The sequence below is a fragment of the Anopheles coluzzii genome, chromosome 2 (assembly GCF_943734685.1).
Source record: "Anopheles coluzzii chromosome 2, AcolN3, whole genome shotgun sequence".
Classification (NCBI taxonomy): domain Eukaryota; kingdom Metazoa; phylum Arthropoda; class Insecta; order Diptera; family Culicidae; genus Anopheles; species Anopheles coluzzii.
The window spans coordinates 67,264,069-67,336,157 of NC_064670.1; the positions used below are offsets into that span (position 1 = coordinate 67,264,069).

Genomic DNA, 72,089 nt, shown 5'->3' on the forward strand with positions numbered 1-72,089 from the left:
TCGAAATACAGTTATTTTTGATAGAAGCTAGAAAAACTGTCCATACGAAACTGCAGGTTGCAACAAATAGCACACGATTCCGTTCGGGTATACAAGCAAAATTGATTGTTTGAATAAAAGGCCAAAATGCAAGACCTACTGTATATGTAGTGGGGAATTTCAATTTTACTTCTTTTACTGCTTCTACAGCTGTCTTTCCTTCGGTCAATGACATAATATATAAAAAACTAATGCCAGCAAATGGCCCATATGTAGCTTGCTCGATAATAGCTTTGATCATGGCAGTACGTAAATTAATTTTTGGCCACATGATGCTGGTTATCTTTACCCATCCATAGATCGTCGGGGCAACGTAAAATGTACCGTATAATCCATACCTCAAACTCTGAACAAAGTCTAAAGCATCTGTAAAAATCACAGGTTAATTCCTACGGATCCATGTCATTTGTGCTGGCTTACCATAGCTTCGTCCATCCAAACTTTGCTGCACTAAATTGGCTGTGGGCCATAAGACGGAATATGTAACCATCCCGCGCGCTAAAGGATGTTTCAATACTTTAAAAAATAACATTTTCTATTACTTCACTTTCTGCAAACACATAAAGCCGTCATGGAGTCTAGAAAGCTAATAAAGATTATTACTTGGTAACCCTACTGTTGCAGGTATTATTTAGTTATTTAGGCCCGTGTCTGTGCTCCATCGCATGCGATTTTATCGCACGTGCTGCCAAACGCTTTTTCGTATAATATTGCGATTATTTGGATGATTTTAATAATATAACGATTATGAAAAATTAAGTTGAGATTGTTCCTACAAAACACCACACATTTAGTTTGACCGATAAAATCGGATGCGGCGTCCGACGAAATCAAAATTTTTTGATTCCGTCGTACGACGAAATCGCACGTCCGACGTTATCTGTCAAATTCCATATAAAATTTTGACAGGCCTTCCGATAAAATCGCATCCGATGGAGCACAGACACGGGCCTTAAAATCAAACATTTAAAAGTAATTAAAAGTCAAGTCGGTAAATTCACATAGCGCGTAGCCACGGAGCTGAAAAAATGTTGAAAAATTTTTCAACTTGGTCAAAATTGCTTGTCAACTGCAAAAAAGAGATTTTCTCGTGGCCACACCCAACGTGGATTAAAAATATCAGGTGGTGGATTAGGGCCTTGGAGGGTCACCATAGTTGAGGGACTTTACGTCATTTTAAAACCGTTAACCATTGATTTCCGCACACAAAGTTTAGCTAATAGAACAGATTTCTTTAATATTACGTGTATTTTTGTGTGTTTATTGATTTTATCGAAAAAATGAGATATATTAACAAAAGATCTGATGATTTGTTTATGCACAAAATTTAACCATTTGAGTAAGAGTTCTAATCTCACGTAAATTGTCCATGCGGCTCGTAGATAATGAGGAATTATTATGAAAATTGAAAAAAATAATTATTTCTTAGTTTTTATTATCAAAAATGTCGAAAATCCAATGAATTATAGTATAAATTCACGGAATAACACAAAGTAACACACTATAATCTATGTTTTAATATTGAATAAGAACTCGCAAAGTCCAAAATATATTTTTAAACAATGTTTAATCGAAAAAATGGGGTAGATAAATTATATGAACAAATATAATAAATGTAAACAAAGTTTGAATCCTGGGGACCTTACGTCAAGTGACGAATTGTCAAAATGAACTAAAGTCCACCACCTGATATTTTAATTCATTCATTCGACAGTTGGCAGCTGAAGAGTATAGACGGGTTCAAATTAAAGTGACGGTTGAAACAAGTGTGCGAAAGCCAAAAAAAAGTGTTGTTCACCTCAGGTTCGGAGCTGTTTAAAAAAAAAATATCACACAAGGGAAAAGCGAAAAAAACCACAAGAGGTGGTCACAAGGTATGAGACATGGGGGTCCAGGACCCGGGAGGGGGCATTCCCCTCGGGAATTATTACGAGCTGTTGGAGGGGCAAATTGAGCCCAAAAGAAAAATGGGAAAAAATATTAAAAGACTAGCTATTGGGTACGAGTGTACGGAAGAAGAGGTCTTTTTAGTAATGGAAGCAATTAATTCAAACAGAGATTTGAACAAAGTGAACCCATTTTTGGTATAAAAAAAATAGAAAATGCAATTGGCACTAAAGCCCTTAAAGTATCTCGGCTGAGAGAGGGCAAGTTACTAATTAAAGTAGCCAACAAGAAACAGGCAAACAAACTAAAAGAACTAAATAAACTAACGGACGGTCGAGGCGAGGTGAATGTGATAACAAAAGAACATCCAACCCTCAATACAAGCAAAGGAGTAATCCGATGCCCCGACACAGAATTCATGACGGAGGATGAAATAATGGAGGGATTGAGCGAGCAACGTGTCGTAGAGGTCAATATCCTCAAATGAAAAATAGATAACGAATTGAAAAACACACGAACGGCAATCATCACATTCAACTCAGGCAAAATACCTCGCATGGTGGACTTTGGACTGTACCCTGTAAAGGTTGAACTATACATCCCTCGGCCAATGAGGTGCATTACTTGTATGAGACTAGGACACACAAAAAATGGTGCAAGAACGAGAAAACATGTGCTAATTGCAGCTTACCGGTACATGAAACTTCTTGCAAGGAAACAAAATGCGTGTCATGCGGGGAGGCCCACAACACGCTGGACAAAAACTGTCCTGTTTTCTTGGACGAAGTTGAAATAAATAAAATAAAGACAGAGAACAGAATTACGTATGGAGAAGCCAAACGCATACGGAGACGTCAATGCCCTACCATCCCAAAAATATACACAACCGAACACTCATACGCACAGAAGACCAAAACAAAGACAAATGCTCCATCACCAAAACCATCCACTAGCAGAAACAGCGATACCAAAACTACAGAAAACAACCAAAACACAAACACAGAAATAAATAACCTACCAACAGAAAAAGTACACATCAATAACAGCCTCACCACTCCACAGAACAATATAAATACAAATACCACTAAAGACACAGAAATCATTTACGATCTGGATGCCCTATCCGATACCTCTATCGGGTCAAAGGACTCCATTTACGTTCAAGAGATTAACAATACTTCTACAATCAATAAATGCACAAAAACAACCGACTCCAAAATAACAGACACAGACATGCACGAACCAAATTCATACAACGAAAAATTCGAAATTTTCAACTAGAAAAGATTCATATACAAAAAAAAATAAAAAATTCAAATCCTCTACATCTACCAATATAATGAAAGGCTTTCAATATATTACAAGCCAATATACAAGGATGGAAGAATAATAAAGACGAGATAAGAGAATTACTCCTCAAAGAAAAAATAGATGTAGTATACCTACAAGAAACGTGGTTGAACACCAACACATTCAACTCAATAAAGATACCTCAATTTCACGCCATTGCTCAAAACAGAGAGGACGGGTTTTGGAAGCCTAGTGCTTATTCGCAACACACTCAACTACGAACAAATTGATATCATCGCTCCTAACCCATACATACAAGTTGCGGCAATAAAAATCAAACGTTCGGGTTTAGTCATCGCTTCGATATACGTGAAACCGAATACACCTGCTCAGCAGTTCAATTCGCTATGTAATAGAATTTTTTCTACACTAAAAAAAAGCAACCGAACAATTATAGTAGGCGACTTTAACGCACACAGCACAGAATGGGGAAATCATTACTCAAATGGCAAAGGAAAGTCACTTCTAGACACAATCATAAAATCTAACCTGAAAATTATACATAATAAGGAATACACCTTCATTAACCCGGACCCCAATAAACGAAATTCGGCCATTGATCTCACAATAACATCGAGACAGCTTTCAACGGTTACACAGAGAAAGGTTACCGACATGCATGTAGGTAACAGTGGTCATCGGGTAATAATATCCTCGCTAGATGAGACTCCATCTTCCCCAACCAAATAGTAATTTATAATAACAAAAAAATAGATAGTCTAGTAAGAGTTTTACCATGTAAACAAAACACCAGCATCGACACTATAACTACTGACATCAACAAAATTATCAAGAACAACATGTCCAAATCCACGTTCATCCCCAAATCATGGTGGACAGACGACGTTCGGGAGGCATGGAACAATAAAAATGAAGCTAGGAAACTTTACAATAACAATCAAACTATAGATAACCACATAGAATATAAGAGAAAGCTGGCAAAATTTCGGTTCCTAATGAAAAGAGGTAAAGCAAGCAGCATCGAAAAAAAGATAAAAGAGGTGGACTCTCAAACATCATCTGAAAAACTCTGGAGGCTAATGGGGACCATTCAGGGAAAGCCACCAAAATCAAACATAATTGCCAAAGACACCGAAAAAGCCAAAGAATTTTTAAAAATAAACTTCAATAGCAATGATAATAAAATAAGAACCCCTTCTCCAAGATTCATAAGTGATGTAAATATCTTAGATGAGCAGAAATGGGATAGAATCATAAGATCTAAACGAAACTCTTCCCCTGGTGTAGACAAAATAAGTTACAACATACTAAAGCTACTGAACAGAGCTAACTTACTTACTTACTTATCCGGCACTACAACCGCTTTGCGGTCTTGGCCTGCCTCAGGAGTGTCCGAAACCGCTCACGGTCTCGCGCCTTCGTCTGCCAGTCTGTTATCCCGGCCTTAATGGCGGACGCCTCCACGCCATCTTGCCACCTCAATTTGGGCCTACCACGCCTCCTCTGTCCTTGTGGACGGCCTAAAAAGACTTTACGGGCTGGGTCGTCCGTTTCCATGCGTATAACATGGCCAGCCCACCGGAGCCTGGCGAGCTTTATACGCTGTACGACAGTGAGGTCGCCGTACATCTCGTATAGCTCGTCATTATAGCGGCTCCTCCATTGTCCTTCCACACATACGGGGCCAATTATCCTTCTGAGCATCTTCCTCTCGAACGCGGCTAAGAGGGTTTCGTCAGATTTGGACAGTGTCCATGTCTCAGAGGCGTATGTGAGTACTGGTACTATATAGGTACTATATAGTCCCAGCTTCGTCCGTCGCGACAGGTTCTTTGAGGTGAACTGCTTTTTCAGGCTGTAGAATGACCGGTTGGCAGCCAGCATCCTTGCGCGCAACTCAACTTCCATACTGTTGTCGTTGCTGACCTTTGACCCAAGATAGGTGAATTGTGGGACGACTTCAAAAGTGCGTTCACCTATCTGTACGTCACGCCTACGTAGATTCGGATTATTTATTGGTAGGTCCGCTGATGTTGCCACCATCAGTTTGGTCTTTGCCTCGTTTATCTGCAATCCGAGGTTCTCTGCCACCTGCTCAATCCCTTGGTAGGCTTCTGCTACATAGGAGAGCCGCAGACCAATGATTTCTATATCATCAGCGTATGCCAGGATCTGGGTTGACTTATAGAAGATGGTTCCCGTAGTCTCCACCCTCGAGTCGCGGATGGCCCTCTCTAGTGCCAGGTTGAATAGGAGACAAGCAAGCCCGTCCCCCTGGCGCAGACCTTTGGTGGTAGCAAAAGGTCCTGAGAGTTTTCCATCCACCCTCACCTGGCATGTGACGTTGGTCATAGTCATTCTAACTAGCCTTATCAGTTTGGCCGGGATTCCAAATGAGCTCATAGCGTCGTACAGTTTTACCCTGGCTATGCTATCGTATGCGGCTTTGAAGTCTATGAAGAGATGGTATGTGTCGTTTTTGTATTCAGCCATCTTCTCCAAGATCTGCCGCATGGTGAAGATCTGATCAGTGGTTGATTTTCCGGTTCGGAATCCTCTTTGATAGTTTCCTACTATCTCTTCGACGTGCGGGACAAGGCGATCCTGGAGGATCAGGGAGAATATTTTATAGGCGGTATTCAACACCGTAATACCCCTGTAGTTGTTGCAGTCCAACCTGTCTCCCTTCTTGTATACGGGGTAGATGATGCCGAGATTCCAATCACAAGGCATCGATTCGCTATCTCACACCTCAGTAACAATTTGATGAATTTCGTTTTCTAGTCGTGCACCTCCATTCTTGACCAGTTCAGCTGCAATTCCGTCGGTTCCGGGTGCCTTGTTATTTTTCAGCCGACGGATAGCCTTTCGTGTTTCTTCTATGCTAGGTGGCAGTAGCATGACACTATCTGCTAGTGGTGCTTCTAGCTGTTCGTTTAACTGGTCGTTGAGTAATTCATCAAAGTACTGAGCCCACCGCGAGAGGACCTCTGGCTGGTTACTAACCAGATCTCCATCCTTGTTGCGACAGCAGGTTACCTTAGGTACCACGTTGTTTCGGTGACCTGCTATCGCTTGGTAAAACTTTCGTATCGGTCCGTACGCCTCTCTGGTTTGCTCGAGTTCCCGCATGTTTTGCTCTTCCAAAGCATGCTTCTTGGAGCGGTGAACTCGTTTCTCTTCGCGTCTGAGCCGTGAATATTCCTCTGCGCATGCCCGCGTTCTATGCCGTTGCTGCATTGCTCGGTATGCAGTATTCTTACGTTCGGTCACTTGTCTGCATTCATCGTCGAACCAGCCAGATTTGGTGTTGCCACGACGTGGTGGGAGTATATTTCTTGCACAGTTTATTATTTTTGTTTTTAGAGCGTTCCACCTCTCGCTCGTAGTTTCATATCTGTTTTCTGGTAGTAGAGACTCGTCTAAAGCGGCTTTGAATTCCTGTTGGACAGTAATGTCCCTTAGAGAGTCCGTGTTGAGCCGAGGCTGCGTGTTTTCTCCGCCCCCATTGGCGCGGGGGCGGGCGATTCTACAACGTATCACTAAGCCAACCAAGTAGTGATCGGAATCGATATTGGCTCCTCGATTAGTTCTGACGTTTAACAGGCTCGACTGTCGTCGGCGGCTTATTAACACGTGGTCGATCTGGTTGAAGGATTCGCCATCCGGGTGCGCCCACGTCATTTTGTGGATGTCCCTCCGCGCAAATTTGGTACTTCCTACAACCAGATTGTTCGCTGCGGCGAACTGGACCAATCTACTACCATTATCGTTACTGTGCTCATGCAGACTGTGACAGCCAGTGTATTGGCGGTACATTGGCTCCCTACCGACTTTTGCGTTGAAGTCCCCCAGGATGATTTTAAGGTCATGCCTGGGGCACGCATCTATAGTTCTAGCGAGGCGGCCGTAAAAAAGGTCCTTCTCCTCTTCCTCTTTATCTTCGGTAGGGGCGTGAACGTTTATGAGGCTTATATTAAAAAATTTGCCTCGCATGCGCAGGGTGCATAGCCTATCGTTTATAGCCTTGAAATCTATGATTACGGATTTCAGCCGGGGACCTACGGCGAAACCCGTTCCGAGCACGTGGTGGCGGTCGTGGCAGCTGTAGTAAATATCGTAGCATTGCTTACCACGCCTGTTGTGCACACCGTTCCCTAGCCACCGAATCTCTTGTAGAGCTACGAGGTCCATGCTCAGTGTGGCTAGGGCGTCATCAAGTTGTTTCAAGGCTCCGGTTTTGCTAAGAGTGCGTACGTTCCATGAGCCCATTTTAATCGTTGTCCGGGGGCATTGCGTTGGGTCGGTATCGTTAGGTCCGTTTCGTATCCTTCTGATGCTTTCTGTAGTCAGTTGTTCCATGGGACTGGGTGACTGGCCCTGCGCCCACATCAGAACAGAGCTAACACACATGCAATAATAAAAGACATTAACACAATGTACAAAACGGAAAAATAGATAAAAAGCTAAGAAGAATCAAAATTGTTGCTATCAATAAGCCAGGAAAAGATGCTAACAATGTGGCAAATTTTAGACCAATTGCCTTGTTGCCAACTATAACAAAGGTCACAAATACAGCTATACTAGAAAATATTCAGCTCATAATAGAAAAATACCAACTTCTACCTTCAACATCATTTGGCTTCCGGAAAAATCGAGCAACAACATCAGCAGTCGATTTTCTGACTAATAACTTAAAAAAAATAACCGGAATAACAAACACACTGCCGTCATTTTTATTGATGTAAAAAATGCGTATAACAGTGTAGATGTAACTATTTTAGCTGAAACTATGACAAGAAATATGATATCTCCCGAAGATATCAGATGGGTAAAAAACTTCTTGACCAACCGATGGGTTGAAATAGATTCAGATGGCCAAACAATTAGAAGAAGGATATCCAACGGTCTTCCACAAGGTGATGTGTTATCTACTTAATTATTCAACCTATACACCAGCGACTGCCATGCTTTAAATGCAAATAAAATCAAGCTAATACAGTATGCAGACGATTTTGCACTGATAGAAAACGGAATTTCCCTACAACAACTAAAAACCAAACTACAACGGTTCCTGAACCAACTAGCTAACATGCTTGCAACACTAAAACTGAATATCAACATAGAAAAAACCAAAGTAATGACGTTCACGAAAGATAATAATTATATTAAAATGAAAATGAACGGAGTCCCGATCTTGAGGGTCAAATCACACCGCTTTCTGGGAATAGAAATAGATGACAAATTGAAATTCCACTCCCACATAAAAAATCAAATAACGAAAGCGAAGAAGAAAATAAATTTCATTCAAATAGTCTGCAACAATAAAAACAATATAAACCCTGGCAAAACCATACAACTTCACCAATCTCTAGTGAGAGGCACTTTAGAGTACGGGATATCTCTCAGCAAAAATGCTAACAAGAACGTGTTAAATTCCCTTAATCCCATACTAAACCAAACCTTACGTAAAGTAACACTTCCACTACCACTTAAAGTCACTTCCTCACCAATATCAACACCTCCATCCCTGATATAGACAAAAGCAAAAACAACTGCAACATAACTGTTCTAAGACAAAAAAGCTTAGAGACCATGAACAATCAACCAGGAGTAAAAATATACACTGATGGAAGCATAATAGATGATAAATGTGGCATCGGAGTTTACATAATGATGACCAACAAAGAAATCAAATTATCAGAAGGACTCTACCATCCGACTTCCATTTGCACTACTGAACTATATGCCATAGACCTTGCTCTAGAAACCGCCAGCAAAGAAAACATAAAAAATTGTACCTTATATACAGACAGTCTAGCAGCATGCTACATACTGCTGGCAGCGCAGCAAGAAATGCATATTGACGAACTAATCAGCAAAATCTTGCACAATTGCGAAAGAACACTATGCCATATTCAATGGATCCCCAGCCATGTGGGTATCCCGGGGAATGAAATTGCAGATAGGCTAGCAAGAATGGGTATCACAATTCAAACAATACAAAACAAACTAAGATTATCAGATGCCATAACCCTCTTCACTAACAGAGCTAGGACGGAAGCCAACACTTGGTATTCCCAAACATGCCTTACTAAAGGAAAGAAATTCGCAAAATATCAGAAATATATCCCCGTAAATCCTTAGTGAAGCAGGATTTGCTTAAAATAAGCACGATATAGAAATCTCCTGCTTTCGTTAAGGCCTTCAAATACCTCATAAGGTTTCGTATTTCACCGGGCTCCTCCGCGTTTCGCCGGTATACAAATTGTTTTGTGGGTAACCTATCTTCTTTTTCTAGGTGCGCTTTGTGCCTTTCGTATTGCACATATATAGGATTACGCTTGCGCTTCCCTACATTCAACCTGTCGATCAACCTTCTTCGAACTGGACATGATCCAACGTTTTGCAGCTTTTCTCTACCACTTGCTTGTGGGATACAAAAACGTAGATCAATTTGACCTGGGGTACACCTGTCTCGCTACGCGCATGGTGTAATCATAACCTTATTTGTGATCGTGTCGGTGAGTGTGTGTGTCGTTTGATCCCTATCTTGCACATTCTTCTGTTTTAGATTTGTTTCAACAACAAATTGTACTGTGCTGCTAATGGATTGTATTCGGCTTTTACGGTTTTCACTGCCGATACTGCAAGCTGTCCATCTCAATCTGTTTCTCTCCGTCGTGTGCTTGGCGATGCTGTCGATCTTGGGTGGTGCCGTCAATTCGGTGGGATGTGTTCCGGCCAACAACTTCAACTCCCCTTTCAGGGAAGGCAGAGTCAACATTCCCTGAAAGTGAGTAAAAGTTCGGGTTAATGAGATAACGGAAAGTTCTTGAGACGGCAAACTTAGCTTTGAAAGGCTACGAGCTTTGGTGAACTCGTACTGCCTGCCGTCGCCTCTCGCCGGAATCGCCAAGCTTAGTTGCTTCATACTCCAACTCCTTCTTGTTACGCCCGTCGTGCAGTATATCTCCGGCGGCTCCATCCTACCGGTCACACCGGCGCTTCCTGGCGGCTCTGATCGACATAGAGATGTCGCCGATCCTTCATTGGGGGGCTAGTCGATCGGTGCTTCGTTGTCCATGCTGGTAAATCGTGACGAACTCTATGCGGAATAGTAGCACGGATCTCGACGCATAAGTGTTCCTCAACGATTCTGCTCCTCCAGATTGCACCTTCGGATGATGCAGCGTGTTATCCTGCGCTTTGTAATCCAACTGCGCGTGAGCGTTGGTAGGAGGACTGCTACGTGGTTGGGAGAGTGGCTGCGCCGACGCATGTTGTTCGGTAAAAGCATTCGCTTCCACGACTGCCACTGTTGCTGGGCTCACCGGTACCTCCTTACAACACCCATTTTCACCAACCTCACCACTATTCATTGCCACGTTATACAGCGGCTGCATCCACTGTTTCTGCTGCCGTTGCTGCAGCTGCTCCTCTTGTGGGTGCTGCTTTTGCTGTGGCGACTGTTGTTGAGGCTGCCGTTGTTGCGACTGCTGTGGTTGCGGCTGCTGTTGTTGCTGCTGATGTTGTTGCGGCTGCTGTTGTTGCGGCTGCTGCAGCTGCTTATGCTGCTGCTGATGCTTGATCCGTGCATCGGTCACAGATCGAATCGATGCCTTTTCCTCCTCGAGCTGAAGTCGAATCTTTAAATGCTGGAGCTTGAGGTTAGCTATTTTGAGCTCGTACTCTTTTATGGCCATCTCCCGTTCTTGCTGTTGCACTTCCATAAGCTTTTCGAGTGCCGCTTGCCTAGACCTTTTGAGTTGCGCTATTGTCGGTAAATTTGCGGTAGGAGGCCTTTTTGCAGCATGGAATGTAGTGAGCTCTTTTTCCTCTGTAGCCAGCTTATTCGCCGAGGCTTCGCCCTCGCTATGTGCTGCTCTTTTGGCACTTTTGTCGCCTTCGCAGCTTTCAGCAGGCACCCCAGTCATCGCAATGGCTTCTTTAGAGGACTTTAGACGGCCCATCTCCTTAGCTTCACACTTTGCCACCTTCATCACACACAAATTGCACCAAGATTTTTACATCACAGTGACGCCGACACACCCGTAATGGTACCACTTTCTGCACTTTTCGCAAGGCACCATATCTTCCACGGTGTTAAGCCGCTCGCAGCCACCACAATCAAAACCGCGCTTGGTCATCGCGAACACTTTTATGAAAAAACTTGCGTTAGAAAGTTTCGCACGAATTTTTAAATGTTGCTACGGATGTAGCTATCTATTTATTATTAGTAGCTTGGTAGACGTTTTTAGAACTGGCTATGTATGTTTCTATTTATTGCGCAGTTTAAAAATTCATCTGTCCTTTCTAGCTTAATATTTTCTACTAACCGCGTTTCGCGATGGCGCCCTGTTCGTCGATCAGCTGTGCTACTTGACCCTATTTGACCTCGTTTCGCGACCGCTGCCGAACTTTACCCTAATTAGCCCTATTTTTGATAAGCTAGCTGTTTCGCCTTAAGGGTTATCCTTCTGTCCTTGTCTGTCTAACAGCGCCATCTGGTGTTTTTTGCTACATCTATTCGAGCTGTCCTTGACAGCTCGTTGTTGTTATCAACACTCGCTTGGCTAATCCACACGAGGGCGATATCGTGCCAACACAATAAGATAACGTTCTAAAATAACGTTTTTTTTTCTTCAAATAATCAAATATGAACTGCCTTAGAATCCTACCCGAACTCATAAACGCAACAACTCATAAACAAAGCAACAGTCAGAAAAAACAACACAAGGTTCACAAAAAGGAACACAGAGACAAAAATAACGAATCGATATAACAAATCAAACGACAAAAAGGAAAAAAAGAAAAGAAGAACATATAGCCTCAGTAGCTGGTCCTAAACTAAAGAGGTTCGCAGTAAAACGCAACCACGGACTAGTAGCGGAGGGCCCAGGAAGCTGGACTCCGTTTACCGAACCGGGGTATAACCTCAAAAAGAGAAGAAGAAGAAGAAGAAGAAGAAAATATTTTTAATTTTTATCCCAAGGTGGATGGGCCGCACCAAAAACATACACAAGAGCGACAAAAGGCTCCAACATCTGAATATAATCGATATTTTGTTTAAGAAGCACTAACTAGGTACATAAATCAATTAGAATCATGCATTTTAGCATTATTATCATAACAATGGGTCACAACTGCGCCAAATAGCTGTTTGTTTACGTTTTTTCACGAACGTCAAATTTTGTCAACTTTTGTCAACTTTTTTCCTGGCTGCTCCAGGTCACACATTCGACAGTGTAACCCTGAAGAATAAAGTTGTGTTTGATACTAGTGACGATTTTGGCGAGAGGAAAAAACAACAAAAAAAACTAGAAACAGATACCGAGTGAAAGAGAGTGGTTAAAGAGTGGAAAAAAAAGAATTTCTGACTGAGAGAAAAAAAAATGAAGGCGGAGGGAAGTAAGGAGGGATGGGGGCCCAAGACCCGGGAGGGGCATTCCCCTCAATAACTATTTTGGCCTACTAGAAGACCAAAGCGAGCCGAGAAGGAAAATAGGGAAAAATCCGAGAAGGCTAGCACTTACCAATGATACAGAAGAAGTAGAGGTCTTCATGCTGATGGAAGCCATCTCAAAAACACAAGACCTAAGCCGGATAAACCCTTTCCTAGCAGCAAAAGTGATCTACAACGCAATTGGCACAAAAGCACTATTGGTGAACAAATTGAAAGACGGAAAACTACTCATCAAAGTAGCGAATCAGAAACAAGCTAACAAACTGACAACAATAAAAAAAATCTCGGATGGAAGAAACGAAACTACCGTAAAAACCTACGAACACCCCACCCTGAACTTAAGTAAGGGAGTGATCCGATGCCCAGACATAGAATATCTCACAGAGGAAGAACTGCTTGAGGGACTAAAGGAACAAAAAGTAGCAGAGGTAGTAACCGCGCGGCTACATGAGGTGAAATATACAGCGAAATGAACTATTTGACAGGCGAAATATCTGACGGATAATGCATCACAGCAACCAGCTGATGTGCAATGTAAACAAATAACGTGCACAAAATCGTAACTAAATCCATTGAATAACTTCAATATCCAGTACTTCGTCAATTTTTTACAATTTCTTCCAATTAGGGAATGTTCTGCTTAAGAAGATATTATTTTTAAGTAAATTTCGAAAGCGGATGTTGTGTCTCCCCCAACCCTTTTGCTGTACCTGTCAGATATTTCGCCTGTCAAATAGTTCATTTCGCTGTATATTTCACCTCATGTAGCCGCGCGGTAATAATGAAAAGGAAAACTGAACAAACGCTAAAAAACACGAGAACAGCAATCATAACCTTCAAAACGGGAAAGGTACCACGTGTAGTGGATTTCGGTCTTTACCTTGTAAAGGTGGAACTCTACGTCCCCAGGCCCATGCGGTGCATAACATGCATGAAACTGGGTCACACAAAAAAAATTTTGCCAAAAAGAGAAAATATGCGCAAACTGTAGTGAAGTGGATCATAAAGACCAATGTAAAAAAACACAATGCGTGTCATGCGGGGAAGTCCACCACACGCTAAACAGAAACTGCCCGGTATTCGTTGATGAGATGGAGATCAGCAGGATAAAAACTGAGAACAAGGTAACGTATGGGGAAGCAAGACGCATTCGGAGACGCCAATGTCCGGCAATTCCAAGAGTCTAGAACACAGAAACATCATACGCACAAAAAACAAAATCTCCTACGAACGAAATAAACACTACCACAACAGATGAAGTAAGTACAAAAATCCCAACTCCGATAAAAAATAACACAAATAACAGAAATACGGGCAACCCACACCACAGAAAACACCACACCAAAAGAAAACAAAACCTACAACACAGAAATACAAAATACCAACTCACCTAACGAACAAATAACCACCATTAACGAAACATACACACCAACAAAATACACAGAAGACTCAGAAGAATCCATCGATGTAGATGGAATAAACGTAACACCAAAAACCCCCACAATGATTGTGGAGGAATACATCATAACGAACGCACAAGCAGGAAACACACCTGAAATCAAGAATTACAAAATCATCCCTAAAAACGACTAACTCATCCAACACCCCATAAGTATCCTATTAACATTCACATTGCTACAAGGGAATGTACAAGGACTAAAAAACAACAAGGAAGAAATCAGAGAAGTACTAGTAAAAAAAAACATAGATATAGCCTGTCTCCAAGAGACATGGTTGGATAAAAAAACATCCGATACACTGAAAATCCAACACTACCAATTGATCCCCGAAAACAGGGAAGACGGCTATGGAGGAGTGGTGATACTAATTCGTAACGATATTAACGTTAAAAAAATCCCAATAATACCTCCTAACCCCTACATACAAGTGAAGCGTTCCGCTCACGCTATAAAGCGCAACGCTAGGATAAAACAAAGCGGCGCGTTAGTGATCGCACGGAGGACAACGTAAGGATCGACGAAAGATTGTCAAAGATAGAGAAATTGAGAAGAAGCAGAAGAAGGGGGGGGGTCGTCCGGTCATTCCTCCTCGGGAGAGAGGTCAAGTGGTGGCAAACTTAGATACGAAGGAGGATTAACTCGGTGGACGGGAAGCTAGAAGGTGCAATAAATTGGCTATTAACACGGTGTAGAAAAAAAAAAGTTTCTTTTATTAATATAAAGTGTAGTTTAGTTCATCTGGTGACAGCGGTAAAGCAAATATTTGCATGGTGATTTCTGGCTGGTGCTAAAATTCAAGTGGCTAGGTGATAAAGTAAATTGGTGAAAGGTAAATCGCAGCGTAGTTATAGTAAAATTTAGTGATTAATTAGTTAGTGATTATAATAGTGATTAACACATAGTGAAGTTTTTGGTTTTGGATTTTTCAGTTTTTTTATTAAACATATTTTTTTTAAATATATTTTTTTTGGGTTATCTTAAATATTAAAGTTATTTTTATGAATACAATAAGTTTAAAAGTAGTTTAAATAAGTCAAATAATTATTGCGTATACAGCATTTGTATAAGAGCATTGGTACGGGAATGAACGACAGAGTGCTGGCGCTAAGGAATAGAGCTGTGCGAATTAACAATAGTTCGGATAATATTAACAAAATTCACAATTTGCACAATTTCAATTCAACTGCAATAAGTGAATCAAACGTAAATAAAGCTTATTGTTACAAGCAACGACTTCAAATACTTAAGGCGGAATTTTTTAACCAAAGTATTGAGATTGAAAAAGCTTTGAATAACACATTAACAAATATGGAGTACGCGTTCCCAACAGAGAGAGCAATGATGTGCATTCCGGACTTTCACGGTGAATCGAAAGATTTGGAAAGGTTTTTATATCAAATCGACTTCTTTGCTAAACGAATCCCTGAGGGGGAGTCAGAGGAAGAGCTTATTCAAGTAGTAATGTTCAAACTTAAAGGAAAGGCTGCAAGTTTGTTTAATCGCATTGTTGATGAAAGTTGGGATAATGTGAAAACAAATTTAATCAAGCAATTTGGTGAAAAGGTTAACGTGGAGGCCATTTTCCAACAAGTGGAAACGCTACAGCAGGAGTTCAATGAACCTTTCACAACGTATAAGGAAAGAGTTCTAAAATTAAAAGAGCAGATCATGAATAACTATGCAAAAAACGCAGAAGATTCATATGCCATTAAAAGTTTAAAAATTCATTTCTTAGCTGGACTCAAAAATCAAGAACTGAAAACACTGGCTCGAACCAACAAGCATCTCGAATTTGATGATTTGTTAGATTACCTCGAAGAGGAGGTGGTGCAAATTGAGCACATTCGGAAGATTGAGGAAAGGTTAAATCGAAGCCAAGTTTCCTCACACAGTTTCCTCACACATGATACACACACCAATTATCAACCCTACCTGGAGGAAAGTTTCATAGATGATAACGTGCAACAACCGATGCAAAGTAGAAATTGTCAACACGGTAGTTTTTACAATAGAGATAGATTAACACGCTGCGATGAAAGTAGATGTAATAATTTACGGGTAGATAAGGGTAATTTCCAACCTCAACACAACAGTACCACTTATTATCCTAACACTTCAAGAAACTTTTCTCAACCTAAACAATTCACTTCATATGGAACCTCATATAATCAACACTCATCACAACACATAAACTACCCAAATAATCAATCCTCCTTCCAACGTGACCAACATCAAAGTAGTTATTTGCAACAACCACAACGTAGTCAATATCAAAACCATAACACCCAACAAATACAACCACACATTACTGTCACTTGTCACTCATAGCAGCTGGTTGTGCTTTCTCACTCTGCTATTTTCAAGTTGATTTTTACCGCGATTTTCTTGGTGTTTAAGTGCTTGAACTGTTTTAGTTCGGTTAATTTGCACTCGCGCGTTCACGTATCACAAATTTGTGCGGCACCTGTGAATTGTACGGTTCAACAAATAAACATTGCGATCCGCCTGCGGTTGTTGTGATCACTCACTGTGCAGTTGAACTTTGCGCTATTTTGCGATGGCGTCCGTGATCTGTAAGAAATGTGAAGGTGCTATTAGCAACGATCCAATTCCGTGCTTCGGTCTGTGTGAACACTATTACCACGATAAGTGCATTGGACTTTCAACCCCGCTCCTGCGTGATTTTAAGAAGTCACAAAATTTATTCTGGGCTTGCGCGGATTGTGCTCAGCGTTAGCGGGCCGTTGACTCTTTACGCTTCTCGCACGGCCTTTCTCGTGATGCTGCCTACCTGTTGGAATCGTTGCAGTCCGATTTCCGCGATACCTCACGTTCTGTGCAGGCGACATCAGCTGGCTTGCGACTCGAACTTTCCTCTTCACTGGATTGTTTTAGAAACGAGATAGCTTTGATGAAACAGGAATCAGCATCATCAATTCGTTCCGTGAAAGATTTCATCGACTCACTTACTGCTTCTCACTCAATGGAACGCAACTACTCACAGGCTCCACTACTCACAACGCTTGATGAAGTTAAGCATGGCATCAAGGGGCTTGATCTCATGCTCCGTGAGTTTCTCACTTCCTTCAACTCACTAATGAACAAGCTCAACTCTCATCTTGCCACGCATACTACTACATCGAGTGCTCACCATTCCGCGATTCCTGCTACGCACTCAACGACCACGAATCCAGTTGCGGCCTCTAAGCTCACCCATCAAGCTGTTGGTGAGAATCCTTCCAAACGTCGATTGATGGATCGCTCTCCCGACTCGTCGCCTACCAATACCGCTACACGCGCTATGCTGTCATCGGGTACAGGGTTGTCCTACAACAATATTACGACCGTTCCTGAACGCCCACGCCGTACTTGGGTCTTTATCTCCCGTATTGCTCCTGATACTCCGATTGAAGCGATCCGTGAAATGGCCTGTTCCAACATAGGGACAGACGACATCTTGGTATACAGCCTTGTACGACGTGACCGGGATCTTTCTACGCTCTCCTACGTATCTTTTAAAATTGGTGTACCGGATTCGCACCGGGCTATTGCTTTGGCTGCTTCAACCTGGCCTCGCGGGATCTATTTTAAGGAGTTCATCGACCTTAATCCCCGCTCCGTCAATGTTTGGCGACCCACTACTGCAGCATCCCATGCACCTTCTGCGCCTGTTACCCGTGAATCGGATCATCATTCATCGCCACCTTCTATCAACCACACGACACAACTGCGAAACGCTGATTTCACTATTTCGCCCGATCATGGTCCTATGAGCTTGCCTTATACGCAGTACTTTCAGCAAGCGTAAACCGGCTGATCCGGCTGAAGATTTTCATGAACTACCGACTTTACCCGAATTGATGGAAGCTAACCCTGCATCTAATACACACAATCCGTCTGACTCTCTTCCGCCGTTAATAACTTGCAGCGAGAGCACTCCCGGCGCATCTCGCTCTCTCACTCCTTCGATCGATCGACTAAACATCTACTATCAAAACGTAAGAGGATTGCGCACAAAACTTGACGAGTTACGCCTCTCTCTATCTGAGCTTGATATGGATGTGTTGGTGTTAACTGAAACATGGCTCGATGGCTCAATTCCGTCCTCTCTTATCTCGGAGGATGCGTATGTCATCTATCGCTGCGACCGAAATTCTCTCAACAGTAACCGTTGCCGTGGTGGTGGTGTACTCATTGCCTGCTCTTCCGTGCTGAACACGTCAACTTTATCACTGCCGTTCGACTCGCTGGAGTCTGTTTGGACAATTGTTAAGCTTCAAAACCTTGCAATCTATATCGGCGCCGTTTACATCCCACCCGATTTGCGTTCTTCCGAAGTAGTCCTTGACGTTTTACATGAGAGTGTTAGTTTCGTTGCTGGCAAACTTAAACCAAATGATCTTATGGTGTTACTTGGTGATTTTAATTCACCATCACTCTCCTGGCAACCGTCGGCATCGTGCGTTAATCAGTTCATTCCTATTGGTGTATCTCGTGAAAATGTTTCTCTGCTTGATGGAATGTCGGTAAACGGTTTGCTGCAATTATCCGGCATAAAAAATATACGCGGAAGACAATTAGATCTTCTATTTGCCAATGCTGGCTTCTTGGAATGCTGCTCCCCCGTCATAGCTTCACCTGTTCCACTCGTCGCGCTAGACAATCATCATCCTGCTCTTGAGACAAGCGTGCTCCTTACGCACTCTCGCCCTGCACCCTCCCAACGAATACCTACGGCTCGTATGTTCAATTTTAGGAAATTGGACTACCAAAAGCTTCATCGTATATTAGCCGATACCGATTGGTCCTTTATTGATGCTGACTGTGACATTAATCAAGCTGTAGCAGCGTTTACTAATGTAATCACTTCCGCCTTCCCTTCCTGCTGTCCTCTCCTTAAACCCGCTCCTAATCCTAAGTGGTCGAACAGAGCTTTACGTCTATTAAAATCGGACAAAACCGCGCTCAACGCGCCTACCGTTTAAATAATACTTTACACAATCTTTGTGTATATAAATATGCGGCTAAGGCTTATCGTCTTCTTAATCGCCATCTGTATCGTCGCTACGTTCGGCGTCTTCAAATGCGCTTCACTATTGATCCTGGGTCATTCTTTCGTTTTGCGAACTCTCGGCGAGGCTCTGCTAGCCTTCCATCCACCCTGTTTCTTGATCTGTCCTCTGCTACGTCCAATCCTGATATATGTAACCTATTTGCCAAACATTTCTCTAGTGTATTTGTCGATCCTAGTACTTTTAAGGTTCCTTTGGACGTAGGCTTGTCTTACACGCCCTCTGATGTGATATCATGTAATTCAGTCGTTGTAAGTGAAAGCCTAGTAAAATCCGCTTTATCCAAACTTAAAACTTCGTTTTCACCAGGCCCCGATGGCATCCCTGCCTGTGTTTTGAAAAAATGTGGCAATACCCTCACTCCCATTCTCACTCGTCTTTTTTCTCGCTCGCTTAGTGTAGGGATTTTTCCTAGTCAATGGAAACTAGCTTGGCTTGTTCCCATTTATAAGAAAGGTGACCGCACACTAGCATCAAACTACAGAGGCATTTCTATTATTTGTGCGTGTTCTAAAATCCTCGAGTCAATTGTCCATTTATCTGTAATGCCTTGTGTAAAAAATTATATTTCTACGGAACAACACGGCTTTATGCCCAATCGTTCAGTGTCCACCAACCTAATGTGTTTTTTGTCTTCTCTATATCACTATCTGTCTAGTGGTAAGCAAGTAGACACTATCTATACCGATTTCAAAGCGGCATTTGACAGTATACCTCTATCATTACTTGTTGCTAAGCTTCGAAAACTAGGTTTCGGTGGCTCTATATTGCCGTGGTTCAACTCCTATCTTGAGAATCGTTCTTATGCAGTTAAAATCTGTGGCTCTTTCTCTGAATGCTTTCTTAGTTCTTCGGGTGTCCCTCAAGGTAGTGTCCTTAGTCTCTTACTGTTCATTCTCTTCCTCAATGACTGTACTTCGATCCTTCTTCCTAACGGCTTCTTGCTATATGCGGATGACGTTAACATTTTTCTTCCTGTATCTTCTACAGCTGATTGTCTAGTCCTTCAATCCTGGCTCTGTAAATTCTCTACATGGTGTGCTTCTAACGGTTTAGTCCTGTGTCCTGAAAAATGTTCCGTCTTGTCTTTCTTCCGATCTTCTACAAGTATAACTCATGCTTATAGTGTCTGTGATGCCCCTATTCCCCGTGCGTCCTTGTCTAAGGATCTTGGCGTCTTCTTTGACCCGAGTCTTTCTTTCAAGGAGCACACGGACTATGTCATCAACAAGGCCAACAAAAGTCTTGGTTATATTTGTCGCATGTCCACTGAAATTCGTGATCCCTTTTGTCTTAAGTCCCTTTATTGTTGTTGGGTCCGTTCCGTACTGGAATATGCCTGTATCATCTGGTCTCCTGTCCAACTATCTCTGCTCCAAAGGATTGAGAGGATCCAGAGACGTTTTACAAGGATCGTATTTCGTAGGTCGCTGGGTCATCACTCTATTCCGCTTCCTTCGTATGACGATAGATGCACTCTATTAGGCCTTGCCAAGTTGGAGCACCGCCTCTCGGTCGCTCAGGCTTCTTTCGTCGCTGGCATATTGCTCAATACGATTGATACCCCTTCACTTCTGTCGCGCTTACATTTGTATGCACCTTGTCGCACCTTACGTTATCGTTTTCGTCTCCAGTTACCTATATGTCGTACACGTTTTGCTCGCAATGAGCCTTTTGTAAGAGCTATGTCGTCTTTTAATAGTACTTCTGATCTGTTCGATTTCAACATATCCTATCCTGTCTACCGATCCCGTCTTCGCTCCTTTTCCGTACCATAAACTCCTTCCAACTCCTTCGTGAATAATTGTATACTATAGTCAGTAAGCACTATTGCTGTAACCCAACGTGGCCGAGCAATTAATAAAATAAAAATAATAAAATAATAATAATAATACCAAAACATAACCCATATCACAACGATAAAATACAGCAACAGTTATGCCAGAACCAACAGCAAAAAAACTAAATATTGGAACATTAGATATTGCTACTAAAACCTCTAGTGTTCCCATAGAAAAGAAAAATATTTTTCATATAAGCCATCCAGAGTCAAATCATAGTCAGGCAGAGCCAACAGATGGGGATTATTATGAAAACATTCAGGTTAGTTTCACAAATGAAGGAAAACCAATGGCTAATATTTTATCCGAGCATCGTGAAAAAATCGAGCTAAAATATTTAATAGACTCTGGAGCTTGTTTCAATGTGCTAAGCTGGGATGCAGCTAAAATATTAGGGGAATCGGCTATTAATTATACCGATAAAATAACGTTGTCAAGTTTCGATGGAAGTTGTGTTGAAACTATGGGTTCAATGTTAGTACGCTTGTACATTGGAAAATTTATATATTGTGAGAAATTTCACATAGTGAAAGTTCTTTTGGTACCGGGAATTATCGGATCGAACTTTTTAAGAAAATATGCAAGCAAGGTTGAAAGACATTTTCAAAACATTCTTTTAACAAAGCCGCACAACGAAGAAGAGTGTAAAGAGGGTAATAATTTAGAAGGGAATGATGAAAACGATAAGGAGGTATTCTTGGAGAAGATAAACTCAGAAGAGAATGCACATGAATGCCTCTCTTACTTGGAGGAAAAAGATGCAGATTGCGATTTACTAGGTAAGGGGAAAGAGGCAATAGGTGAAGCAAGATATAAAGAATTATTAAACAAAATTAATACCAACCATTTAGATTTGCATGAAAAAACATGCATCACAAAAATAATAATGGATTTTTCTGATACATTTTACTTGCCGGGAGATAAGCTCACATTCACTGAAGCAACTAAACATGAAATAGAAACTAGTTCAAATATACCAATTTACAAGAGACAATACAGATTCCCGGCTACAATAAATGCGATAATGGAAGAAGAAATTGAGGAAATGTTAGCACAAAATATAATACGACCAAGCAAAAGTCCGTGGAATTCACCTGTCATGTGTATCCCGAAAAAGACGGACGAAAATGAAAAAAAGAAATATCGTATTGTTGTAGATTTCAGGGCACTAAATCAAATAACTAAACCATTTATCTATCCTATACCTAGAATAGACGATATAATGGATAATATAGGCAAAAGTAATTTTTTTCCACTATCGATCTGAAGTCCGGTTTTTTTCAAATATTAATAGATCCTAAAGATGCTGCAAAGACAGCTTTCTCTACAACTAGAGGGCATTATGAATTTACACGAATGCCTATGGGACTAAAAAACAGCCCATCTACGTTCCAAAAGCTGATGAATACCGTCATATATGCTATACAGCCGGTAAAAGCATTTGTTTATTTAGATGACATTGTAGTTTTTGGTGAAACCATAGAAGAACACAATATCAATTTAATTAAAATTTTTAACGGTCTAAAGCATTACAACCTAAAAATAGAACCATCTAAATGCAAACTATTACATAAACAAATAAATTATCTGGGGCATACAATCAATTCAGAGGGAATTAAACCTACAAAATCTAATATTGATGCAATAGTAAATATGCCAGCACCAAAAACATTAAAACAACTCAGATCGTTTTTAGGTGCTATTAACTTTTACGGAAAATTCATTCCCAATGTTTCCGAGGTACGAAAGCCCTTGCACGAACTTTTAAAGAAAGATTCGAAATTTGCTTGGGATGAAAATTGCGATGAGGCTTTCCAAACACCTAAATTTTTTTTTAATTTCTGAACCTATATTAGTACGACCAAATTACATCGATATGTTTATAATCACTACAGATGCCAGTGATTATGCACTTGGAGCAGTGCTTTCTAATGAAAAAACTAAAGAAAAACCTATTGCATATGCTAGTAGATCTCTTGTAGGGGCAGAGAAAAGATACCACCCTATCGAAAAAGAATTATTAGCGATTGTATGGGCAGTAGAACATTTTAAGCACTATGTATATGGTCAGAAATTTGTTATCTATTCTGATCATAGACCGCTTGTTTCTATTTGGCGCCTCAAAGAAAATTCTACGATATTAACAAGACTAATTAACAAGACTAATTAACAAGACTTTTAAATTTTAGATTCTAATTTTCTAAAAAAAAATTTTTTTTCTCAAATTTTTGATAATTCGTGTTAATTTTTGTTAGGTTAGGAACATAGGTAATAAGTATTATTTAAGCATTTGTGTAACCAAAAGGTAGACAAATAAATATGAATATGAATATATGAATATGAATAAAAAAAGACTAAGACTTAGATTGCAAGGTTTAGAATGCGAAGTACGATACATGAAAGGAAGAGAAAATGTAGTCGCAGACCTTCTGTCTCGGCTTCCGGGTGTGGAAATGAAAGAGATAGAAGCTGAAAATCACACATTAGCTGTTGTAACGCGCCAGCAAATGAAAAACAATATAATTTGTGAAAACAATAAGCAACATAAAGCTACGGAAGAGACACGTGAGAATTTAGAGCAGCTGTGTCAAACTCATTTCATCAGAGGGCCGCAAGTACAAAATTTCAGTGATTCGCGGGCCGCAAAGTTGGGAATGGAAAATGTACCCCAATATTTATGTAAAATACTTTTTTACATTTTTATTGTTAAACAAATTGACTTTTTGTGCACTCCTCGCTTCTTATCTGGAATCGTTTGTTATGTACAAATTCGCGATGTTATTTTTATATGTGCTATTTTTTACATGAGAAATTTTTTTTAATGTACTTTCAACGTTATTACTAAAAAAGGACATTTTACATTACTCGCGTTCTCTTACGGCAGTTCTGCTAGAAAATATATGTTAAACACACTTTTTCACTGAAGTAGGAGAAGTCTAGCAGCCTGTAGTGAATCTTTTTCAAGCAATCCGAGCTATCCATCACTGGATGAATAACAAAAATATTTGCTTGCAATGTTTTGACAGATCAAGAGAAAAATTGTAATAACACGTGTTGAAACATTATTTTTTGCTAATTTCCAAGTTCCAAGTGTTCTGGTGATATATTCATTTCTTATAACAAGAACCCGTATTTTACGAATAACTTTTTTTTTAATTGCGATAATTTTATCTGACGAAGAGTCGTGGTGTGTGTTCCCATACAGATCGGCAAATCTGTTTTGACACTTGAAAGGAGATGATTCGCGAATTGAGGAATTGAGGACTGTGTGAGCTAATCTATTAATAAGCTTTGTATTGCCTGGCTTCGGCATTTAGATTATTTTTATCCTTAATCTAAATCCTTTAGGCTTAAACGTAATCATATCATTTTGGTTTTGATTTTTGAGGAGGTTGGAAATTACATTAATTCGTCTTGCAGAATGTTGGGTACAAATAATTCCAACTTGGCTACAATCATTTTTATTAACATTTATGGTGGCATGATTATGACAAAAAACAGAAGTGGCTCCAATCGAATATCAATGATGTAACATTCTAAGGTCGGAAAAATCGAAGCCGAATGAATCCTTTACTCGGCAGTCGGTGGCATGGAGATTGTCAAATTCGGTGGGACAACCGATGACTCCAACGGTTCCGAATGGCTTTAAACGGCGGTTGGTTTGATTTTGGCCGGATTCGGAGTTGGAATTTTAATACACTTTGACAAATAGTAATAACAGATTTAGGGTTTGCAGTGCTTTTAGCAATTCTCAAAATACTCTTGCGGGCCGCATCCAGAATCGACGCGGGCCGCATGCGGCTCGCGGGCCGCCAGTTTGACATACCTGATTTAGAGCAACAACACTGGGAGGATTTATTAAAAATAACTATCGATAACGATCCAAATGAGAACGAAATGCGAAGGAAAGAACGATTGAAGGATATGCAACAAGTTGATAAAACTAAATTTAAAAATTACAAACCGGGCAATGAGAGAATAGAAGTAGATAGAAGTGAGATAGAAACAGTTTTGAAAGAATTTCACGACGCACCTTTAGGAGGACACGTAGGGGTACGTAGGATGAAAAAAGAATAAAAGAACTGTTTTACTGGAAGGATATGAACGTCGATATAGAAAGATACGTTAAAACGTGTAGATCTTGTCAATGTAACAAAATTAGCCGGTACAACAAAATACCCATGCAAATAACAACCACTTCAAATAACCCCTTTGATAAGCTATACATGGATATTGTCATTCTCCCGGAATCAGAAAAGGGTAACAAATACGGACTAGTGATTCAGGATGACTTAACAAGATATTTTATAGTTTTACCAATGGAAAATCAAGAGTCAACAACCGTAGCAAAAGCATTTGTCGAAGGAGTTATATGCCATGTTGGAGCTCCTTTGGTATTAGTAACCGACCAAGGGACAAACTTTATGAGCCAGGTTATGAAGGACACTTGCAAACTGTTGAAAATTAAAAAAATAAACACTTCGGCATATCATCCTCAAGCAAACCTCGTAGAACGAGCTAATAGAGAGCTAAAAATTTACTTAAGACAGTTTGTAGGGCAAAACTATAAAACATGGGACAGATATCTACCATACTTCGCATTTGAATATAATACTACAGTAAATACATCAACTGGATTTACCCCATATGAGCTAATCTATGGCAGGAAGGCAAGATTACCGACATCAATTTTTAACCAAAATAGTAATAAGCGAGTGTATAATGATTATTGCGAGGAACTGAAATTAAGATTAAACGAAATGCATATAATAGCAAAAACAAATCTAATCAAATCAAAAGAGATGAGGAAACAACAATATGATCAAGATGCGAAAGAATGGAAGCCTATGTGGGGAAAAAAGTGTTGGTAAGAAATATCCCAACAGGTGCAGGACAGAAGCTACAAAGCCTGTGGAAAGGTCCGTATGAAGTAGTAGAGATTCCCAGCGACCAAACATGTGTCGTAAGAAATGGAAAAAGATTCGAAAAAGTTCACAATAATAGGTTAAAAAGATTCTATGAGTGATAAGTTTAGGATTTAGCTAGGTAAAAAAAAACAAAAAAAAAAAACAAAAAAAAAAAAAAGAAACTCTGTGCATTCTCTTGAAATACTTCATACCCCTATTATCTTTAAAATATTAATAAGTTCATTAGGTTTAGGTAGGTTAATTCATTAGGTTTAGGTACGCTTTTTCACTAGGTTTAGAAAGGTTTCATCGCTAATTTTAGGTAGGCTCTTTCACTAGGTTTAGATTGTAGGTAGCTTTAAGTACGCGTAGGTTAAGATTACTTTTATAAGGTTATTTGAAAAAAAAAAAAACACAAGCACACACATACACCACATTATGCCACTGTAAGCCACTAACAGTTACATTCCATTTTAGCAACTGCTTGGTTTTGATCTCGGAGGGGTTTGATAGGCGATCCGGAAGCCTCGCGCTCAACGTATCGTATGCGTAGGCGGAATGATTGTGTGAAGAAGAAGATGATCGATCATTTGTAAACGTTGATCGAAGAGAGCGATGATTGAGAGAGATGAGAGGTGAAGTTACATGTATTGTACACCAGGATACAACGGTAGTAGTATGGCTAAAAACTCAACGGAAAAAAGGTTAGAATGGGTCACAAAGAAAAATAGATATCCATATTACGTACTATTTCCGCGCACACACACTGAGTATAGCCCAACGGAACGACGATAGTAACGAACGATGATGATATGACAATGAAGAAGGGATAGCGATCGCTGAGCGATAATCATGAATCGATGACGATGTGTAGGGAGCCGAATGGTATGTGGATCAGCACAGCAGAACACCGTACAGCTAAAAGTCGGTGATAGAGAATGTTATTAGAAGGATTAGGAAAGCAATATGATAACCATGAAAAACTGAGTAGATAGTTAAGTATAGTATAGTTAAGACACTTCGGCGAAGTTAAAGGTAGTTTCGGTATTGCTGCACGAAAGGATGTTTCCGGAATGAGCTATGACGTTTGTCACGAGGTGAAGAAAAAAAAAAAAAGGTAATGAGATGAAGCGTTCCGCTCACGCTATAAAGCGCAACGCTAGGATAAAACAAAGCGGCGCGTTAGTGATCGCGCGGAGGACAACGTAAGGATCGACGAAAGATTGTCAAAGATAGAGAAATTGAGAAGAAGCAGAAGAAAGGGGAGTCGTCCGGTCATTCCTCCTCGGGAGAGAGGTCAAGTGGTGGCAAACTTGGATACGAAGGAGGATTAACTCGGTGGACGGGAAGCTAGAAGGTGCAATAAATTGGCTATTAACACGGTGTAGAAAAAAAAAATAGTTTCTTTTATTAATATAAAGTGTAGTTTAGTTCACAAGCAACAGCGGTCCACACTACACAAACGGGATGGATATTTGCATCTGTGTACGTCAAGCCAAAGACACCAATGTCAGAGTTCGTAACGCTACTAACCCTTATATTTACAACCCTCAACAAATATCCCAAGGTGATAATAACGGGAGATTTCAACTCACACCATAGGGAGTGGGGAAATCATCTCAATGATGGGAAAGGTAACAACCTACTAAGCATCATAAATGATACTAACTTTACTGTGATCCATAACAACGAACATACATTTATGAACCCTAACCCTAATAAAATAAACACGGCTATCGATCTGACAATCACTAAAATAACAGTAGCACCAAATATAAAAAGAACGGTATCAGACATACAAATTGGCAACAGTGGACACAGAATAATCTACACACAAATAAACACAATCAAATCCCCTCCATACCAAAGATTTATATATAATAGAAAAAAAATAGATAAGGAAATCACCCTACTACCGGGCAACGTAAGTACGGACATAAACAGCATCACCAAAGATATTAATAGGATAATCTTAAGAAATAGAAGTAAAACCACTGTTCGAGCAGCTACGCGAATCGTGCAGATTTGAACTGCGGATCGGATCACATCCGCGCCCGTTGATGTACACATCTCTATCGATCATAAAGTAATAAATAGAGGGCGAAAAGGCTTTTTCCCTCTCTTCATCACCAGCAATTTCTTACAACGGCTTCGGTAATTATTAGCAGCAAAAACCAAAGAAAGAAAAGGAAACTTTATCCGAAAACTATTCGCGACGAAACATTGGTGCCGTGACCAGGATTGTGCCGATATCCTGAATATTCGCAATTTTTTCGATAAAGTGCTAAACACCTTTGCCTTTCACTGCCCGACCGTTACACTGCACTTTACACTACACTCGCGTACACGATAATCGCAGTTTTAGTAAGATGCCAGCTCAACCGCTTATTTTGTCGTCGAGACGAACGATTTTGATTGCCATTTTGGCCCGTTACGAAGAGTTTCTTCAAAACTACCAGCCCGATAGGGATTCTATCGAGGTGGAAACTCGTATGGCCAAATTTGACCAAATATGCAAGGATTTGGAGAACCTTCAACAGCAGCTGGAGGACAGTGCAACCACTGCTGAAGAGATGACACACAATGCCGCCCTTAGGGAGGATTTTGAACGGCGCTTAATTCGCGTTCAATCGGCATTGAAAGCGAAATATAGAGAAATTCCGCGCAGCGAAGTGTCGCAGCAAGGAGCCGGTAGGAACCCGCTACAAGGCATAAAACTGCCCACCATCGCTCTGCCGGAGTTTGACGGCGATTATATGCAATGGCTGACCTTTAGGGATACCTTTGAGTGTTTGATTCACGATAATGTTGATTTGCCGCCAATACAAAAATTCCATTATCTACGCGCAGCCCTAAAAGGTGAAGCAGCGCAAGTGATCGAGGCCATTACAATAAGCGCCTCCAGCTATGAATTAGCTTGGAAAACACTCGCTGAGCGATATTCGAATGAATATCTGCTGAAAAAACGCCACTTGCAAGCGATGTTCGGCATCACACCAGCGAAGAGGGAAAGTGCGACAACCCTGCACCAGTTAGTGGACGAGTTCGAGCGTCACAAAAAAACCCTAAATCACTTGGGAGAGAAAACTGACGGCTGGAGCAGCATATTAGAGCATTTACTTTGCACAAAATTGCCCTCTAACACATTGCGCGATTGGGAAGAATTTGCTTCGACCAATGACAATCCGAGCTACGATTCGTTGATTGCCTTTTTACACCGCCGTATGCGCGTACTCGAGACGCTATTAGTAAACAAACCCGAACCATCACCTATAGAAACACCGATACCACCAAGACGCACCATTTTTCCGCGCACTGCTAGTTTTGCTACCACTGACCGCGATGTTAATAAATGCCCGTTGTGCAATATGCCGCACACCATCACAAAATGCCAGCGATTTAATGCCATGAATCCTGCCCAGCGGTACCGTAAGGTACTTGATGCCCGCTTGTGTTTGAATTGTCTGCGAGACAATCACCGTGCCCGCGATTGCTCGTCACAGTACAAGTGTCGTCATTGCAACTTGGCGCATCACACAATGATTCACACTGAAAGCACTCCCAGCACATCTTCCACTACATTTCCAATGCTAGCTGCGCAAGATGAACCTTCACACACAACACACGCCACTGATGATCACACGGCTAGCATACAACGCAGCTACGCAGCTGCAATAAAACAATCACCTTCACAAATATTATTACAAACTGCACTTCTAAATGTAACCGATGCACACGGCATCCTGCATCCTGTGCGTGCACTCTTAGACAGCGCATCACAGCCCAATTTGATGAGCAATCGCCTTGCTCAGAGGTTGGCTTTGAAGGGTAGCACGGTTAACATAACCCTCAAAGGAGCAGGACTATCCACCAGAACGGTGAGGAGGTCGGTTCGAGCTCAAATTGCTTCACGTGTTGAACACTTTGATTTGGATGTCGATTTTCTGATAGTAGACAAGGTGATCGCTGATCTGCCGGCGCATGATGTTTCCACTCGCGGCTGGAACATTCCTTCGGAATTTGTTTTGGCTGACCCGCAGTTCGATAAATCAGCACCGATTGATCTCATCCTTGGTGCCCGTCATTATGCTTCCTTCTTTACGAACGTAAAATCGCACGAGCTTGCTCCGAACCTTCCAACTATGCTGAACAGCGTGTTTGGGTGGGTCATGATTGGTCCCACCTCTCCTCAGAATCCTGCATCTCCGACCGATTGTACCGCCGCGTCCACAATCGTCTGCATGGCATCCCTGGAGGAGTCTCTCGAACGCTTTTGGAAGCTGGAAGAGTTAAGCGTCAATGATTCGTACTCACCTGATGAGCGGCGATGCGAAACATTGTATAAAGAAACCACTCAGCGCGATGAGTCGGGTCGCTATATTGTACGATTGCCCAAACAGACCGACTTCACGGAAAAGCTTGGCCAGTCTAAAACTACCGCTTTGAGACGCTTCGAGCTGCTGGAGAGGAGGCTAGAACGCAACCCACAGCTCAAGGAAGACTATCATGCCTTCATGAAGGAGTATTTGGAGCTGGGGCACATGTCGCTCATGAACAAAGATAGTGGGGATGAACGGGCGTACTACCTACCGCACCATCCCGTATTTAAAGCCTCCAGTACCACCACGAAAGTAAGGGTCGTGTTCGACGGATCTGCAAAAACAAGCACCGGTTATTCCTTGAATGACATTCTATGTGTTGGTCCAATCGTGCAGGACGAGCTGCTTGATATTGTGTTGCGATTCCGCACTTACCAAATAGCACTTGTGGGAGATATAGCTAAAATGTACCGACAAATACTGCTGCATTCTGATGATTGTCGATTGGTGCGCATATTCTTTCGATTTTCGCCGCAAGCTCCGATCCAAGTATATGAGCTCAACACCGTTACATACGGACTAGCACCTTCCTCGTTTCTGGCTACACGCACACTTATCCAACTAGCAGAGGATGAAGGGACTGAGTATGCGCTTGCACCTGCAGCCCTGAAACGAAACTTTTACGTGGACGACTTCATTGGTGGTGCCAATAACGTTCGCGAAGCTGTTCAGCTGCGTAAGGAGTTATCAGCGCTACTTGCCAAAGGTGGGTTTGAGTTGCGCAAGTGGACCTCAAACAATCTGAGCGTACTCTCCGGCTTAAGCACCGAGTATATCGGCACACACTCATCGCTGCATTTTATACCCAACGAGACGGTCAAAGCACTCGGCATCTCGTGGAAGCCTGAATCGGATGAGCTGTGTTTTGAATCCAACACTGAGGCTGATGAAGCCACGTCGACCAAGCGATCTATTTTGTCGAGCATTGCCAAAATGTACGATCCGCTCGGATTGATAGCACCGGTGATCGTGCGTGCTAAGATGCTGATGCAGGAGCTATGGCTACTCAAATCCGGCTGGGATGAACCTGTTCCTAATCACATCTGTAAAAAATGGAAGGCGATTCAGAGCGACTGGAAAACGTTATCCGAGTACAGGACTAACCGTTACGCTCTCTTACCAGATGCAACAGTAGAATTTCACACATTTACCGATGCTTCTGAGGCCGCCTACGGAGCATGTGTCTACGCTCGTTGTGAAAACGCGGCGGGAGAAGTCCGCATCAGCCTATTAGCTTCGAAGTCTCGAGTGGCACCACTGAAGCGCGTCACGTTGCCGAGGCTTGAACTAAGCGCAGCTGTCCTGGGCGCCCATCTGCATCATCGCGTCAAGGAGGCAATGCAGATCGTGTGCGCCGAATCGTTTTTCTGGTCCGACTCAACAGTGACGCTAAAATGGATTGCGTCACCTCCCAACTCCTGGAAGACGTTCGTGGCAAATCGAGTAGCTGAGGTGCAACACTACTCTCATCCAAGGCAATGGAGGCACGTTCCTGGCACATCCAATCCTGCTGACTTGGTTTCCCGAGGCATGTCGGCAGCACACTTCACGCAGAATCAGCTTTGGAATAACGGTCCAGATTGGCTTGTGCAACCTTCGTCCCATTGGCCCAGCTCAGATCCAGAACCAAGCGATGAGGCGGACCTAGAAACACGCCAGGTGAGTGCCGCTTTAGTTTGTACACAAACTCATCCATGGTTTGGCATTTCTTCATCCTTCACCAGAATGGTACGCATCATTGCATACTGCATACGGTTTGTGCGCAACACCAAGCAGAAGGCGCGATCACAGCGACCGATACCGCACACCAATGCATCCAAGACGATCACACCCAAGTACGTGGATGCTGCAAAAACTGTGCTTTGCAGACTAGCCCAGCAAGATGCATTTTCCGCGGAAATCAAGCAGCTAAAAAAGGGAGAAGCATTGATGAAACAATCACCTTTACGAAAACTTACCCCATTCCTGGATACAGAAGAAGTAATACGGGTGGGAGGACGATTGAACTTGTCGCAACTACCGTATCAGTCCAAGCATCCAGCTGTTCTACCGAAGAACCACAAATTCACTCGTCTACTTGCGGAAGATTATCATGAAGAGATGAAACATGCTAGTGGAAGGCTCTTGCTATCCCGCATTAGAGAGCTATATTGGCCACTGGACGGACGTCGCTTGGTAAAAAGCATTGCAAGGAACTGCTTCCGCTGTATTCGGCAAGATCCCACACTCGCCCGGCAGCCGGTTGGCCAGCTTCCACCATCCCGCATCACACCGAGCCGACCTTTTTCTGTAACCGGAGTGGACTACGCCGGTCCATTCTACTTGAAGCCAGCGCACCGGAAGGCAGCAGCTACTAAGAGCTATCTGTGCGTTTTCGTGTGTTTCGCTACGAAAGCTGTGCACTTGGAACTCGTAGGAGACCTCACAACGGCGGGATTCTTAGCAGCGCTACGCCGATTCACATCACGACGCGGATTGCCAGCCCACATCCATTCTGATAATGGGAAAAACTTCGAAGGCGCAGAACGTGAGCTGAAGGAGCTTTTTGATCTGTTCAACGACGAACAACACCGCAACACCGTGGCTACCAGATGCGCTGACCGGGGAATCACTTGGCATTTCAACCCACCAAAGGCTCCACACTTCGGCGGATTATGGGAAGCAGCAGTAAAGACGGCGAAGCGACACCTCTATCGTCACCTGGGCAATACGCGGCTGTCGTACGAAGGCTACTGCACTGTGCTCCACCAAATCGAAGCAGCGATGAATTCCCGTCCGCTGTTGCCTTTGTCCGACGATCCCAACGAGCTAGCTGCACTCACACCGGCACACTTCCTTATTGGCACATCGATGTTCGCCGTGCCTGAACCGGACTACACCCAGCTGAAATCCTGCACGCTAGATGATCTTCAGAAGTGGCAGCTTTTGGTTCAGCGTTTTTGGAAGCATTGGGCCACTGAGTATCTACAAGAAATGCAAAAAAGTTATGCAAGTGGTGGCAGCAACAACAGCAACATACTTCCCGGCAGGTTAGTGATCCTCATGGACGAATCGTTACCCACCACTCGTTGGCCTCTCGCGCGTATCGTTAAAATCCATCCCGGTGAAGACAAGATAGTACGCGTCGTTACGCTTAAGACAGCTAAGGGAATAATTACGCGACCGATCACGAAAATATGCGTTTTACCGCTCAGAACTGATAGCGAAAACCACGTGTAGTCTAGGAAGCAACTTTTTGTTGACATTCGTCAAGGTGGGGAGGATGTTCGAGCAGCTACGCGAATCGTGCAGATTTGAACTGCGGATCGGATCACATCCGCGCCCGTTGATGTACACATCTCTATCGATCATAAATTAATAAATAGAGGGCGAAAAGGCTTTTTCCCTCTCTTCATCACCAGCAATTTCTTACAACGGCTTCGGTAATTATTAGCAGCAAAAACCAAAGAAAGAAAAGGAAACTTTATCCGAAAACTATTCGCGACGAAACAACCACCTTAGAACCTAAGTCATGGTCGTCTGAAGAAATAAAAATGGCGTGGGATAAAAAATGCGAATCTCGAAAAATGTTTAACCAAAGCAAAACGATAACAAACCAAATACAGTATAAGAAAGATACTGCTAAATTCAGATATCTAAGAAAACTAGCAAAAACAAAAAGAATAGAAGAAAAACTTTAACTTATCAACACGCAAACAAGGATGGAGGATCTCTGGGACCTCATGGGATGCTTCAAAGTGAAACCCAGGAAAGAAAACAATATAGAAAAAGACAAAAAAAATGGCAAACGAATTTTTAAACATACACTTTGGACCAACAAAACAAAAAAATACAATACGAACCCCTCACTTCATCAGTGACAAAATCCTACTGGACAAAATCAAATGGGACAACATACTCAAATAAAAAAAACTCATCCCCAGGCATAGACAAAATATCATACAGCACACTAAAAATACTAAACAACAATAACTCAACCGCAATCATAAACGACATCAACAGAATGTATCAAACAGGAAAAATAAGGAAAAAATAAAAAAAAAATAAAAATAATCGCCATAAAAAAACCTGGAAAAGACAATACCCTAGCTGACAATTACAGACCTATAGCCCTACTCCCAACCATAACAAAAGTTGCAAACACAGCCGTACTACACAACCTAAACTATGTTATTGAAAAATATGACCAACTACCCAATACAACCTTTGGATTTAGAAAAAATCGTGCCACAACATCCGCTGTTGATTGGATTGTTAACACAATCAAGTACAACTTGAGGAAAAAATTGCACACTGGGGTGATTTTCATTGATGTGAAAAACGCCTACAACAGTGTGAAAGTTGACATCCTCGAAGAGATCCTCACCAGAAAAATGATATCCAGAGAAGATATCAGATGGATTGTAGGTTTCCTAAACAACAGATCGGTCGAAATCACATCTGAAGAGAAAAAAATCAGTAGGAGAATATCCACGGGACTTCCGCAAGGGGACGTTCTGTCTCCATTATTATTTAATATATATACAAGTGACTGCCATAGCTTCAACCAAAATAAGACTAAACTTATACAATATGCAGATGATTTTGCTATCATAGAAAGCGGAATCACTGCCTCAGCAACAATAACAAAACTCCAACGAACCCTAAACATACTACATGAAACACTCAATAGCCTCAACCTAAAAATAAACATATCAAAAACCAAGATAATGCAATTTCCCCAAAAGACAACAAGAAGCAACATAAAAATAGAAGACACCTACATACAACAAGTAACATCCCACCGATTTCTAGGAATAGACATAGACAGTGGCGGATCAAGGGTATCGGGGGCCCTAGGCGGAACGACGAGTTGAGGCCCTCTGTAAATGGTAAATGTTGTTGGGGGGGGGGGGGGGGGGGGGGGGGGTAGCTGCACTAAAGTTGCTGTTGGGAGATTGAACAGTAAACTTTAAATGCCGTCGGGGCCCCCTGCGATCATCAGTCGCAAACTCTTCAATTTTTGCTGACGGGTGGGGGGGGGGGGTGCAATTGATTCAGCGGGGCCCCCTTCGATCATCTGTCGCAAACTCTAAAATTTTTGCTGACGGGGGGGGGGGTGGGGGGAGTGCAAAGGAGTGCAAATGTTTCGCCAACCTCGGGGCCCCATCGGCCATCCTTCCGGGGGCCCTTGTCGCTAGTACTCTGTCCATACGGCATACTATAGAATGGCGATGTACGGGGCCCCTAAATCGGCGGGGCCCCAGGCGACCGCCTAGTCCGCCTACCGTTAGATCCGCCGGTGGACATAGACAACAACCTAAAGTTCCACTCACATATCGACAATCAAACCCTAATAGCAGAACAAAAAACTAAACTTCATTAAAGCAGTATGCAATAGATCTAGACACATCAACCCAGAAAAAACCATCCAACTACATCGTTCCCTAATAAGAGGAAGTCTAGAATACGGAATATCACTCAGTAGTAACGCCAACAAAACAAAAAAAAAACAAATTAAACACTATACTAAACCAATCACTCAGAAAAATCACTGGCTGCTCCAAGACCACCCCCCTGAACACACTCCACGCAATAGCAGCAGAAACCCCATTCCACATAAGAACCACATATCTAATAGAAAAACAACTCGCCAAAGCAATAGCACATACAACATTCAACACAAAACCTCTAAGAAACCACCAAAACACGCCACGCAGAAAATTCACCACCCAAGAAAAAACATACATCGCAAACAGAAACATATACGACAAAATAGCCCACTACGAATTTAATAACTAAAAAAACAGCCCATTCCAAACCACTATCAACCCGAACATCCCTTCCATTAACGACAACAAAAAAACCAAGACACAGCTATGCTAAAACAAAAAAGCCTAGAAATCATAAACAAACAACTAGGCACTAAAATATACACGGATGGTAGCAAAAAAGAAAACCTCTGTGGGATAGGTATATATATAGAGATTAACCAGAGAGAAATCATCACGGTATCAAAAAAAATAGAAATCCCGGTATCAATCTGCACCACGGAACTATACGCAATAGACACAGCCTTACAAATAGCAATAAGTAAAAATATAAAAAACGGCACAATCTACACAGACAGTAAAGCGTCATGTATGATCTTAGAGACCGCCAGAGAACAACTATATGTAGATGAAATAATAAATACGATATTATTTAATCTAGAACTAATACAATGCAAAATTCAATGGATCCCAAGCCATGTGGGTATAATCGGCTATGAAAAAGCTGACAAACTAGCCAAGGAAGGCACAACACAACAAGACACAATAAAGAATAAAATCAGATTAAGCGACGCCATATCAACATTTAATACAAAAGCCCAAAATGAAGCAAATGGTTGGTACACAACAATGAGCTCAACAAAAGGAAAAAAAAAATTATCGATACCAAACCACCATAAACAAGAAAATGTGGCACTACAAGTTAAAAATACCTCCAAGAGACATAAAAACACTAAACCGACTTATTGCAGGACATGACTACAGCAATTTTTGGCTAAACAAAATGAAACTAACAGACAACGGCACATGCAACACATGTCACGAACCGGACACCGGAACACACAGAGTATTTAAATGCCATAAATACTCTGCAGAAAGAAGTATCAACAAAAAAATAAATGAACCAAACTTCATGGCAGCATGGAAAAAAAAGACACAAAAACCTTTAGGTTAATTATAGACTTTATTAAGAAAAACAGAATATCCTTTAAAAAAAAAAAAAAAAAAACCAGATACTCCTGTTTCTTTTTCTAACCGAGCTTGATCAGATCGAAATGTCTATAGCATTTAATCTGGCGAACTTGGGGAACAGGAAGCTCTGTAACCTTAGTCACAATATATAAAAAAAAAAATCAAAATATAATCACAAAGGCAAAAGGATATACCCAAGCGAGTCAACACGCTCGAAAGTAGCAAGGAAAGTAGAAATGAAGTAGCCTTCTACTTCCCCTTCTACTTTTGTTGCTTAAAATCAGAAGAATGTAGAAACATGTGGGTTCCAGGAAAGAGCAAAAAATGAGCTCTCGCGTGTACACCACACACACGCACGCGACACGACTCACTCACGCTTACGTTCTTGTTCTACGCCCCTCCCCCTTCTCACTCGCCCCACTGATCTATTTTTAGATCATCACACTTCCATCGACGGCGGTCGATGTGACGATGTGTGTCGTCGCGTGTGTGTTGTCGATTTGGTCAGAAAAACTTTTTCTTCACACCAAATCTCTGACATGGAGCGTCGGCGTACCGATTGAACCATCGCGACTTTGATCAGTGCGCGCGGTTAAAACGACCTTTTGTATTGTGTTGTACGTAGCGTGCGCGCCAAAATTTTAAGAGTGCGCGGAGAGTGAATGTGGTTTTTGGGGGTGGGGGAATGAAATACAGAGACAAATTTCGCTGCACATTAACACATACATTCTCACTGCACGGGTTGAACTGCGAATGCTCAGTTCTGAGAGAATATACTCGAGCGCTCGCGCATGAGTGCAAGCAAGCGCGGTATAGAGGATAGAGCGAGACAAACGATTATTTTGCTCCAAGCTTTCTACTTTTGTCCTGTTGGGTATGGCCTAAGTAGCCGGTCCTAAACAAGTTTTGAGGTTGGAGAAAAAAAAAGTTCCTTTTTTTGTGCTCCATACGCGGAGTAGTATGATGAAAGCCCAGGAAGCTGGATTCTCATACCGAACCGGGTAACAACCCCCCACACCAGAGAAGAAGAAGAAGAAGAAGAAGAAGAGCTCCAGGTCACAAAATTTTGACAAAAGCTCACATTTCGAAAAATTTGTCAGCATTTTGTCACTCCCGTGGCCTTTCGCTTACATATTATTGTGAAATTATGATAGCTTGAAAAATAATACCAAAGTCTATATAAAACAAAGGTCGATGCATAGCTCGAATTGGTCCACCATTTTGAAAACTTGGTTTGGACAGTTAAGCAGCGGTCTAACCGTATTAATACACGATGCGCAATCTCAGATTGCGCATATATTCGTTTTATCAAAACATATGTCATTTCGCGTAGCCAACCCTGAGCTATAAACGTCATTTCCATACATTTTCAGATTGCGCCAAGATTGCGCATAAATTTTCAAGATTATATGTCCGAGATATATACATTTTTTTGACAGATAAATATTTCAAACCGACCCGTTTGACAGATAAATATATGCGCAATCTGAGATTGCGCATCGTCTATTGCTACGGTAATGTTGTTGCGCACCAAAGTGGGTAGAAAGGAGGTGTCGTCATGTAGAACAATTGGGCATCGAGGCTTTAGAAAAAAAGCACAAAACCAGGATCGACGGCAGTTGTCAAATGCGACGAATGGTGCTGGTATTTGGATATGATAAATGAATTGTTTTCGTTTAATAAACATTTTTTTAGCATTAAAAATTCGTATTTTGCATCCACACTCCATAAATCGACATTTTACACGTTATAATGCAGCTGCTGCCTGTAAACAAATATCGATGGCTGTTGTCAAACTGAATCTCAAAATGGCAACATGCCAAACGCTAAGAAGACACCTCCTCTATATTCCACCTTGCTTCGATCGGTTCTTTGCACGTTTCTGCTCGCTTTCTCGATCTCAGCGGAAAGCGAGCTAGAAACCGAGCTCAAAAACTGCTCAATTTTGTTGTGCGGGAGCCAGCGCGCTCAGTTTGATCTGCTCGCCGCGGCATGCGGGCATGGTTGTCTCGTTTGCACTAGTGCAGCGTGTAGTGAGTGTTCCTCTGTGCGCTTCTTTATTGCCTCCACACAAAATCGTCAGTTCAGCTCGCCGTGAAAGGTTGCGCGCATATTAGCCTAACCGTATTAATACACGATGCGCAATCTCAGATTGCGCATATATTCGTTTTATCCAAACATATGTCATTTCGCGTAGCCAACCCTGAGCTATAAACGTCATTTCCATACATTTTCAGATTGCGCCAAGATTGCGCATAAATTTTCAAGATTATATGTCCGAGATATATAAATATTTTTTGACACATAAATATATCTTTTATGAACTGCTGTTTGCACTTATTATTTTATTTATACATATTAAAACTTTACATAATATATAATAATAGAACGTACAACACTTTAAAACGTACAATTGCGGTGGCCGCGCACCAGCCGCACCGAGCGCTCCTGCCGAGAGCTCCTGCTCGATCGGCTCGCTAACACACTCTGCCTGTATGGCGCTCGGCACACACTAAGCCTTGCGCTGCTTAGTGTGTGCGACAGTGTGCGTGTACACTGTCGTCCTCCTGGACGTTGACCGGTGGCAGCGCAACTGCCACGGCAAGTCCAGGGGTCGGCACGGCTGCCCACAACATCTCCCCCTTTTAATACCGAAGGGCTCGAACCGTCGCGGGGGTATTCCACTAAGGGAATACCGGCGTGGTGAACCCTTCCGGCCGATGCTGCTGAGATTTGGGAACCCCGATGATGTCGCGCTGAGCAGCGCTTGCTGCTGCTCTCGGCCCTCACCGCGATGGCGATAACGATGGCGATGATAATGCTGATGATGCTGCTGTGCCGCTCCCTGGGACGGCGGCGATGGTATGACGATGATGATGATGATAACGATGATGATGATGCAGCGGTGATGAAGGTGCCGCGATGACGATGATGCCGCGATGATGATGACGATGATGATCCTTGCCCCAGGGCAGCAGCGATGTATTTTTTTCCGATGACGGGCGGCAGAGATGAAAATACTCGGGCGGCATGGTTCCTCGCCCTCCTATGATGGTTTGGCTCATTGCCCTTCTTTTATACTGTGGCTGCAGTCGGGGCGCAATTGGCGACGCCCGTTCGACTGCAGCCGGGACGGCATGCAACCTCGTCCTATCTGGACATTGTGGCTGTAGCCGAGGCGCAATTGGCGACGCCTGTTCGACTACAGCCAGGATGAAAACGTTCGCACTGATGTGGGCTGCTGTGTTGCAGCCGATGCAACTTGTGCGTTGCCGATCCTGTTGTGCTGCCGAGGCGGAATGTCACGTCGCCGTGGTGAGATGCAGGGCTTGAGCCGCGGCGGAATTGCTGCCTCGCCGATGATGTGCTGAGCTCGAGCCGGGGCGGTATTGCTCGTCGCCGATGGATCCTTGTTGTGCTGCCGAGGCGGAATGTTACGTCGCCGTTATGTCAGACAGGGCTCGAGCCACGGCGGAATTTGTGCCGATGATGTGCTGAGCTCGAGCCGGGCGGTATTGCTCGTCGCCGATGGATCCTTGCACTGCTGCTGCTGCAGCTGGGTGGAATGCGTCCTCACCCGTGAAACCTGGGGCTGCAGCATGGGCGGATGTGACGCCAATCCGAATGTTCCAGCAGCAAGGCGGAAAGCTGCCTCACCTGTGGTGCTGCTGGCGTTGCTGGGGCTGCAGCCCGACGACCTCCCTTGTCGCCGAGAGTGTGTGCTCGGCTGCCCATGTGGTCGCCAATGATGGGACGGCAGCCGGGGGTCTCGGTGTTGGCGGCGGTGGCGACCCAAACCGTTCGCGGTGTCCCGCAAGCACGGGGACCGGTGCCAACGCGATGGCCGCTGCGATGATGCAGCAAAAGCGAGATGGGCCTGATCGCGATGGCGTCCGCGGGTTCTTGTTCCCTTACGTTCCCTTACGCAGGAGGATTCCATCCTCGTCGCCACTTTTATGAACTGCTCTTTGCACTTATTTTTTTATTTATACATATTAAAACTTTACATAATAAATAATAATAGAACGTACAACATTTTAAAACGTGCAATTGCGCTGGCCGCGCGCCAGCCGCACCGACGCCCCTGCCGAGAGCTCCTGCTCGATCGGCTCGCTAACACACTCTGCCTGTATGGCGCTCGGCACACACTAAGCCTTGCGCTGCTTAGTGTGTGCGACAGTGTGCGTGTACACTGTCGTCCTCCTGGACGTTGACCGGTGGCAGCGCAACTGCCACGGCAAGTCCAGGGGTCGGCACGGCTGCCCACAACAATATCAAACCGATCCGTTTGACAGATTTCTGAGATCTGAGATTGCGCATCGTCTATTGCAGGGGCCCCCAAACTTTTCAGTTCGCGGGCCGCAATCCTTCTAAAATAACAATGTTGAGGGCCATTTGACGCTACCTTTAACTGATGATTGAACGTTTAAATCTCGTTTTTATAACAAAATACTAACGTTACTTGTACAGCTTCGTATTACTAAAGGTTGATTTTTGTCTAAGAAAAGTAAAAAATACAATTTTATTTGAAAAAGTTTTAATAACGTAATATTTATATTCACTCTGGCAAAGTCATCGTAGGCCGCATTATAAGCTTGTGGCGACCACGTTATAGGCTCACCACAGTCCGGAGCTGACGTTAACCGTCAATTCAAAATATCGGGCACTCTAATTCGAACACCCTAATTCAAGCACCCTAATTCGAGCAACCTTATTCGAGCACCCTAATTCGAGCAATAGTTACCACCCGCTGCGCAAAGCGACGCAAGAAATCATGGAGTTCTGAGAATTTTATCATGCCTTCCTTTTCTCTCCAACGGCAAATTTGTCGAGCAGCTCGTCGAGCTGCCCGTCCCTGGCTCCGCCTCATACCCCTCGCCTGAGCGCGCTGCCGAAGGTTTGAATGTGTTGGTGCGTCAGACGGCCAATCGCTGTCAGCCATCGTCCGTGCTTTTTCCCTCCATAGCGCTATCTCTTTCGCGCGTGTGGACAATGCTCGCGAGCTGTTGTGGCGCCTAAAAATGCCGTTAACAAACATTGCGGCGATGAAGTTGCATTTTCACAAATCAAACCAAAAAAGCGCAATGAGTTTAATCGATGCAATGTAAAAATGACTACGGAATCGCTAGCGCACGATGGAGGGTTTGCTGTGTAACGCGCAGAACCCTAATTCGCTCTAACACGTTTCTAACACTAAGCTTTTGCTTTCGTCTGTTGTGGATTACATAGATATGCTAAGCATCCTGCGCATGATTGTGAGTGTGCGTGTGTATGCAAATCTGTCGCCAAATGTAATTTCTTCCGGAATGTTATGATGAAAGGCGGAAAGACGAATTGAGGCCCCTAAGGTGGGGGTACTGACACACAGCTGTTGGAAGATTGAACAGTATACTTAATTTGCCAGCGGATGGGGGGGGGGGGGGTGACCATGGGACCCCTACGATCATCGGTCACAGGCCCTAAAATTGTAGTCGCCATGGGGGGAGGGGAGGTGCAAGTGGTTCTCCAGCCACGGAGCCCTAAAGACCATCTTTCCGGGGGCCCTTGTCGCTAATAATCTGTCCACTTGTAGACATACGGCATACTACAGACTAGAAATCTTCGGCGACCGCCTAGTCCGCCTACCGTTAGGTCCACCGCTGGTTCATGACGGTGTTTTTTTTTTACTGTGGAGGTGCATCATTCCCCCTGCCTGCTGCGTATGCACCGGGCAGGAGACAGTGTGGCAGTATGCAAGTTGCACGCTGGATAGGAGCGGGCCCGCGGCACCGCCATCATTCCGCACATCTGCATGCCCGTCGTGGGTTCTAACCGCGTATGAACCGTCCGCCGTAGCAAGAGGTGACTATCCGGCTACGTGGTACTCAAATCCTGAAAAGGCCGGTATGATCGCGTAGGCCATTACGCCAATAATAAGAATAATAATAATAAGAAGAAGAACTTAGCATAGCAGTCCACACTCGGGGAAGGTTTTTGTTTTGACTTTGTTGCTGCCGGGTGTCCCGCGGTGGCGCGACAAATCAACGGAATGCAATCGACCAAAACATGAATCTACCGATCCGAACTCATTCCAAGGCATTGCCGGTCAATCGGCGTCACGATACCGACAAGTCAACAAGCCGCCCGATTCTGGACGGACTGGTGCAGCACCATACGCGCACCGTAATAAACAAATCCAGAATCCTCTTTTGTATGAATTCAATTCAAGTTTTGTTTCCACTTGCGTCCGCTAGCGGAATGGGAAAGAAATTTGCTACATATCACACGCACGTTTGGTTTGATCGTGTGCCTTTTTAACACCCCCAACAGCAGAGCCGATCGCAAAGATGCCAATGCCAATGGTTGTGTTGTCTCTCAAGTAGCGAGATCGAAAATGCATGGACTTTGTAGCCGCAGCGGATGAAAATGTACCCATCAGAATCAAATAGTTCTGGGGTTTCCAAACGCACGCACACATACAAACACGCGCGCAAACTCACACACACACACACACACACACACACAAACAAACGCGCGCGCGCGCACGCGATAAGGTACCTACGAACGCGCGCACGCGAGAACGCACCTACGAAAGCGCGCACGCAAGCACGCACCCCCACCAAACCCCCCTCCCCATCCGCTAACATCAGCTATCATATAGCGCATCCTCATCCCTAGCGCCGGACGGGGTGGGGGATCGCGGCATGATAGAGTGAACGGTCACTTTCCCCGCGCTGTGTGCGTGCGTGTGTGTGTCGAGACCCAAAAACTCGAAACAGATTTCGGCAAATTAAAAAAAATATAACCACTATACACTGTGCTACATGATGCTTAGAAGGTCGTTGAAGCATCAAACATGTTCAAATTAAAAAATATTAGATTAGTGTTAGACGTTCTCCTACGCTTGTTTTAAATAGGCTTCGTCACCCTCAACTGGCAGGGGCATCGAATGGTCTCATCAGCAGCGGCACGAAATAAAATAATTCATCAATACACCGATAACACTTTAAATCCCAATCCAGCTTCTCCCGCATCGTCCCAAGGTCACACACTAATTAATAAATTCTAACACCCACCAATAACAATACACAACCGCAATGCACATATATGAATCAACGCATACACCACAAACACCCAATCAGCTGGCGGCGGAAGGCACGGGCTGAAGCGCAAGTAGTGCAAGGCAGGGCGAGGGAGGGAGAAGAAGCGGACGAAAAAATGGGCGCCATTATTTTTTTAAATTTTTTGACCGTTTTTTTTTGCTCCGCCGCCGCCCGAACTGTCCGAACTGTCCGAACTGCCCGAACTGCGCGACCCAGCGCAGAAATCGCTGAAGAACAGCGCGGGAGACCAGGCCAAATCTGCGCTGGCCAGCGCAGATTTTGGTGCATTTTCTGCGCTGGAAACTGCTCGAATTTGCGCAGCGGGCACCCGCTGCGCAAATTCGAGCAGTTTCCAGCGCAGAAAATGCACCAAAATCTGCGCTGGCCAGCGCAGATTTGGCCTGGTCTCCCGCGCTGTTCTTCAGCGCCCGCTGCGCAAATTCGAGCAGTTTCCAGCGCAGAAAATGCACCAAAATCTGCGCTGGCCAGCGCAGATTTGGCCTGCTCTCCCGCGCTGTTCTTCAGCGATTTCTGCGCTGGGTCGCGCAGTTCGGGCAGTTCGGACAGTTCGGACAGTTCGGGCGGCGGCGGAGCAAAAAAAAACGGTCAAAAAATTTAAAAAAATAATGGCGCCCATTTTTTCGTCCGCTTCTTCTCCCTCCCTCGCCCTGCCTTGCACTACTTGCGCTTCAGCCCGTGCCTTCCGCCGCCAGCTGATTGGGTGTTTGTGGTGTATGCGTTGATTCATATATGTGCATTGCGGTTGTGTATTGTTATTGGTGGGTGTTAGAATTTATTAATTAGTGTGTGACCTTGGGACGATGCGGGAGAAGCTGGATTGGGATTTAAAGTGTTATCGGTGTATTGATGAATTATTTTATTTCGTGCCGCTGCTGATGAGACCATTCGATGCCCCTGCCAGTTGAGGGTGACGAAGCCTATTTAAAACAAGCGTAGGAGAACGTCTAACACTAATCTAATATTTTTTAATTTGAACATGTTTGATGCTTCAACGACCTTCTAAGCATCATGTAGCACAGTGTATAGTGGTTATATTTTTTTTTAATTTGCCGAAATCTGTTTCGAGTTTTTGGGTCTCGACACACACACGCACGCACACAGCGCGGGGAAAGTGACCGTTCACTCTATCATGCCGCGATCCCCCACCCCGTCCGGCGCTAGGGATGAGGATGCGCTATATGATAGCTGATGTTAGCGGATGGGGAGGGGGGTTTGGTGGGGGTGCGTGCTTGCGTGCGCGCTTTCGTAGGTGCGTTCTCGCGTGCGCGCGTTCGTAGGTACCTTATCGCGTGCGCGCGCGCGCGTTTGTTTGTGTGTGTGTGTGTGTGTGTGTGAGTTTGCGCGCGTGTTTGTGTGTGTGCGTGCGTTTGGAAACCCCAGAACTATTTGATTCTGATGGGTACATTTTCATCCGCTGCGGCTACAAAGTCCATGCATTTTCGATCTCGCTACTTGAGAGACAACACAACCATTGGCATTGGCATCTTTGCGATCGGCTCTGCTGTTGGGGGTGTTAAAAAGGCACACGATCAAACCAAACGTGCGTGTGATATGTAGCAAATTTCTTTCCCATTCCGCTAGCGGACGCAAGAGGAAACAAAACTTGAATTGAATTCATACAAAAGAGGATTTTGGATTTGTTTATTACGGTGCGCGTATGGTGCTGCACCAGTCCGTCCAGAATCGGGCGGCTTGTTGACTTGTCGGTATCGTGACGCCGATTGACCGGCAATGCCTTGGAATGAGTTCGGATCGGTAGATTCATGTTTTGGTCGATTGCATTCCGTTGATTTGTCGCGCCACCGCGGGACACCCGGCAGCAACAAAGTCAAAACAAAAACCTTCCCCGAGTGTGGACTGCTATGCTAAGTTCTTCTTCTTATTATTATTATTCTTATTATTGGCGTAATGGCCTACGCGATCATACCGGCCTTTTCAGGATTTGAGTACCACGTAGCCGGATAGTCACCTCTTGCTACGGCGGACGGTTCATACGCGGTTAGAACCCACGACGGGCATGCAGATGTGCGGAATGATGGCGGTGCCGCGGGCCCGCTCCTATCCAGCGTGCAACTTGCATACTGCCACACTGTCTCCTGCCCGGTGCATACGCAGCAGGCAGGGGGAATGATGCACCTCCACAGTAAAAAAAAAACACCGTCATGAACCAGCGGTGGACCTAACGGTAGGCGGACTAGGCGGTCGCCGAAGATTTCTAGTCTGTAGTATGCCGTATGTCTACAAGTGGACAGATTATTAGCGACAAGGGCCCCCGGAAAGATGGTCTTTAGGGCTCCGTGGCTGGAGAACCACTTGCACCTCCCCTCCCCCCATGGCGACTACAATTTTAGGGCCTGTGACCGATGATCGTAGGGGTCCCATGGTCACCCCCCCCCCATCCGCTGGCAAATTAAGTATACTGTTCAATCTCCCAACAGCTGTGTGTCAGTACCCCCACCTTAGGGGCCTCAATTCGTCTTTCCGCCTTTCATCATAACATTCCGGAAGAAATTACATTTGGCGACAGATTTGCATACACACGCACACTCACAATCATGCGCAGGATGCTTAGCATATCTATGTAATCCACAACAGACGAAAGCAAAAGCTTAGTGTTAGAAACGTGTTAGAGCGAATTAGGGTTCTGCGCGTTACACAGCAAACCCTCCATCGTGCGCTAGCGATTCCGTAGTCATTTTTACATTGCATCGATTAAACTCATTGCGCTTTTTTGGTTTGATTTGTGAAAATGCAACTTCATCGCCGCAATGTTTGTTAACGGCATTTTTAGGCGCCACAACAGCTCGCGAGCATTGTCCACACGCGCGAAAGAGATAGCGCTATGGAGGGAAAAAGCACGGACGATGGCTGACAGCGATTGGCCGTCTGACGCACCAACACATTCAAACCTTCGGCAGCGCGCTCAGGCGAGGGGTATGAGGCGGAGCCAGGGACGGGCAGCTCGACGAGCTGCTCGACAAATTTGCCGTTGGAGAGAAAAGGAAGGCATGATAAAATTCTCAGAACTCCATGATTTCTTGCGTCGCTTTGCGCAGCGGGCAACTTACCCGGCGCTCTAGCACCAATCGAACACGACATCGAACATGAAAAATGTATGGGATTTGACATGTTTGTCTTGTTTGTTTGTTTGTGTCTGACAGTGCACCTCCATATGATTATATGGGTTTGTTCGAGTCGGTTGTCGTGTTCGATTGGTGCCAGAGCGCAGCCTTAGCCAGACTAAACTATTTCCCGTTAAAAGATTATAAAAAGCCGTCGTTCCCATCACGCGTTCGTTCTCTTCACGCGTTCTCTTCCCGGAACTGTAACGCGTGATAAAGACATTGTAAAAAATTGTATTTTGTGACATCTTGGGAATCCAAATAAAAAAGTGGTCTACCCCAGGTAGCCAAAAGCTCTTGAGGGCCGCATGCGGCCCGCGGGCCGTAGTTTGGAGACATCAACAACGGGATCCACGCAGTTAGGCCCGTGTCTGTGCTCCATCGGATGCGATTTTATCGGAAGGCCTGTCAAAATGTTATATGAGATTTGACAAATAACGTCGGACGTGCGATTTCGTCGTACGACGGAATCAAATTTTTTTGATTTCATCGTACGACGGAATCAATTTTTTTTTATTTCTTCGGACGCCGCATTCGATTTTATCTGTCAAACTAAATGTGTGGTGTTTTGAAGGAACAATCACAACTTAATTTTTCATAATCGTTATATTATTAAAATCATCCAAATAATCGCAATATCATACGAAAAGGCGTTTGACAGCACGTGCGATAAAATCGCATGCGATGGAGCACAGGCACGGGCCTTAGGCGGCTATTTAAAATACGACCATTTTTGATATAAAGAATATATGTGGTTTGCGTTGTGATATGTGATCAAATGAAGTGCCACCGAGAACAGCTAGCATGCGACTACACAGTTTTATTGAAATCAGAGTGTATATATACAAAGTTCATGAGGCCGCGTTTACACATAGTTGTTGTGTTTACGTATGGATAGTTCGATACTTGAATTGATACCTTAACCTTCATTTCTATAACCACCTACCCGGGTATGTTTTACTTATTCTTTTTATGATAACTTTTTATAGGATTATCGAATCGATCCAAAAAAATTAGAATGCCTAGAGAAACATGTTTTACAAAAGTGGTAAAAAATTCAGAATTTTTGAATAAATTGAATGAGACATTTTTTGACCAATAAAAATACAAATTCCCTTATAAAATGTATTACTTACCCGGGTAGGTGGTCATAAAGATGAGGGTGTATTTTTGGTCATAGAAACGAAGGTTAACACACCCACACAATTCTAGGATCCTAACTATCCTAACCAAAGACCAAAATATAATTCAAACAATCTTATTGATATACTCCCTATCCAATCCTAACTTAATACAGAAACCTTTGAAGAGGTTTGGCGATAGACCCTTTGTCATGATATCTGCTTGTTGCATTGATGATGGCATGTATATGATTTCAATCCGTTTTTGTTGTACAAGTTCCCTAACAAAATGATATTTTGTATCTACATGCTTGAGCCGCTTTATGTCTTTAGAATCTTCCGCCACTTTCATAGTCGATTGATTGTCCTCATAAAGGGGTACCGGATCTGTTATGGACAACAATTAATCTTCTAATACGCGCAACACCGAAATGGTGTGACATGCTCCAGTGCACAAGGCGTTCAACTCTGCTTCCGTTGATGATAATGAAACACTTTGCTGTTTTCTTGTCAACCAACCTACAGTATTTCCGAAAAGTTTCACAATGTACCCAGAAATTGAACGACGATCGGATACGTTGTTTGCCCAATCCGCATCACAATAAATTTGCAAAATCGGTTCATTACTGTCAGCCCTATATACCATCTGTAGAGACGTTTTCAACAGCACTCTTTCTTTCGCCCGCAGTAAATTATTATTCATAAAAACAAGCGTTTTTTAAGCTATCTTTTAGTCAGAATTTAATTGAGAGACGCTAAAAAATCCGTCACTTGTCTCGGGCTAAGGCGAAAGAGTGAACTTTCTTCTCTCCCGTAGCCCCGATCGTGAGCCTTCGGGAGTACTCGGCCCGATCAGTGTTGGACGTTGTCCACACTAATCATTTACCGCGTCGCCCTCTGTCGGCAATTACAGGGAACAACACCTTCTGTACGAATCGGTTGTTAATAATTATTAACACTCTCCGCCAGTGTTTGCGAGCCATGTAAACACTCTGATTCTTCCGATTCGGTATTGTCTCTCCTTTTCATGTCCGAACGCAATTCTAGCCTCAGTAAATGACCTGACTCGTGTTTCGTTTGGCCAGCACTATAAAACACTTCATTCCTCATTTTAATTATCTGGTTGATCTGCCCTGCTTGGTTGTTCACCCCTGCCTGATTGCTATCTTTTGTCAAAAGAAATGGCGGATCACATTTTTCTAAGCAAATAGCGGCAAATAACTTTTTCAGTTTTAGAAATGCGTATACATAAGCTAAGCACGAAATTATATCACCTTGTTTCACCATGGTTATGACATTTAAACAATTACTAAATGGACAACTGAAAGCGTGTTTGTCTTGTGTGTCTTCTCCTGAACTATTTCACTTCTGCACTGACCTGTTCCGAATTTCCTCAGAAACTTTTACGTAGTTAGCATGCATTAATTGGACAGGGAAATAACACATGCCCTTCCAGCGTACTTTCACCTACACTACTACACTTTAGCGCTGCTTTGTTCCGACTTGCCTCAGGAACAATTTTTATCAACAGCGGGTGTGTTTCGCAGGGTACTATACACTTGCAGGCATGCAAAACACACATTTACAATTGTACATTTGTTCCTAATATAATTTATCCCGCTTTATTCACGTGGTTTTACAGTGGTTCCGATTTGCCTCAGGAACAACCTTAAACTGTGAACGAGTGAATGTCACGAAAAAACTATTTTTGAAGGATTTTTTAGAATGTTGAGACGTTTTCAACAGCACTCTTTCTTTCGCCCGCAGTAAATTATTATTAATAAAAACAAGCGTTTTTTAAGCTATCTTTTAGTCAGAATTTTATTGAGAGACGCTAAAAAATCCGTCACTTGTCTCGGGCTAAGGCGAAAGAGTGAACTTTCTTCTCTCCCGTAGCCCCGATCGTGAGCCTTCGGGAGTACTCGGCCCGATCAGTGTTGGACGTTGTCCACACTAATCATTTACCGCGTCGCCCTCTGTCGGCAATTACAGGGAACAACACCTTCTGTACGAATCGGTTGTTAATAATTATTAACACCATCCTAACATCCAAACTACCTTTTATGTACCTTAAAATGCGTTATAAATGAATCCAATGTTCCTCGTTAGGACATGATTGAAATTGGCTAAATAAATTTACTGCCGGTGAAAGATCGGGCCTTGTCGTAACTGACGCATACGTGAGACATCCGATCAGTTCATGATATGGTTTAGATGTTCTCTCACTTTCCTTTCCTTTACTTAATTTCAATCTGTTTTCGATAGGCGTGGATATTGGTTTACACTTGGTCATATTAAATCGTTTTAATAATTTTTCAAAGTATTCCTGCTAACCTATACTCATTAGTCCTGCACCAATATCTCTTTCTATTGTCATACCTAAAAACGTGATGACTTCCCCATCATCTTTCATTTCGAATTTCTTTGAACATTTTTGTTTTATTTTTTTAAGTGCATCTAATGAATCACTCAAAAGCAAAATGTCGTCAACATACAAAACGAGTATTATTTTTATAGTTCCTTTCTTTTGTGTGTAAAGACACATGTCACTAGCACTACGCACAAACCCTATGCTTGTTAAGAAATTATGAAATTTTTCATTCCACGCACGAGAAGCCTGTTTGAATCCATAGATTTAACGATTCAATCGACAAACCAATCCTTTATCCTTCTCATAGCCTTCAGGCTGCATCATGTAAATTTCCTCAGATAAATCACCATTTAAAAAAGCAGTTTTAACATCCATCTGATGGATATGCATTCGTTTTTCGTTTGCTAATGCCAGAACCATACGTAATGTATCTAACTTGGCAACAGGTGAATAGGTTTCAATATAATCTATACCTCCCGACAGACAACCCGACAGACAAAGAGAGCGAAATTTACAGGCGAGGGGCATGTAGAAACAGGGGGAAGGGGTTCGGTCGAAGTTGTATTGTCCGCCATAGTCGAGCGGAAGCGATTTTTTTCCGAATTGAGAGTAAGCGCGCGCAGCGCTCTCTCGTTTGCCTTCAAATTACATGGGGCGCTCTCGCGATACAAAACAGCTGATCAGCTGATACCCCCTCCCTCCCGTTTTTTTCCTCTCGCGCTGCGCTGGAGCGCGGATCAGCTGTTCTTGCTCTCTCGCGTTTCTTTCGGTTTGCGCTGCGCTGTTGCCGCACTTGCGCGCTGCGCTGAACACCCCCTCCCCCTCGTTTCTTTCGTTGCGCGTTGTGCGCTGTGCGCTTTCGTTCACTTTGATTTGCTGCGTAATAAAATCGCATGCATCGAAATAAATTTAATTACATCAAACTCGTTTGATATTTTTACACTTTATTGAAACTTAAGGCACAGTTCCACACATCGCTAACCACAATCTTGCCACAAAACCACACATATTTTTTATTATAAATAATAAAAAAAAATCGTCACTTCAAGCACCCGCCTTACTGCCTGTATGTTGTGTATGTTGAATACTGTAAAAAAGCATTGAAATTAAGCAGCATAATTTACATATTCATGTTGAATTATGAAAGATTAACGCTGCTTTATTTCAATGTGCACAACACTTCAACACTTGAAAATACGACCGAGGCCGTAATAATGTGAATTGAAATAAATAACACTTCAACACTTCACTTCAAATTACATCGAGCGCCCGGGACTTAGGCTAAAACGCGCGCGGCCTCACACTGCGAAGGCTTGAACTGTACTGACGATTTTGTGTGGTAGCAAGAAAGGGAACGCACGAGGAACACTCGCTGCACTAGTGCGAGCGAGACACCGACACCAGCAAGCCGCTGCGAGAAAACCAAACTGAGCGCGCTGGCTGAAAGTGAACGCACACATTCACACATGTGTGATTGTGTGAGTGCGAAAACTGTGTAGAAAGCAAAACACGCTCTCGCCGCCGCGTAATTCCGCGTATTTCCAACCGTCTCCCCCTGCTTCTACATGCCCCTCGCCTGAAAGACGCACACTTTTACATTCTCATTGCTAGTAGGGAAAGAGAGCGAAATTTACAGGCGAGGGGCATGTAGAAACAGGGGGAAGGGGTTCGGTCGATTTTGTATTGGCCGCCATAGTCGAGCGGAAGCGATTTTTTTCCGAATTGAGAGTGAGCGCGCGCAGCGCTCTCTCGCTTGCCTTCAAATTACACGGGGCGCTCTCGCGATACAAAACAGCTGATCAGCTGATACCCCTCCCTCCCGTTTTTTCCTCTCGCGCTGCGCTGGATGCGCGGATCAGCTGTTCTTGCTCTCTCGCGTTTCTTTCGGTTTGCGCTGCGCTGTTGCCGCACTTGCGCGCTGCGCTGAACACCCCCTCCCCCTCGTTTCTTTCGCTGCGCGTTGTGCGCTGTGCGCTTTCTTTCACTTTGATTTGCTGCGTATTAAAATCGCATGCATCGAAATAAATTTAATTACATTAAACTCGTTTGATATTTTAACACTTTATTGAAACTTCAGGCACAGTTGCACACATCGCTAACCACAATCTTGCCACAAAACCACACATATTTTTTATTATAAATATTAAAAAAAAATCGTCACTTCAAGCACCCGCCTTACTGCCTTTATGTTGTGTATGTTGAATACTGTAAAAAAAGCATTGAAATAAAGCAGCATAATTTACATATTCATGTTGAATTATGAAAGATTAACGTTGCTTTATTTCAATGCGCACAACACTTCAACACTTGAAAATACGACCGAGGCCGTAATAATGTGAATTGAAATAAATAACACTTCAACACTTCACTTCAAATTACATCGAGCGCCCGGGACTTAGCCTATACGCGCGCGGCCTCAGAAAACCAAACTGAGTGCGCTGGCTGAAAGTGAACGCACACATTCACACATGTGTGATTGTGTGAGTGCAAAAACTGTGTAGAAAGCAAAACACGCTCTCGCCGCCGCGTAATTCCGCGTATTTCCAACCGTCTCCCCCTGCTTCTACATGCCCCTCGCCTGAAAGACGCACACTTTTACATTCTCATTGCTAGTAGGGCTGGCTTCTGGGTGAAACCCCTAGCAACCAATCTTGCTTTATAAATGATTTCATTATTATTCCTGCGTTTCATTTAAAATACCCATTTGCAAGATATAATTTTCCTACCTTTGGGTGGCTTTACCAGTGTCCAGCTGTCGTTTTTCTGCATCGCTTGCATCTCGCTGTCCATGGCGGATTGCCATTGTATGATTGCCATTGTCCATGGCGGATTGCCATTGATGACTGGGGATCTCTTTTCTTCAGCTCGGAAATTGAGCTTGGGATGTCGTCAACGAAGCTCAGCGCATTGAAAGCATAACCAGCATAACTCATATCGAAATCTGCATGCCACTTGGGAGGTTTTATTTCACGACGAGAAACCTCTTCTTCATCAAAAGATTCTTGATTGTTGTTCACTAATGTCACATCAGCACTGTTGAAACTAGTTTCAAGAGAATCTGCTTCTAACTCTTCTTCTTGTTCATCATCTTGCACAACAACGGGATTAACTTCTTTTGGAATAACCACTTCACTTTCGTCAGGATAGTGCCCACTAGAATTCTCCACAAAGATCATATCACGCGAGCAACTAATACAGTTTTTCTGAGGATTCCAAATACGATAACCATTTGCGGAATATCCAACAAATATTCCCTTCCATGACTTTGCATCAAACTTTCCTCGAAATTGTTTCGGTATATGCACAAAAGCGTCCGATCCAAAAACCTTTAGGTTCGTAACGTTGGGTTTCTGCTTATTCCACAACTCATAAGGAGTTTTTCCAATAGCAGCAGCTGTTTTAAGAGGCGCACTTTATTGGTCTGCTGCTCACGGCGTGGCAATGGGAGCTGAGAGTGACGCGTTCGTGTCTTCTTCTACCTTAAACATGTGCTCTTTGTGACAATACGTATTTGTAACATTTTGACAGTTGTGCGATGCTTTGCAGCCAAGGTGAGTACATTTGAATGAATTGGTGCATGTCAATATCCTTACACGCTTTCTTCTCAAAAAAATTACTGCCTATATCGTATAGGCGTATTGATAGAGCGACCCTACCCTCAAGCTATGTTCTGGTTGGATGCTTATTGATTGTTCTGTTGGTGGATTAGGATTTTTTGTTTCGTTATTTTGCCCTATATCTTCAAGCTGGATGTTTTCTGTGGTATTAGAATGGTTGTCTAATCCGCTTGTTTGTGGTCTCAAAGATTCAGTCATGTCATTAGAATTTATAATATGTTCCAGAGGCATCTCTGCGCTGATGAAGTGTTCTTGCTCTTCATCTTGTGTTTGTTGTTCAACATTTACATCCTCATTTCTTACGGCCTTTTTCTCTTTTTCCCTATTTTCTACATCCTCTATCTCTATATCTTCCTCTACAGTTGTATTTACACCAGGAGAACCATTCATATTTACAGTTTTAGAGATGAATTTCCGATTTCGTCTAAAGTGACTTCCCTGATAGTCTCTTATAATATATGATCGTTTGTTAACGTCTTTAACAATAACTCCATATTGCCATTCCTTTGTGTTTTTTTTGAATATTACTTCATCTCCAATAAGAAGTACGGGTAATTGTTTTGCCTGTCTATCATAATAATTTTTTTTGAATTTCACGCTTTTTGAAAATCCTTATTTGAATGTCTCGTTTGTCTAACATATTTCTTTTTAACAGGTGTTGGTTGATTGGCATACGCGTTTTAACAAGCCTAAAAAAAATAACTGGTTTGGTGATAATTGCATACTCGCTAGTGGTGTTGTGTTATATTCAAGAATACGGTACTGGAATTGATCAACCTCTCTCATTTCATAGCATCTTTTCAGGATATTTTTAGCGATTGCTACTCTTTTTTCTGCAAGACCGTTACTTTGAGGGTATCGCGGACTAGAAAACTGAAATTCGATATTATTTTTGTTTGCATAACGTTTGCATTCTTTCGAGTTAAATGGTACATTGTCACACCGAATTATTGTTGGGTAACCAAAACATTCAAAGTAACGATCAAAGAGTTTACAAACACTGCGTAACGTCTTGTCTTCTAGCCGGTCCGAGCAAATAAATCCCGAATAGGAGTCAATTAAAACCTACCAGTAGTATCCTCCATACTCATATATGTCAGTTGAAATTTTTTGAAAAGGATATTCAGGAGGTTCATCTTGGACAAGAGGCTCTTTATGATTATTCCTATGGAATTTTTCACATATTATGCATTTACTGACAAAATTCTTTATATCATAAGGCATGCCTGGCCAGAAAAATTGTGCACGTGCCCGAGATAATGTTTTTTCAATACTTAAGTGAGGCGCATGCAGCCATTTACAAATGGTTAGCTGAAGTTTTTTTGGTATCACCAGTCGATGGTCTTTGAATAAAAGACCGTTCTCATAATGAAGCTGTTCTCGATACTTATAAAATGATTGACTTAAATAGTCTAATTGATTATATGAGGGCCACTTGTCTTCTACGTACTTTACTATCCGCATGTAGTTTTCATCATTCTTTAAGGCTTTAACATAGGAATCGTAATTATCTTTTGACATGCATACTTTGTTAACAAGGGCATGTACAACTTGTTCTAAATCTTCTACAAGTTCGCCTGTTTCAGGTAATACCGCCCTAGAAAGACGCCCCGATTGTCTATGGGCTTCGAACGACGAGATTCGTTCGCCGCGGTTTTCAGAAGGCGCTCACTTGGCGCTCAGTTTTAAAATAACGTACCATTGAGAGCCTGTAAGAAGCGCGTGAAAGAATGAGTTCTACCTGCCGGGGTCGAACGTTCCCGTTTGTATGGGGAGAAATCCGCGAGGTTTTGCGCTGCGGATTTGGAACGAATGTTGTTTTCAATGTAACGTTTTGCTTTAAATTTTGCTTTAAATGATTGAAGTGAATTGAACTTTGAGGTGTGTGACATTTTGAAAATGTTTTGTGATCAATTTCCAATGAATTTTCATCAGTTTTGAAAATGTATATAAAAAACATAAAATATATCAGAATATAAACATACATAAAAATATCTATAATAATATAGTTATATAAATACAATATGTATATATATATCTTCTTCTTTGGCTCAACAACCGATGTCGGTCAAGGCCTGCCTGTACCCACTTGTGGGCTTAGCTTTCAGTGACTAATTGATTGATTGATATATATATATATATATATATATATATATATATATATATATATATATATATATATATATATATATATATATATATATATATATATATATATATATATATATATATATTTCAAGAAAGTGCTGCCTTATAATTGATAACAAATCATCCAATAATGATGTATCGAATGAAATCCAATACCAACGGCAAAAAACATCAAAATTCAGAACATAACTTTCCTTAAATCGTACATATAAACGTCTTTAAATGCTTGACAGTTGTATCTCATGATTCTCATTCTCTCATGAGCGTCGAACGGATTTCGTCGTTCGAAGCCGGTACTCGCCCCGAATAAGCCACAAGCATCTCTTTTCCTGGAGTATATTGTAATGATAGCCCCGGATACTTAAGTAGTATCAAAAACATGCGTTGCAATCTAGGTGTTACATCGTCAATGTGCCTTTTAATGAGTGTTTCTAATGGTTTATAATCACATTGAACTAAAAATTCGCGCCCATAGACAAAATAGTGAAACTTTTGACACGCAAAAACTATTGCCAGTAGTTCCTTTTCAATTTGAGCCCATCTTTGCTCACTCTTCGTAAGAGTTCTTGACGCATAAGCAACAGGACCATGTTCTTGAAGCAACACTCAGCCTAATCCATCTTTCGAACTATCTGTTTGGATTGTTAAAGGTTTATTCGGGTCAAATATGGCTAACCCAGGTACATTAGAAATCGTATCCAGTAAACACTTCATTTCCATTTCATGCACCTCTTTCCACTCCCATTGTACATTATTATGAGTTAATTCTCGTAAATTGGCTGTGCGTTTCGTTAAATTTGTAATAAACTTAGCAAGATATTTACATAATCCGAGAAATCTAGCAACGTCTTGCACATTTTCCGGTTTTTTCATTTCTGTTATGGCTCGAATATCTTTTTCTAACGAATGCACTTCTCCATTAGAAATAATGTTCCCCATAAATTTGATGCGATTTGTACGAAATTGTAGCTTGTCCATATTAAATTTTACATTATTTTCTTTTGCGCGTTTCATAACCTGTGATAAAATAATGTCATGTTCGTCTTCATTTTCTCCTGCAATAGCCATATCATCGAAATATATTTCTACACCCATAATGTCGCCAAATATTTGTACCATCTTCCGTTGAAACATTTCGGGAGCATTATTTAGTCCAAACGGGACACGATTCCAGCGAAAACGTCCAAATGGCGTCATAAAAGTAGTTAAATCAGAGCTTTGTTGATCTAATTCCATTTGCCAAAATCCACGACTCAAATCCAATACTGTGAAGACACGCTTTCCGGACAATCTTCCGAATAAATCTTGTTGCGGAGGTATTAAGTAGTGTTCACGCTTGATGCATTGGTTCAAAGCTTTTGGATCTAAGCAAATACGTAAGGTGCCGTTGGCTTTTTCAACTACCTGCATGTTACTAACCCAGTCAGTTGGATAGTCTACATATGTTATTATGTTTGTACTTTCCATGCGCTTAAGTTCTTCCTTAATTCGATCATGCAAAGCTAATGGAATACGTTTTCTATAGAGGAGGGTTGGCATTGAGTTTTCCTATAATACAATTGAGCATTTTCCTGGAAATCTTCCTAACCCTTCAAAAGTGTCTTGATATTTTTTTATAAAATCTGTCTTATTGGTGGGTATTTCATTTACTGCTTTTACTCTGTTTAAACGAGTTATGAGACCAAACTCAACACAAGATTTCAGACCTAACAATGGCTCAAAGGTTGAGTCCACTTCTATAAAATCTGTATTATATTTTTGATTCATTTCTGGGTCCATACAGTTAAAATTTACTTTTCCGTGAATTTTAATTTTATTTGAGCTGTAATCCATAATTTTTGTATTTTTCACTTCTTCAATTGGTGCTCCAATTGATTTTACCACATCCACCGGAATGCAATTTACTTCAGCTCCTGTATCTAGCTTAAACCATATTTTGAACTTTCCTACGCTGTAAATTTTCCGCCATGCATCCGCATTGTCAAGTTCTGTTCAGGTCGCATTTATTCTATACAAAGCACATTTTTCATTAGAATTATTCTCATACGTATTGTCACCCTGACTCTCACTTAATTTCTTACCTACGTCACTCCAGTTAACCGTTGACACCATTTTCGGTTTCTGCGTAAACTTCTTGTAATGTGATCGAACGTACGCGGGGCCGTCGTGCACCGTTTTTGCGGGGAGTCAGTCTTTACTGACATGAGCTGAGGTGGAACAAACTATTCGAAGCGGACTGATTTGATCGTCCAGGCGATCATGGAAACCCGGAAGGAGTTTCCCTTACTGGAAATGTTGGAGTTTAGAAGCCTTACCTTGGGTAGGGGGACATAACTAAACTCTTGAAATAAGTTGGTACACGAAGTTTTTAGGAAGCGTAACGTCCTATCTTGGCAGTCCGAACGAATCTGACTTGCCACGGTCGGAATTGGTTTTATTTATACTCAATGGGTTTCGAAATATTGGTTTTGGAATGTGTTTTTGTCCTAATTAAAGGTTATTGATATGAGGTGCAATTTATTCATTCTATCGGAGTGAGGTGTCTGTCAATTTATGCTTATGCTGCGCTTTCAGTGTTTTTACAAAGGTTCTGGAAAGTTTCAACTGTTCTAGCCAAATAACGAGTGCGTTCGTCGATCATTGCCTACGCTGCGCTTTTAGCAATAAGTTGCTATGCGTTCTCTGTTTGTCCACTTTGCTGCAGTAACGCTTGAATTGCTTATGTTGCGCGTTTCGGTTGTTTTCGATAAATGTCTCAATGGTTTTTTCTATGGATGGTATGGTCTAGGTATGTTGCTATGGTGTGGATTGATTTGCTGATGTAATATAATGAATGTGTTGCAATAGTGTGATTTGGCTTTCCGAAGTGTGTTACAATGTGTCTATAGCTGATAGTGTGTATTATAATAAGTTCTGTATAGCAGATATGCTACATTCTGTTTCTCCTGTTGCCGCTGGTTGCTGAAGCTATTTCCATTGTTCTTGCGACGGCAGCACTTGCTAAAATGGCCGACACCACCACATCTGTAGCACGTCGCATTCACTGCTAGGCAGCTTCCTCGATGTTTCTCGCTGAATTTTCCCCCACATTTGTAGCACGAATTCTGATTAACTGCTGCTACTTGCCGCTCCTCCTCCGATTGTCGTTCTTCCTTTTTAACCTCATGCAGGCTCAACTTTTCCTCCAACACTTGCTTGTTATCCGAAGTCACCTCAAATAGTTTGCATGTTTCTATGACTTTGTTGAGCGTGGCGTCGTGTCGATCCAGTAATTTGTGCTGGAGAGATTTATCGTTGATGCCAAAAATTATTCGGTCGCGCTGCATACGATCAGTGTATGGAGTGTTGCATTTCAAACACTGAAATTCACAAAACTGGGCTTGCGTTCGTAGTTCAGTTTCAAATTCCGCGAACGTTTGCTTTTCTTTTTGTGCAATTTTATGGAACTTGAACGCTTCCATTGTAGTATTTCTTTTTGGCAAGCAGTATTCATCAAATGCTTCAATTACGTTTTTAAGAGACATCGCTTCTCCCTCTTCTTCAGCCGCGTCGGCAACACCTTCGTCCTCGACCTCATTTTCATTTTCGCCGAAGAGATTTGCAGCATTTGCAGCGTCGGGGTACAGAGTGTTGAAAATTTCCACACCTCGTGGTCCAATTGTCCATAGAAATGTGGCAACTTTGTTCTCTTCCTTTTCTGTTATTTTGCCACTAGCACGCAAGTAAATAGCGAACGATTGTTTCCACCGAGGCCATTCTTTTGTTAAGTTAGCACAATCAAGCGGCTGCGGTAATCTTGGATCGGACGCCATATTTTTACGATGAGCACTTTATATGTATTTATATCAGGTTCCCTTTTAGTTATGATTAACTTCTGACACCATGTTTTAAGACGCGCACTTTATTGGTCTGCTGCTCACGGCGTGGCAACCCCCAGGACAATCGCATGGCAATCGGATTGAACGCGCAACATTTTCCATACAATCCGCAGTGTTGCGTTTTCTTCGCGCCAACTTTGCCTGTATTTTCAATGAGCCAAGCGATTTTACCCCCTCCTACACGCATTGTATCCTACAGCACGCTTGTCGCGGCAACGTTCACCACATACACACACACACACACACACACACACACACACACACACACACACACACACACACACACACACACACACACACACACACACACACACACACACACACACACACACACACACACACACACACACACACACACACATCTCTACACTCAGGGTACGACATCTTCCCTGTTGCTGTTCTGGACTCAGACAAAATTTGTGTTTCTACACTTATTGTTCAAAAAAGTAGTAGCTCCTAAGATCTGAATTTACAAACAAATATCAAAATGTTATGTTCTGCTAATGATATTGCACTAAATTTAATTGCACTACATTAAGTTTTTACACATCTTTCGTAAAAGTTCGCCAGAGTATAAAAACGTCGATACAATTTGTCATGAATAACTTAAATTTTAAGATTTTCGCGCATAAAATTATGACGCGCGCTGTCTGTGCGGCGGCGTAATTCGCTACTCGTATAGCCGTCTCGCTTCTTCTTGTGTGTGCTTTACCGTTGCTCACCGCATCAAGAACATTGCTGCTCACACACACGTCAGTCTGTGGCAAACAATTGTAGGGGGAGGATGTGTCGGTTTGCTCCAGAAATCGTGTGTGATTTTGGTGTTCTGGATTTGGTTCCATCGCTGTTTGTTTTGGTGAATTTGAAAAGGTAAGAATCATCAACAGATGTAAAAGTGTGAGAGTAAGATGATGCTGATGGTGACTGATGCTTTTCTTTATTTCTTTTCCTGCTTTCATCCACTGATGGCGTCGAGCATCGCCGAGGATGTGATCGAATGCGGAATATTCTAAACGAGGAGCTTCATTCCGAATTTTGTTTGCAATAAGGTAAGTTATGATAACACACAAAGCATACGAAAAAAGAGTGAGTAATCTTATTCTTAACTTTTATTTCTTCAACAGCGCTGAACTCATCCTCCAGCTTACAACGAACGGTCAACGGATGAGGAAGGAGAGGAGGGACGGCAAAGATACACGCACAAACGTGCACACATCAGCCTTGTCGCAGAATGAGAACATGGGAGGGGGAGTCCGGCAACGTATAGAGCATCTTCATTTACGCTCCCTCGTGCGTTCGTGCGTGCGCTCGCGCGTCTATGTGTGTGTATGTGTGTTCATGCCTGCGTGCGTGGCTGTGTGTGTTTTTGCCGCCTCGCATAACGAGATCCTACGGGATCACCTTGCGAAAAACACCAAGAGAGGGGGAGGGGTAGGTGTGTGTGTGTGTATGTGTGTGTGTGTGTGTGTGTGTGTGTGTGTGCTTGCATGCGTGCGTGATTGTGTGTGTGGTTTTTGCTGTTTCGTGATCTCCTACGGAATCACTTTACGAAAACACACGAGGGTCTAAGGGGTTGGGTGTGAGTGTGTGCTTGCCTGGGTGCGTGCGTGGCTGTGTGTGTGTGTTTTTGCGTTCGCGTTCTCCTACGGGATCACCTTGCGAAAAACACCATGGGGATGAGGAGATTTGTGTGTGTTTTTTTTTCTTTGCCGTTTTGCACTCTCCCGCGGGTCTTGTGAGCGATTGTTTTTTTTTTTGTTTGGTTTTTCAAGAAGAAAAAAATCTTCAAAAAATACCAGAGGGGAGGGTGTGTGTGTGAAAAATAAATGAAAATATGTTAAACGAAGTTAAATGGGTTTGGGGATTATTTTAATGGGCGCCCAGATAGAACCCGATGAGACCGAAATCGCATGGATAATCCCCCAGGACAATCGCATCCCCCAGGACAATCGCATGGCAATCGGATTGAACGCGCAACATTTTCCATACAATCCGCAGTGTTGCGTTTTCTTCGCGCCAACTTTGCCTGTATTTTCAATGAGCCAAACGATTTTACCCCCTCCTACACGCGATGTATCCTAAAGCACGCTTGTCGCGGCAAAGTTCACCACATACACACACACATCTCCACACTCAGGGTACGACATCTTCCCTGTTGCTGTTCTGGACTCAGACAAAATTTTTGTTTCTACACTTATTGTTCAAAAAAGTAGTAGCTCCTAGGATCTGACTTTACAAACAAATATCAAAATGTTATGTTCTGCTAATGATATTGCACTGAATTTAATTGCACTACATTAAGTTTTTACATATCTTTCGTAAAAGTTCGTCAGAGTATGAAAATGTCTGTCTGTGCGGCGGCGTAATTCGCTACTCGTATAGCCGTCTCGCTTCTTCTTGTGTGTGCTTTACCGTTACTCACCGCATCAAGAACATTGCTGCTCACACACACGTCAGTCTGTGGCAAACAATTGGAGGGGGAGGATGTGTCGGTTTGCTCCAGAAATCGTGTGTGATTTTGGTGTTCTGGATTTGGTTCCATCGCTGTTTGTTTTGGTGAATTTGAAAAGGTAAGAATCATCAACAGATGTAAAAGTGTGATAGTAAGATGATGCTGAAGGTGACTGATGCTTTTCTTTATTTCTTTTCCTGCTTTCATCCACTGATGGCGTCGAGCATCGCCGAGGATGTGATCGAATGCGGAATATTCTAAACGAGGAGCTTCATTCCGAATTTTGTTTGCAATAAGGTAAGTTATGATAACACACAAAGCATACGAAAAAAGAGTGAGTAATCTTATTCTTAACTTTCATTTCTTCAACAGCGCTGAACTCATCCTCCAGCTTACAACGAACGGTCAACGGATGAGGAAGGAGAGGAGGGACGGCAAAGGTACACGCACAAACGTGCACACATCAGCCTTGTCGGAGAACGAGGAGGGGGAGGCTGGCAACGTATAAAACCTCTTCATTTACGCTCCCTCGTGCGTTCGTGCGTGCGTGCGCGCGCGCGTCTGTGTGTGTGTATGTGTGTGCATGCCTGCGTGGCTGTGTGTGTTTTGCGGCTTCGCGTTAACGAGATCCTACGGGATCACCTTGCGAAAAACACCAAGAGAGGGGGAGGGGTAGGTGTCTGTGTATGTGTGTGTATGTGTGCGTGCGTGGTTGTGTGTGTGTTTTTTGCTGTATCGCGATCTCCTACGGAATCACCTTGCGAAAACACGAGGGGAGAGGAGTGGGGTGTGTGTTTGTGTGCTTGCCTGCGTGCGTGCCTGGTTTTGTGTGTGTGTTTTTGCGTTCGCGTTCTCCTACGATCACATTGCGAAAAACACCATGGGGAGGAGCAGGTGTGTGTGTGTTTTCTTTTCTTTGTCGTTTCGCACTCTCCCGCGGGTGCATAAAAAGAAAATAAGAAATAAAAGAAATTTGAACAACGGATTCGTAAGTGTGTCTGAACTCATTGCAATCCGAAAGAAAGCGAGAGGGGTCATAAAATGTAGTACACATGCATGCAACATGTATCGCGCCGCCACGACGTTTCTCGCTTTCAGCCCGATAGGAGCTTCTAAGGGATTATTTTAATGGGCGCCCAGATAGAGCCCGATGAGACCAAAATCGCATGCATAATGGTACCGGGGATGGTACCGGGGAATGGGAACTGAGAGTGACGCGTTCCTGTCTTCTTCTACCTTAAACATGTGCTCTTTGTGACAATACGTATTTGTGACATTTTGACAGTTGTGCGATGTTTTGCAGCCAAGGTGAGTACATTTGAATGAATTGGTACATGTCAATATCCTTACAGCAGCAGGGCTTCGATTTGCTAAATAAGCTGCAGTTTGAACTGCCACACCCCACAACTTTTTGTCAAGGCTTTTGTCTTCCAACATAGAGCGCGCTTTTTCCACGAGAGTCCTATTCATCCTCTCACTTGTACCGTTTTGTTCAGGCGTGTACGGGTTTGTCCATTCCATTTGTATGCCTCTTTGTTTGCAATACAATTGAAATTCACGACTTTTGTATTCGCCACCGTTGTCGCATCGAAGTTTGGAAACGCGCTCACCAAACTTTGCACACACCATGGCCTCATACTCACGGAATTTCTGGTAAACCTCCGCTTTTGTTCTCATCAGGTACACCACAGTGAATTTGCTGCAATCGTCGATGAACGAAACAAAATATCGTTCACCGTTAACCCCATTGTTCTGCATCGGACCACACACGTCCGAGTGCACGAGTTCCAGGATTCTTGACGATTGTTGTCCACTCCGTATAGAAAAAGTTTGTTTTGCTGTGATACACGCTTCACACACTTTGTCTTCTTTTAGCAATGATCGGTAGCCCCAACACCATATTATTTTTCATGAGCACTTGCAAATTTTTCGAACTGAGGTGTCCGTACCGACGATGCCACAAATCGTATTCTTCCGGAATTTTACCACTGAACAAAGCACGATTCGATTTTTCTTGATATAACTCTACTTTATAGAGATTTCCACAACTTTCACCGGCCAAAACTAATTCGGAGTTTCTGAACACTTTTATTTCCCCTTTCATGAAAACGACCTTAAAACCTGCGTTTTCCATTTTTCGCATTGATAACATGTTTCCTCTTGCTTCCGGAATGTATAATACATTTTCTAAATTAATTGCACCAGAAATTTTACTGTGCACATTTTTTAAGCGCGAAATGTTTCCCCGGTGAGTAGCTGTAATGCACGCACCTTCTTTTGCCACTGCAATATTCATGGGAAATTCCATTTTGTTGAGATCGGTGAAAATTTCTTTATTGTTCGTAATGTGCTCCGAAGCACCCGAATCCACAATCCATGTGGTTATCTCACTATCACTGATTGTCCCAATCATGAAACACGCATCATTTTTCACGTCACTTTTTCGTTCATTTCCTCGCGCATTCGAGACCCTACAGTCCTTTTTCATATGGCCTATTTTACCGCACTTGTGACACTTACCAGAAAATCGTTTTTGTTCCTTTCGTTCGACGAACGCCGCCGAAGGCCCACTGTCACTATTCACAAGACGTTCACTTCTTTTACATTCTTCGACCAACAAACGTTGCTTCAAAAAACCAACGCTGTAAAACCTCGAGTTTTATCGATTTGAATTAAACGTTGAACGTGTCACAAAGGCATAAATACGCAAGGCAGAAGAATAAACCGAAGGCTGAAGGTGTTGTCAGTACAACGATCCGTAAACGAATGATCTTTATTTTGACATTCAGATTATCGCACAGTTGTCACGGTGATGGTCATATTCTGATCCGGCATATTGGGCACTATGGTCTTATCAGGGGTCAAATCTCCAGGATATTACAACGCTTAAATCTTTTTCAGGAAGATTTTCCAAGGCTGTGATCAATGGATCATACGAGTCCGGCAAGCTGAGAAAGAGTTGCGAAACGATATCCGCTTCTATCAAATTCGCACCTGCTGTTCGGAGCTGCCGTACCAAATCTTCAAATTCATGAAGATGCGCGCGCATGGAGTTTCCTTCATGCATCCTGAGTCGCCCAAGCTGTTTTCGCAAAATTGTCTGATTAACCACAGATTTCTTTGCATACACTTCATTTAAACACGTCCACATTTGCTTCGCAGTGTTTGCATCACGCACTGTTTCTAAGCATTGATCAGCTAGAAACCCCACTAACAGACATTTTGCTTTTCGATCCCCAACATCGAATAATTCCTTTTTCTTTTCGTCTTCAGGAACATCATCAGTCAGTGTATGTAACACACTTTCTGCATCCATCACCATTTTTACACGGAAACACCAATTGTCGAAGTTTCCTTCACCGCTATACCGCGGAATTCCAAGAATAACTTTTTCCATGGTGACTGGGCCCATAACCTGTTGTGATATGTGATCAAATGAAGTGACACCGAAAACAGCTAGCATGCGACTACACAGTTTTATTGAAATCAGAGTGTATATATACAAAGTTCATGAGGCCGCGTTTACACATAGTTGTTGTGTTTACGTATGGATAGTTCGATACTTGAATTGATACCTTAACAGTTTGAAGCAAGATTGTGTGAAGCTATGAATTAAAATGTGCTTTTATTTGTAATAAAAGTGATAAAATATAAACCAAGTTTGCTGTGTTCAAGTTTTTGTTTTGATTCGGGTGCATCAAGTCCGGGAGAAGGGAAGCGCACAGCGCGCTGCGAAAAAAACGAGCGGGAGAGGGTGTCAGTCCAGCGCAGCGCAACTCGCGGGACAGGATTTGTATGAGGCGTAAACTTCCTGTCAAAAGATTATATGGTTGTATAGCTGAAATCCAGTTTACGACAAAGTTTACGCTTCGTGTGACGTCCGTATCAAGTGAGAAGGGGTGGCAGTTCCCAGTCCGCAAAAAGGGAAAGTTTTGTATGGGATCCACTCGTACACTTGTTTACCCACTTACGAATCCACTTGCAGAAGAAGTGGAAATGTGGTTTCACGCACACATAGACACCTTCCACCCGAACGATCGCGTTCACACATACTATAACGCTCTGATTTCTTCTGCACCTCACGCATACAAATGTGTTTGCTCCACCCCCTTTTCGGATTGCTTATAGAGCGTTTCTACATATACCGAGAATGCAGCTGAGAAAATAACTGACAGCATGCTTTGACAGCGACTGGCAGCATTTTCGGTGAGAGAATTCTCCTCGGCATGCAAAGAACGATGGAGCTGAGAAAAAATTGAATTGGCAGTTTATAGCAATCGATCAATTATACAGTGCATTTTTGCGGTCTTATAATCGTAGAAATATTATTAAAAAGTAAAAGAAACTTTTTTGACTTCATTTCAGCGATTAAAATGGATTTTTTCAACATCATTTTAAAAGTCTCATCTCGGCGCTTTTCAGAGCTTCTACACGCACCAGCGTGAGAAATCGGTTGTCAATTCTCTCACAGCCATCTCTCAGCTGCAGTCTCGGTGTATGTAGAAACGCTCATAGAAATGATGAGGCACACATGTTTACATTTGCTGTAGCGGAATTTGGGGCAAGTGTGCCACCTTAAGCATTTCAAGTTATAACTCACTAAAACGTGTTATTCAAAAGCCGATTTCAATCTCATAACCATTTTACATCTATTTCCTCACTTATAAATGAATTTCGCTTGAAAAAAGTGCAAACAACATAGTTTTTGAAGCGTTTTAAAAAGGGTCCAAAAAGACGTTATTTTTTGGGCTATGGGGCAAGAGTGCCACTCGTATGGGGCAAGACGGCCACCTGGTTAAAATAACCGTATTTCTTACATAGTTGGAAATAATTACGTTTGTACCACTAGTGTATGTATTCCTACATGTCTTTGAGTCACCAATGAACCCCTTTTCATCACAAACTGTATCGCAATATGGGTTGTTGCTGGTCTGTTTTTCCGGAGTAGAATCCGCTCGTAAAAGCGGACCATACCACTGAACGCTACAACAATGTTTACATTTTTGACAGCTCGCGCCTATGAAAGATGGTGGCACACTTGCCCCAAATAGAGATGGCTCTTTTGCCCCAAAAGTTGTTACTTTTTTGAAATTGAATATTTCAGTGACAAAAAGAAAGTTTTTTTCAACTAACCCCACGAAAAAATTCACGTTTCTCAGCTATACGGTGGTGTAAATATTTTCTCGGTTGATTGTTTGCATGATTTTTGAGAGCTTATTAGGTTGGATGAAAAAATTATAATATTCTGCACAATTTTGAAGCTCAATATAAATCAGTTCAAAACAATGCGAAATATCGATTGGTCAATATGAAATTCGGCTCAGTATACCTTGTCATTGGAAAGCAACCAACTGTACAATTGATCATTAATTGATCAATTGATCCTCTCGATCTTTTTTCTTCTTACCGCGTCCGGGATGCTATCAGAGCTGCGCGCTGGCTTTAGTTTTCTCCTCTCGTTCTTCCTTTTTCCTACCGCTCCCGGGGGCTGCGCGCGTTTCCACAGGTTCTTAGCATAATCCAGTGCGTTATTTTGTGGCTAAGTTGTGCTGAACGCTGTCAATAAAAATGAATAAATAATTAATGTATGTAGTACGTATTTCTTTGGAAAGTTTTGCGTATATGATGAGAGGAACACTTACCTTAATATTTTAAAACTGAAAAAAAATTCTTTGCGTCACCCACTTTGAAGATTGTTGATGATGCCAGCAGGTAGGCGTTGATGAATGGCGCATGCACATGTAACTTAGAAGCCGATAAGCATTAGTTGAATTAGTACAAAGAAGCACATATGAGATCAAGAAACTTACCTCAACAAGTTAGCTAGGATAAATCATTCCACAATGGAAGAAGAAGCAACACTGCGCAAAACATAAACAAGGAAAGTAGGGGACACAAGAAATCGTACATCACTCCCGCACATCCTTCCATAACGAAAGTTCTGGACAGACTGGGATTGTTGTTTTAATAGTGTTGGGTGCGTACGTGCATGGTACTCACGCGCCCTCTCTGCGAGATGTTTTCTCTCGTCGGTTGATGGGCACGAGTGTCCTAGCGACCCAACAGTCAAAAGCCGAAGATTTTATATTGACCTTTCACTTTTTCTATCTGTCTCTCGCTCTAATTTGAGTGATTTTCCCCTGATGAGTGTCCCCGAGCCTCCTCGTGTGGTTGTTGTTGTTGGAAGTTGAAGCCGAAACCCCCTCGTGCGCTGCCAAAATCAGCGAAGAACGAAATCGAGTGGCTCAAGCGAAAAAACGAAAAAAAAAATGATGAACGAGTGTGCTGTGACAATAACACACACACGCACAAGGCGACACCCGAAATCTGGTGCGATACCGGCTTTCAGTGGAGCAAGTACACACATGCACACATTTGGCCACACCAGCGCTCTGTTCTAGTGCAGGTAGTTTTCTGCAGTCCACGGTGATACTACACACAACCACGCACTTGGCGATACACGCTGTGTGGTGGACGTTCAGAATTCAGTGGTGTAAATACACACATGCATACACTTGGCGACACACGCTCTGCTGTGCCATGAGATTTGTGTGCTGTGTCCAGTGGTGCAAATACACACACACACGCACTTGGCTACACACGCAGTACGGCGCGGTTGGCTTGGCAGAAGCGCATACACACATTCACGCAGTAGGCTTTACTTTCAGTCCAGTGAGGTTGGTGCTTGTGTGGTGTTTCAGCTCTTGGTGGTCAGCGGATAAACCCCGTAAAAATGGAGATCATTCTAATTTAAGGTAAGTAAAAGTGATTAAAATTATCAACCAACATCCCCCCTTCTAATTCATATCATTTTTCTTCCATTTCATGTGTGTTTCACGGCGAACGGAGAAAACAAAACCTGTGGCAGTGTCGTGGTGTTGGAGATGGTGGCCCGTACAGTGCAGCGAGAAGAACTAGGCGCGGCAGCGATGTGGAGCAGAAAGTGCTGTGCTGATTTTAATTGTTCTTTGTGCGAGTGTAAAAAGTGTTTTTTTTTTATTATGTGCATTAATTTAGAATTAAGTGCAGTGATTATTGTGCATGTGTTGTGTGTGTGTTTTTTTTGTATTCTATGTTGGTTCGATATCCAATAAATCGAATCATGTTGATATAATGGTCCGCACTGTATCATTTTGGAAAGAAATCCTGGCAAAAAAGGGGGAGGGGGCTATTTTAACGAAGGGTCGTACCGAACCCCGTTCGGGTTTTGCTTCGGCTTCGGGTTTGCTTCGGCTTCGGGACCCGACGGATCGGTTGAATAATTTCGCCAACTCAGCTTCAAAGCCAGCTTCAATCTCAGCGGATCTCTGAGTGCTGGTGACCGGTGGGGCCCGTGGACGCTGTCTGTTCGCACACATTCCCACCGGTCACCAGCACTCAGAGATCCGCTGAGATTGAAGCTGGCTTTGAAGCTGAGTTGGCGAAATTATTCAACCGATCCGTCGGGTCCCGAAGCCGAAGCAAACCCGAAGCCGAAGCAAAACCCGAACGGGGTTCGGTACGACCCTTCGTTAAAATAGCCCCCTCCCCCTTTTTTGCCAGGATTTCTTTCCAAAATGATACAGTGCGGACCATTATATCAACATGATTCGATTTATTGGATATCGAACCAACATAGAATACAAAAAAAAAAACACACACACAACACATGCACAATAATCACTGCACTTAATTCTAAATTAACGCACATAATTTAAAAAACACTTTTTACACTCGCACAAAGAAAAATTAAAATCAGCACAGCACTTTCTGCTCCACATCGCTGTCGCGCCTAGTTCTTCTCGCTGCACTGTACGGGCCACCATCTCCAACACCACGACACTGCCACAGGTTTTGTTGTCTCCGTTCGCCGTGAAACACACATGAAATGGAAGAAAAATGATATTAATTAGAAGGGGGGATGTTGGTTGATAATTTTAATCACTTTTACTTACCTTAAATTAGAATGATCTCCATTTTTACGGGGTTTATCCGCTGACCACCAAGAGCTGAAACACCACACAAGCACCAACCTCACTGGACTGAAAGTAAAGCCTACTGCGTGAATGTGTGTATGCGCTTCTGCCAAGCCAACCGCGCCGTACCCAAGGACGCAAAAACCGACGGCGGCCTGTGTAATCTGAGCTCCCTACAAAGCTCTCCACAAAGCTCTCGTTTGCAGTCTTGTCGAGAGCTTCGCCACAGGCGCCCGAACCATCCGTCACGCACACATCTAAACGTTCTGGTTTCTTCAGCCGCTCACGCATACCAATGTGTTTGCTCCACCCCCTTTTTCGGATTGCTTATAGAAATGATGAGGCTGTTCACATTTGCTTTACACACACATGCATGCTGTTTATTGAATAATATCCCTCTCCCTTCCCACAAGTGTTTTGGCATACTCCCGCTGTGTAGACGGCAGAGCGCTTTCCCCCTTCCAAATTTACCGTTCTTTCTCCTCTCGTTCTTCCTTCCTCCTACTGCGTTCGGGGTACCATCCGTGCTGCGCGTGTTATGCTGGCTTCAGTTTTATGATGACGTCATGAACAGGAGCTGCGCGTGTTGAACCGGCTTCTGTTAAAAAATGACGTCCTCACCGGGGGCTGAATGAAGCAATAATGAATGTAAGTAGTATGTATTACTATGGAGAGTTTAGCGCAGAGGATTAGATCAAAACTTACCTTAATATTTTAAAACTGGAAAACGTTTTCATTCCGTCGCTCACTTCGAAGATTGTTGACGAGGCCAGCATGCAGTCGTTAATAAATAGCGCACACACCTGTAACTTTTTAGACGCCAAAGGTTAGTTGAATGTACCTGCACAAGCACATAGCAAGAAACTTACCTCAACAATTTGCTAGGATAAATCATTCCATAACTGAGGAAGAAGGCACAAAACGTAAATGAGCAAAGTACGTCGCACAAGAAATCGCACCTCACTCCAACACATCCTTCCACAGGGAAAGTTCTGAACAGACTGAGGATGCCTAACACCCGAATGAGCGCGATAGCAGAAAAATCATGGTGAATCGAGAGAGATGGGTAGACTCGGTCCAGCGATATCCGCTGGTAAATGCATGTGTGTGTGACGAACGAAAGACTTCAGACCCCACTTGCCCCGTATTTCATCCATAATTTTTCGTCACACGCACACACTTCTACACGGGCGGCGGTTTGCCGTCCAAAATCTAGAGAGAGAAGACAGGGCCTCTCG

General features: G+C 42.8%; 2 protein-coding genes and 1 long non-coding RNA gene across 3 annotated transcripts in view; 1 reads left to right on the forward strand and 2 right to left on the reverse strand.

Moving 5' to 3' along the window:
* Nucleotides 1-28,352: 28,352 nt before the first annotated feature.
* Nucleotides 28,353-33,581, forward strand: LOC120956195 (uncharacterized). The gene is made up of 2 exons (XM_040377566.2): nucleotides 28,353-28,674; nucleotides 29,938-33,581. Exons 1-2 carry the CDS (start codon nucleotides 28,353-28,355, stop codon nucleotides 33,579-33,581), a joined length of 3,966 nt encoding a protein of 1,321 aa, XP_040233500.2.
* Nucleotides 33,582-59,445: 25,864 nt separating this feature from the next.
* LOC120949650 (uncharacterized) lies at nucleotides 59,446-61,490 on the reverse strand. Its single transcript, XM_049606537.1, has one exon. It carries the CDS (start codon nucleotides 60,376-60,378, stop codon nucleotides 59,449-59,451), a length of 930 nt encoding a protein of 309 aa, XP_049462494.1. The 5' UTR covers nucleotides 60,379-61,490; the 3' UTR covers nucleotides 59,446-59,448.
* A 2,169-nt stretch (nucleotides 61,491-63,659) lies between these two features.
* Nucleotides 63,660-72,089, reverse strand: part of LOC125906691 (uncharacterized) — a 10,315-nt gene continuing 1,885 nt past the window's right edge. Inside the window, exons 1-2 of the long non-coding RNA XR_007452061.1 lie at nucleotides 71,721-72,089; nucleotides 63,660-71,660 (exon numbers count right to left, since the gene is read on the reverse strand). The exon at nucleotides 71,721-72,089 is cut by the window's right edge and continues 1,885 nt beyond it. This is a non-coding gene — a long non-coding RNA (uncharacterized LOC125906691). The remainder of the gene's footprint in view (nucleotides 71,661-71,720) is intronic.

Coding starts and splice junctions, on each gene's coding strand:
- LOC120949650 (XM_049606537.1), bottom strand. CDS start 60,378: ATGGCGTCCGATCCAAGATTACCGCAGCCGCTTGATTGTGCTAACTTA.
- LOC120956195 (XM_040377566.2), top strand. CDS start 28,353: ATGCCAGCTCAACCGCTTATTTTGTCGTCGAGACGAACGATTTTGATT. Junction 28,675..29,937: donor AGTGTCGCAGCAAGGAGCCG/GTAGGAACCCGC, acceptor TTCTGATAGTAG/ACAAGGTGATCGCTGATCTG.